The sequence below is a fragment of the Lynx rufus genome, unplaced genomic scaffold (genome assembly GCF_022079265.1).
Source record: "Lynx rufus isolate CCGP_SWC_20201006 ecotype Redwood Valley unplaced genomic scaffold, mLynRuf1.p SCAF_14, whole genome shotgun sequence".
Classification (NCBI taxonomy): domain Eukaryota; kingdom Metazoa; phylum Chordata; class Mammalia; order Carnivora; family Felidae; genus Lynx; species Lynx rufus.
Window position 1 is genome coordinate 34,961,368 of NW_025814828.1, and position 70,465 is coordinate 35,031,832.

General features: G+C 53.2%; 1 long non-coding RNA gene and 1 other non-coding gene across 7 annotated transcripts; both read right to left on the reverse strand.

Annotated features, from left to right (window-relative positions):
- Window positions 1-28,430: 28,430 nt before the first annotated feature.
- On the reverse strand, window positions 28,431-51,603 carry LOC124509451 (uncharacterized). 6 transcript variants are annotated; one of them, XR_006961449.1, is made up of 8 exons: window positions 51,384-51,603; window positions 49,238-49,395; window positions 33,921-34,104; window positions 33,199-33,388; window positions 31,853-32,064; window positions 31,551-31,696; window positions 30,459-30,607; window positions 28,431-30,277 (listed from the first exon to the last, which is right to left on the reverse strand). It is a non-coding gene; the product is annotated as an uncharacterized LOC124509451 (long non-coding RNA). The 6 variants fall into 6 exon arrangements; XR_006961453.1 differs by having other exon boundaries at window positions 31,856-32,064; window positions 33,030-33,388; XR_006961448.1 differs by having other exon boundaries at window positions 33,030-33,388.
- Window positions 51,604-60,321: 8,718 nt separating this feature from the next.
- Window positions 60,322-60,423, reverse strand: LOC124509710 (U6 spliceosomal RNA). The gene has a single exon (XR_006961489.1). It is a non-coding gene; the product is annotated as a U6 spliceosomal RNA (small nuclear RNA).
- Window positions 60,424-70,465: the final 10,042 nt, after the last annotated feature.

The following is a 70,465-nucleotide window of genomic DNA, read 5'->3' on the forward strand; positions in this document are numbered from 1 at the left end:
GGGAGGGGCGTGGGGAGCAAGATACGAAGTCCGGGAGGTAGGGAGAAGGGGCCAGATGACCGAGGCTTCATCAGTCAGAGCAAGGACTGCAGCTTTTTATCTGAGCAAACTGGGGAGCCACGGAAGAGCGTGGAGCTGGAGTGTGGTGTGGCCTGACTGAGAGTATTGACAGAGGCAGGGAGGTGAGCAGTCTGAAGGCTGGGAAGCTATGGTGGTGAATTGCCATCATCTTCCCCTGTATCCCCACCCACCAGCGTCTGTGGGCCTTGATGGAAAGGGTACCTCTGAAAACAGACACTGAGATCTCATCACTGTGGACCTGGGGCTCTTTGCAGAAACGGTGCTGCCACTCTCTGTCCCCGCGACCCCAAACTCTCAGTCCCGGGGAGCCCAGGTGTACTTGGCTGGGCATGAAAGGCGCTGCCTTTGGCTTCAGAATCTGTTGCCAAATCCTGCAAAACAATAAAGTTTAGGCTCCCTGCTTGCCTTATGAAAGTTGACGCTTTTGTACTCTGCATAAAGTTGAGCGTTAAAAATAATAGCTTTTGTGTTGGAGTACACGCTTCCAATATGCATTTTCCACGCTTCGGGATAAAATATATGACCATTAAGTCACTACAATAAGTTGAAAAACAAGATTACTGCTTTCACATCCTGCGTGAGTTGCTAATAATCTTGCTGTTATCCTGACATTATGGTCAAAAGCTATTGCTTTTAAAGTTATTGGGACAGAATGGGCCCAACATGATGGTTTGCTGAAAGGGAAGATAGGAAAGGGGAGAGTGTGATTTTACCGGGGTGGGCGTGATGTCTTCGTAACCTTTTTATTGTGGAGACTTCTGAACGGACGCAAAAATCACGAGAATCACATAAGGAACTGCGGGAAAGCATCATCAGCCTCGACGCCCTGCAGCCCGGTCTCGGGCCAGTCTTGCCCCACTGTCTGTCATCTCAACCCCAGGACACCACAGACTTCACCCACGCGATCCTAATAACGTAGCGGGTCATTGTCAAGGGGTAAGAGCTCCGTCCGGAGCCGGCCCTCGGCACGGCACTGAAACCAGGAGCCCAACTTCAGCCCAACCAGTTCCCAGGATGCCCGGGACAACCTTCAGTCTCCAGACCCGGGCCACCTGGACCTTGCCGCAGCCTGAACAGAAGGCGTGTCTGCGGCGTAACGAGGGCCCGAGAGGGGAGCAGGGACGGAGGGCTGCATGCTGCTGCCCGTGGGAAAAACACTCCATCTGTAAGAAATGACCTTTGGAAAAGAGCTCATCTGATCCCATCATTTAATACCAGCTTAAAATTATTCATGGGGCTTCCTGCGGCCGTCAGGAGGGAGGCCAGACTTGCGGCCTCCCCAGCACCCCTCCACCGTCATCACCACCCCCCCAACACACACACACACACACACACACACACACACACAAAACGGGAGGTGCCCTGGCTGCGTCCCACGGGCCAGGTCCCGGTGATCTCTTCGTGTGGAATACACAAGTCCTTTCCTACCAGCTCTACACCTCCTGGTCCTTTATTTATTTTTATTTGTTTATTTATTTATTTATTGGGGGGAGGGGCAGAGAGGGAGGGAGAAAGAGGCTTGGAAGCAGGCTCGGCGCCGTCAGCACAGAACCCAAGGTGGGGCTCGAACCCGCAAACCGCGAAATCATGACCTGAGCTGAAGTCAGACGCTTAACCGCTCAACCCACTGAGCCACCCTGGCGCCCCGGCGATTCCGGGTCCTTTAAAGCTCAGCTTTGCTCCCCCCCCCACCCACCCAGGGAGCCTGTACCGGACTTCCCGACAAAAGCCACCCTCTGTGCTCCCCGAGCACCCTATGTTGCTTACCACCGAATCATTTTCTTTCAACAAATACTAACCGATCTACTGTGTCTTAGGTACTGCGTTGGCCACTAGTGATGGAAACGTGCAAGGCAAAAACACACACGTAAGTGTGTCCCGCCCCCCGCCCCCACCCTGGAATCCCAGCATGCTCGTGACTACTTCAACCAATGGAGTACAGCGGCAGCGACACCAGGGGAGTTGCAAAGGAGGTGACAAAAGGCCACGGAGCCTGTGCTTGGTTCCCACAAATGCTCTCCCTGGAGCCCTGAGCTGCCGCGCGAGGCGTTTGACCAGGCCGAGGCTGCCACGCCGTGAGAACGCCCAAACAATAACATGAGAAGCCACCTGCACGCTGCACGTGCTCTGGCCAGCTGTCCCGGATGAACTGAGGGTTTGAGTCCACCCAGCACAGGTGCCAGAAGCCTCCAGAAAAGTCCAGGGCCACCTGGACTGGCCACCCCCAGCCTTTAGGTCTTCTCAGCTGAGACTCCAGTCATGGTGGAGCAGACGCCAGCTTTTTTGCGTCCTGTCCGCACTCCTAACTCCTAGACCCGTGAGCATAATACGATTCTCGGTTTAGGGGCACCTGGGTGGCTAAGCGTCCCACTTGGGCCCGGGTTATGCTCTCACGGTTCGTGGGTTCGAGCCCCGCGTCGGGCTCTGCGCTGACGGCTCGGAGCCCGGAGGCTGCTTCGGATTCTGTGTCTCCCTCTCTCTCTGCCCCTCCCCCCTACTCGCGCACGCTCTCTCTCTCTCAAAAATAAATAACATTAAAAAAAATAAAAAATAAGAAGATCCTCCAACTGTACCATTTGGGGGGCAGGTAAATAGTCCAGTGTTGTTTCTCTCACATGGTCCCCAGAAGACCCTGGCTGTGAGGGGCAGCCTGCCGGCCCGGGGCTACTCCCTCGTTCTCTGCCAGTGCTCGCGGCGTCTCTCCTGCTCCCCTCAGAACATCCAGAACATTCCTCGCCTGGACTGTGGCAGCAGTCTCCTCTTGAGTCTGCCTACCTCCACCCTTACCCATTCTCCCGTTCCCCACACGGCGGCCCGGGGGGAGTTTTGTAAATAAACTTGTACTTGAAGCAAAATGGACACAAAGAACAGCGTGCACGTCGTAAGTGTTCACACAATGAACTTACATTCGTGTCACCAGAGTCCAAGTCAAGAAGCCGATGAGCACGACAGAAAGCCCAAAGGCCCCCCCCACCCCCGCCGTGACCCCGTCCAGTGACTACCCTGCGCCCCCAAGGCTAACCACGGTCCTGGCTTCCGACGGCAGAAATTCGTGCTGCCGGGATGTGAACTGGGTGTCGATGAACTCTACAATATGTGTTCTTTCGTCTCTGGCTTCTTCGGGTCAACGTTATGTTTCTGAAGGTTTCCATGCTATTGCATGGGGCAGTTTGCTCATTTTCGCGGCTGTCTACTGTTCTATTGTGTGACTGTGCCACGATTTAGCGATCTGTTCTACTGCTGCTAAGCACTTGTGTAGTTTTCAAGTTATTGTGTCTGTTTGTTTTACAGCAGTGGTGTAATCATATATTGACCCCGAGGGAAGTTTTCTTGAGGAGCAAGGTGACACACAGAGGAAACGAGCCAAAGGATTGGCAGATAAATGGAGTCGGAGACCTGATCACACCTTACCTGAAGGTCATCCAACTCCCAGATTTATCACTTACATAAGCCGTTGTGTTCTTTTATTGTTCGAGATAGGCTAAACTGGATTTTCTTTTTTTTTCTTTTAAAAAGAATTTTTTAATGTTTATTTACCTTTAAGACAGAGACAGAGCACAAGCAGGGGAGGGGCAGAGAGAGAGAGGGAGACACAGAATCCGAAGCAGGCTCCAGGCTCCGAGCTGGCAGCGCAGAGCCTGACGCGGGGCTCGAACCCACGAACCGCGAAATCATGACCTGAGCCAAAGTCGGACGCCCAACCGACTGAGCCACCCGGGCGCCCCTAGACTGGATTTTCTGTCACATGCAGTTGAAACCATTCTAATTGGTACAGAAGGCTAGGAAGGAAACGGCCTTGAGGAGGTAGAAGGAATGTCACTAAAGCATATATAGGATGAGGAAATGTGAGAAGCCTTCTGTCGAGGCAAAAAGGAAAAGCACGTGGATTCCCTCCAAGGCCCGAACACCTCTAGGAAGGGTGAACATTTGAATTAGAGTTTAGTAAATATTCACCCCCTTCCCTCTCCCCAGTTGATAGCGTGTGGGACCACGTGATCTTGTTTGGCCAATGAGACTCGAGCAGACTCTAATGTGAGAAAAGGCTTAAAATGCTCCGGTGTGGCCGAGCGCGGCCTCTTATGCTTGTGCCATCACCATGAGAAAAAAGTGCTCCAGGCAGCCCAGTGGTCCAGCGAGGATAAGAGACACATGGAGCAGATCTGAATCCAACGCGAACGCTATAGATTTGGGAGGGAGTGTTTCTTACACAGCAGAATTACAACAATAGCTGACTGATACATCAGGCAAGAAGAAGGGTCAAGAAGAACAGGAACAATTCACCTAGGAGGGCAGATTAGTTCGCTAGGGCTGTGTGACAAAGTACCACACAGTGGGTGGCTGAAACAACAGAAATTTCTTTTCCTGCAGTTCTGGAAGCTGGAAGTTCAAGATCATGATGTCAGCAGGGTTGGTTCCTTCTAAGCGCCGTGACGGGGAATCTGATCTAGGCCTCTTGGCCTGTAGAGGGCCGTCATCTCCCTGTGTGTTCCCGTCATCTTTTCGCTATGTGTGTGTGTGTGTGTCTATCCAAATCTCCCCTTTTCATAAGGACACCACCATATTGGATTAGCACCCACCCTCATGACCTCACTTTAACTTGATAACCTCTCTAACGACCCTATTTCCAAATGAGGCCACACTCTTATTTAAATGTGGGTAAATTGGGGCGCCTGGGTGGCTCAGTCCGTTGAGCATCCGACTTCAGTTCAGGTCGCGATCTCACGGTTCGTGAGTTCGAACCCTGCATCGGGCCCTCTGCTGTCAGCGCAGAACCCGCTTCGGATCCCCTGTTTCCCTCTCTCTCTCTCTCTCTCTGCCCCTCCCACTCTCTCTTTCTCTCTCAAAAATAAACGTGTTTTTTTTTTTTTTAATGTGGGTAAATGGGGTTTAGGACTTCAACATATGAATCTTGAGGGGACGTAATTCGACCCATCCCCGAGACCCTGTTTGTGATCGTGGCAGAACACCCATCAGTAACAGGGAAAACTCTCACTGCTACTCATGAACCCCACGCCAGACATCTGCCATACCCCGGGTGGGTGTCCACCGCCAGACTGATGTGACGGCTTCTGCACTACATGGAAGGAGGCAGCAGAGAAAGGGCATAGAAAGGGTTTGGAGTCAGACACTCCTGCGTTCGAACTCTGAATCTGCAACTAACTAGCTGTCTAACCTTGAGTGCTTGGAACTCACGGAGCCTCAGTGCCCTCATCTGTAAAACAAAGAGGTCGGTTCTATGCCATTGAGTTGTTCCGAGGGTAAAATCGTGTGCGTCATTGGGATTTGAATTGGTTACGTTATGGAAAACCCAGTGAACCATGGCTTAAACGAGTAAGGGATTTGTTTGCCTCGTACAAAAAGGAAGGAAGAGGGGTGACTGTCCCAGGACTAGTATGTCAGTCCAACAACATCCCTGAAGACCGGTTTCTTCTGCCTTCTCCTCTCCCATCCTTAGCGTGTGGCTTTTGTCCTCATGATCACGATACAGCTGCTGTACCTCTAGGCATGAGCCCGCATTCCGTGCGGGAAGATGGGGCGAGGGGCGGAGGAGGGGGGACAAAGGTCTCAAAGGGACAGGCCAGCTGAGATATCCCTTTGCCAAAAACTTCCTCATGCGTCCAGCCGGCTGGATCTGAGCCACATGGGCACCACCAGCTGCAAGGGAGCCCGGGAGGTCACAGAAGCGTGCTTTCCAGAAGGCAAGGAAGGAAGGAAGCGTGTAAAGCCAGCCCACTGTGTCCACCATGTCAGCTAGGCCAGAAGTTCGAGTGCAGGACCAGTTTAAAAAAAACAAAAACAAAAACAAAAACAGGTATCTAATGCCTGCCGAAGTACGTTTTGTGGAGGAAACGTTCCACGCAAAGCGTGGGATCCCACGTGTACCCCCACCCGCTTGAGCCGCCGTGATTGCTCTAAAGCCGACACCAGCCTTTCCCCAGCACCCGTGAGACTGGAGAGTCCGAGAGACGAGCGTGAGCACCCCGGAACCTGATTCCATCCCCTCCTGTCCTGCACCAGCGAGACTGCGGATCCCGCGAGGGGAGTGGTAAAACCCATCCCAGCGCCCTGGGACAGCATCTGAAACCTGTCACTGCCGGCCAAGGGCTGGGGATGTTCCAAGGTGCTGGGCTGTGGCAGGCGTGGACGGTCCCCAAACGAAAGGGGTCAGCTCTCTGAGCAGCGCCTCCCGGCCCTCTTATACACAAGGTCCATTCTTTATAAGGTCCCCAAAGTTCTCCTCGCTGCGCGTTTAGTATCTGTTAAAAACAATAGAAAATAAGGGGCGCCTGGCTGGCTCAGTCGGCTCGGGTCATGATCTCACAGTTCGGGAGTTCGAGCCCCACATCGGGCTCTGTGCTGTCAGCGCGGAGCCCGCTTCGGATCCTCCGTCCCCCCTGCCTCTGTCCTTGCCCCTTCCTCGCTCCCGCTCTCTCCGTCAAACAGAAATAAAAAACATTAAAAAAAAAAATACGAATACCGTGTTTTACGCAGCACAGCAGCACGGCCGACACCTGGAACACGGTCGTGTGTCCAAGTACGAGATGGCCTGGTTATTCACCCTTCGTTCATGCCGAGTGCCTGGCGCGGATGCGGCTGGAGGACTGCGGGGCCCTCGCCGCACAGGACAGGCTAGGCGGTGAGCAGAAGTCAGACGCCCGGATCCCAGGGCCTGGGGGAGGGAGAAGCTTCACAGGGCTACGGCCGAGAGAGGCAGACTCACTCTCAGAGAGAAGCCACGTCACGTCAGGAGGCCGCAGCGAGGGGTCACGCTGGTGGGAGCAAATGTCCTCCAAGAGCCCTCTGGGGAGAAGCGTGAGACTGCACTGCATGTGTCCAAAGAGGCCAGAGACCAAATAACGAGGCTGCGCTCGATTAACCGACATCCCCTTCTCAAAAGTGTTCCGTCCTCACCCCACCCCCACCCCGCACCCCCATGCCTTTAACCTTTCCGGATCAGTGGAGCGGCAGGGGCAGGTTTAAGACCACCCCTGTCACTTTGGGCTTTGGAAGCTAGGATTTTCCTTCCTTCCCCCTGCTCTGAATTTGGTCGTTCTCGGGACCTGCAACTCCCGCAAGCTTCCATGCCACAGGGGCTTCTCCTCCTGCTCACCTCAGCCTGACCCAACTTGGGCTTGGCCATTGAGCCAACAAGAGACAACTAGGTAACCAGGGGGGCTGCGGGGAAACCCCAGGGCCCCTACCCTCCAGCCTCCCGGAAGCCTCTCTGCACCTTGAAACGTAGCCGGGTCTCCAGACTCCCGTGCTTCCCCCCACCTCCTCTCCCCACCCTGGTCCAGTCTTCACCAGCCTCCTAACAGGCCTCCATGCTTTCCGTCTTCCTTTTCTAGAATGTTCTCCTGGATTTGTTTTTAAATGTGCAGTGCATCACCTCACCTCCTTGCTTTAAAACTTTTTGGTGAGGGGCGCCTGGGTGGCGCAGTCGGTTGAGCGTCCGACTTCAGCCAGGTCACGATCTCGCGGTCCGTGAGTTCGAGCCCCGCGTCGGGCTCTGGGCTGATGGCTCAGAGCCTGGAGCCTGCTTCCGATTCTGTGTCTCCCTCTCTCTCTGCCCCTCCCCCGTTCATGCTCTGCCTCTCTCTGTCCCAAAAATAAAAATAAACGTTGAAAAAAAATATTAAAAAAAAAAAACAAAAAAACTTTTTGGTGGTATCCCACTGATAAAAGCCCTCAACTAAAGAGGATCCTGAGGCTCCCCTCAGGGTAGGCTGCACCCCTTCCTGTGTCTTTCTCCAGGCCTCTCCGTCCTGCCTCAGGGCCTTTGCACCACCCCTCCAGCCTGGAGAGCCCTTCCCTTAGCGGTCATCTGCTTAACCTCTTGGATAGTACCTTCCAATTTCAATTCAAACGTGCTTTCTGCAGGACAGACTTCTCCGACCCCTGCAACCAAGTCAAAGACCCTCAGGCACCCCAACACCATGGCCGAATGGCACATGGCAAGTTTATACCCTCGGAGGTCACCTGGTGATTGCTCTCGCTTAGGTTGTTAGTTCCAGGAGCCCGGGCACACATATTTATTGAGGGAATAAAGGTAGAAATAAAAATACATTCAGTTTCTGTTACTGTCTCCTAATTCTGTAAAGTAATACATTCCTTTAGAAAATACAAAAACAAATAAAGAAAATTAAATCCACTGTTTTTCCAGACATAAGCATTGGTAACAATTTTATGTTTTTCCTATCCAACTTTTACATTTTTTTTTCTTTCTTTTTTTTTTTTTTTACTGAACCGAGATTCTATTGAATATACAGTACAAAGCATTCTAGAACATTTCTCCAAAAACATGAAGGTACCATTCTCTTTTCTCCCTCGCTTTTTTTTTTTTTAATCTGATTTGACAACAATATAACCACTGTAGAAAATTTGGAAATTACAAAAAAAAAAAAAAACACGTAAGAAAGAAATATAAATCCCCTCTAATTACAAGCCGACAATTTTCCACCGGTAACAGAGCCCCGCGTTCCCTTTCAGTATTTTTTTTTCTATGCATACATTTCGCTGCACTTATTTCTTGGTTTTCACTTTTTTTTTTTTTAAGTTTATTTATGTATTTTGAGAAAGACAGAGCGCGGGCGGGGGAGGGGCAGAGAGAGTGGGACAGAGAATCTGAAGCGGGCTCCGCTGGAGATAAGCGGGGCTCGAACTCATGAACTGTGAGATCGTGACCTGAGCCCCCCCCCCCCGGGCCCCCCTAGCTTCTGTTCCTGATCAAATCACATCACCACCACATTTCCAGGTGCTCTGCACCCAGGAAGGGGCTGTTCCTGGTGGGCCCTGTCCCCCTACACTGCTGAAAGCGAAGGGCGCCCTCTGGAGTGGGCCGGCTCTGGGGGGGGGGCGGGTGGGGAATGCCTAGTTGGAGGTGGCTTTCTGGCCTCGGCCCCACCCCCATCCCCACCTGCCCCAGGACTCTGGTGAAGTCCCAGAGGCCTGGTGTGCTTTTGTAACACGATCGCCTTCATCCCTCTGTCCCCCACCCCACCCCCCTGCAGGTTTCCTTAATGAGGCCAAATTTATGTCCCCCAAAGGGAACCGGAGCTGTTGAGTGGTCCTCCACCCCTGCCCGGGGCCCACCCACCACCACCACCCCCAGAGCCACAGGCCATTCACAAGGAGGTCGGGTGGGCTTTGATAAAACTGAAGCCGTCCCTGGTGTCTGGTCAGAAACCCCGCCTCTCTCTGAGTTCTGGGGACACAAGACAGGGAGTCATAAACAGGAAGTATTTCCACCGCGCCTAGTGGAAGGCAGGCGGGGCTGCTGGATGGACGCAAGTCTGCAAAATAAAGAGGCGCTGAGTGAGTGCTCAGGGCCACCTCCGTCATGGCGTCATGACGCTGTCACGGTGCTGTGGCCCTGCAGGGCTTCCAGGTGTCATTTCTACGTGAGGTCAGGGTAAAGTCAGGGGGGTTGGGACGCTCAGTTCTGTCGGTGGACGGGGAGGGGGGGCAGGCAGACTGTCCCCCAACCAGGTGAGAGGTAGGTGGGCAGGGCGGGCATCCAGATACGTTGGAAACGAGGGTAACCCCAACCCCGAAAGCCCAGGCTGAGTCTTCGATGGCGGGCACCTGGCCCCCAGCCTGGAGCCACAAGGAATTGCTGAAGGCACCATGCCCGTCACAAGGAAAGCTGTCCCAAACTCAAGCCTCCATCCGGGAAATGCCTTCTTGGGGTAACATAACACAGGAGAAATGAATTCCCCGGCCTGCCATACAGTTCCTAGAACTACGCCTCTCAGGAAGTGATGCTTCCGGGAGGGTTCCGCTCCTCGCCAGCAGTGGTGGGGCAAAAGTCTGGTGGGGAGAGGTGAAGAAGAGGGGCATCATGGGAACAGCTGGCAGGGAACCCTCCCGAAGGAGACTCCCCCGGATGGAGTGTGGTACACAGGGCCCCCGCCTCCAGCCAGGCCTCTGGTCAGATCCCATCCAACCAGCAGGACCCAGATGTGCTCCCAGCTCTTTCCAGAAGCCACCCGGAGTGCAGGACCCGGGTGTCAGAACTGATTTTAAGCGTTGCCGGTCAAGTGTCTCCCAAAGCGTGTGTTGTGAGAACCGGTCAGACGTGCAAAGGAGTTCCTGGGTCAGGTGACTTTGGGAAACACTGTGTGGTAAAGTACCCCGGCGACCCCAATCCTTTGCCCCTCCCGGATTCCATGCCCTCTGCCGAGAAGCTTTGCAGCGCCCTCCCATTACAGGCCCGAGGATGAGACACAGGTGGGGCACAGCCGACCCGCCACGGTCACCCCGAGGAGGACTGGCTTAGATGGACCTCCAGTCGGCCACCATGAGCTACCCCCCAGGGGATTCTAGACACACGAGCGGTAAATATGTAATGTTGTAGGGCCTGGAGGGTTTGTAGCATCGTTGAAGCAAAAGACAACTGATACAACATTGCATGCTAGAACTCTCCAGAGGAAAGTCACGGTGCACACTGGTACATTAAAGGCCCTGGCAAGTTCTGTAGCAGAGAAACCTGTTCAGTTTCGCCGAGCCCAACACTCCCCAAACTCGTCTGCTCGCAGAACTCTGGTGTCCAAAGAAACACCTCATGGAAGCCTTGTCCAGAGAGACGCACACTATGAAACACGAACGAATGCCCCCCCTCATTTTATAAATGGGGAAACCAGACCCAGGAAGGGGGCCATCTTGGCTTCCGGATCACAATTTCTTCTCCTTGCTCTAGGCAACGGTGGCCTCTCCCTTTACTGAATTTGACTGTGTGCCGTATGTTGGTTTTTAACTCAAGAAGAAAGCTCGGTAGGGGCGCCTGGGTGGCTCAGTTGGTTAAGCTGGTTTCGGCTCAGGTCATGATCTCACGGTTCGTGAGTCTGAGCCCCGCGTGGGCTCTGTGCTGACAGCTCAGAGGCTGAAACCTGCTTCACATTCTTTGTCTTCCTCTCTCTCTGCCCCTTCCCCAGCTTGTGCGCGCGCGCTCTCTCTCTCTCTCTCTCTCTCTCTCAGGATAAAAAATAAATAAATAAACCCCACTCCAGGTAGGTTTGGTTTTTTGTAATGTTTATGTATTTTTGAGAGAGCGCAAGTGGGGGAGGGGCAGAGAGAGGGGGACAGAGGATCAGAAGGGGGCTCTTTGCCGTCAGCAGTGAGCCTGACGTGGTGCTTGAACTCATGAACCCCGAGATCATGACCTGAGCCAAGGTCGGATGCTCAGCCACCCAGGTGCCCATCCATTCCGGGCGGTTTAAACAGAAAGGGATTCGTCGTACGGTACGAAGAGCCTTGCAGGACTATTTGGGGGACCGAAGAGACCCACTCGATACGGGAGGCCCTAATTCCACTGCACAAGCCCAAGCCAGGCATGGGAGTTCCTCGTGAAAAGCCCCTAGCGCCAGCGTGAGAACCACGTGGCCCCCGCCCTGAGCCGCGTAAGCAAAATGCATGCTGCTCTCCCTCTTCGACCGGGCTCCAGAGTCAAGTCTGACCCAAGAACTTGTGACTGGCTGAACCTCATCAGGCCTGGAGCCCTAGCGGCAAGGGAGTCGGAGGAATGTACGGTTTAAGCCGTCTAACACAGGTTGAAGGGGATGTCCAACGTCAATCCACCGCACCTTTCCCAAAATGCACTTAAGGAGAACAAATGCGGCATGTATTCAGGGCCGGTATGCCCAGGAAATATTCTTAGCTCTTAGGGTTCTTCCTTCTGTCTCTCTCACGGCCCCTCTCCCCACTAGCATGCCATAGGCGCTCATTAAAGACCTCCAAAAAGCCAGCCTCCTCACTGCGTGATCTCTGGGATGGGCAGGTGTAGAAAGGCAACCTTTTTTTTTTTTTTTTTTCCAGTCTTGCCTGGAATAAATTGCTACCTTCTTGAACACACAGAAGGATGTATCATTATGAAGGTGTTCTGTATTATTACTGAGAACAATTATTCCGCAGCCAAAAGCCTAGAGCTGCCGAGGTTATATTCTCGGAGGAGAAATTCCAGAAACCATTACTCATTAACTTTTTTGCTTGTGAAAATAACCTTTTCCTTCCCCTGCGTGGCTTTCTACCCAAGGAGGAGCTCGGCCCTCCGTGTTCGCCCTGCACCGGTGAGTCCGCGACTGGAGAGGCGGTCACACTGGATTGGGGCCTAGTCGTAGCGCTCCGCAGAGGACTGTGAGAGTGGAGCTTGGGCTTGGGAAGACGCAGCGAGTGTGTTTCCAGAAGAGTCCTACGGTCACACCTAAGAGTGCATCCCCGTCTGCCCAGGCTTCCCCGGCGGCGGCGGGTCAGGTGGCCTGGTGCTCTGCTCACCGTCGGAGCAAACCTCTCGCGCTCTGCCCCGGTACCGGGAAGACAGGGCCTCTGGAATCAGACATCTGTCCAAACCCCACAGGAAGCGCGGGAGGCCTAATTAATTAATGTCTGTGGAACACCTGTACAGCTTCAAATGAGAGGTACGAGGCGACCACGAGCCCAATTAATTAGCACCGTTGACGGAGGCTTCCGGCCCCCCGCCCCTTCCATTCCAGCCGCCTTGTCCTATCTCAGGGCCCTCAGGCAAGCAATGACAGGGCGACCGAGAGGGGAGAAAAGGATCCCCATCGAGGCCTCTGCTCCCCACGGCAGAGGGCCACCAGCTCTCGGAGTCACTGGAGGATTTCTGGATAGGACCTTTCTCTTCAGAGAAGCCGGGCCGCTCCAAGGGCCGCGCGTGCAAATTCCAACCCGCATCTGTTTCTCGGCTCCTATCCTTCCATTTGTCTCCGCCCCGCTCCACCTTCACCCCCTCAGGGGAGGGCCGCAGGGAAAAGGAGACAATGTACATCCAAGAAGGCAAGGTTTGATCAAAGCAAAGGGCATAGGAAATCGTCCACAAACGGAGTGTGGGAAACGGGGGCTATGTCACGTCTGAGTCCTCGTACCTTGTATTCCGCCAGAGATCTCCGGGTGGCTCATTTTCCAGCTCCGAGCACAGACTTCGGCCAGCGCCGCTCCCCGGACGTAAGTTCAAGGCTGCCTTAGCGTTCCCTCGTCCGCAGGTCTCCAGAGCCGAGCCGGCCTGGCGGCTAGCACGGCCGAACACTGGGGCGTTCGGGGAAGCTGGCGAGGTCAGGGTCTGCGGGGCCAGGGGGTTGCGCGGCCTGTGTCTGCAAGACTGGGGTCTGGTGACCCGGCTTTGTGTGGCTCCAGCCTGCACCGCCGGGTTCTGTGTGCCCAAGCTCCGCACGGTCAAGGCCTACGTGGCCCGGGTCTGCGTGGCACCGACGTAGCCCCCACCGTCCCCCCTGCCCCACATCTGCCTCCTGCTTATCCTGTCTCCAGGGAAGACGAGGTCGCCTGGAGCTGTGCACGGTGGCCCGGGCAATCCTGCCTCTCTAGGCGACAAGAGGGCTATCCTCCTTACCTCTCCTGACCTCAGAGAGCAGGGGGCTCAAGCCACATTGCTCAGGCAGGGGAAGGGCCCCGGCCTGCTGGCCTTGCAAGCTGGGGAGAGACACAGTCAGAAACACCGAGAGAGGAACTGTCAGCCTTCATTATTAATACCCAGTGTTAATATTTAATGTCAGAAAGCTGCACCTCCCTTCTCTGCACCGTCACCAGAGCCCCTCCATCTCGGGACCCTTACAGCGGCGCGCCAAGAGCGGCAGGGCACGTCAGGGTTACTCACAATGCCGGGTGCAACCTGAATTCTAAAAAAAAAAACAAGAAAATTAAACTGAAATAAGGCTAAGAGATTATTGTATTGCGTTTGAAGTCAGTCGGGCTCTTGAAACGGCTCGAAAACTAGGCGTCCAAGTGCCGGGAAGTTTAGAAACGGGGCCAGGCTTAAGAAGGGTTTTGATCCGCGGCCGGTTTGCGTGCTGTTGATATCCCGGACAGATTGCTTAATCGGTAGTAGCCAGTACAGTAAGGAGGCAGCCAACAAAATTTGAAGGCTCCCATGGACATCCCAAGATGAATCCAAGGACGGGGCGCCTGGCTGGCTCGCTCCGTAGAACATGCAGGTCTTGATCTCAGCGTCGTGAGTTCAAGCCCCATGTTGGGCGTAAAGCTTACTTTAAAGAAAAAAAAAAAAAGGATTCTCAACCTGGGGCACACTGTCAGCATTTGGGGAAGGACAGTCCTTCATCGCACAGGCCTGCCCCACACACTGTCCCTGCCCACTCCCCCCATGTGCCCCACCCCTCACCACCACCATCCAAAACACCATTTCTGGGGCGCCTGGGTGGTTCAGTCGGTTGAGCGCCCGACTTCGGCACAGGTCATGATCTCACTGTTTGTGGGTTCAAGCTCTGCATTGGGGTCTGTGCTGACAGCCTGCTTCGGATCCTCTGTCCCCTGCTCTGTGCCCCTCCCCCCCCACACACACACAGTCTCTCTCGCGCACGCTCTCTCGCCCTCTCAAAAATAAATAAACGTTAAAAACAAACAAACAAATGTAAAATACCACACACACACCATTTCCAAGGTTGGGAACCCCTGATCCAGGTGTGCTGGGCCATCAATGTGGGATTTTTAGTCAGAAATGACTAAGCCACCAGCGTAGGCCCACAGAACTGGGCCACCCTCTCACTGGGGTGTTCGGGAAGGGGACAGGGTCTGGGGCTTGCCTCTACCAGGTGAGCCGCAGGGGTATCTTGCCCTCGTGCCCACCCCACCCATACACCACCCCCCACCCCAGGGCAGTGGGCTCCACCCTTCTTGGCTGAGCGTGGACAGCCACTTCCATGGGGGCGCGAAGAGAGGCCACGGCTTGCCAAGCTTTCATCTCTAGGACTTCAAAGAACAGCCTCGCAAAAAAGCCTAGGGCACAATTTTCCAGGATCCAGGAAACTGAATGATTCACCTGGGACTTCCTCAACCTGAACCACACCTATGAGGCCCAAGCCTCACCTTGTCACCAACAAATAGCAGAGGGGAATTTTTTTTCTTTTTTTTTTTAATTTTTTTTTTTAATTTTTTTTTCTTTTTTTCAACGTTTATTTTATTTTTGGGACAGAGAGAGACAGAGCATGAACGGGGAGGGGCAGAGAGAGAGGGAGACACAGAATCGGAAACAGGCTCCAGGCTCTGAGCCATCAGCCCAGAGCCCGACGCGGGGCTCGAACTCGTGGACCGCGAGATCGTGACCTGGCTGAAGTCGGACGCTTAACCGACTGCGCCACCCAGGCGCCCCTTAATTTTTTTTTTAACGTTTATTCATTTTTGAGAGACAGAGAGAGACAGAGCATGAGCGGGGAAGGGCAGAGAGAGGGAGACCCAGGATCCGAAGCAGGCTCCAGGCTCCGAGCTGTCAGCACAGAGCCCCACGCGGGGCTCAAACTCACGAACCGTGAGATCGTGACCTGAGCCGAATTCGGACGCTTAACCCGACTGAGCCACCCAGGCGCCCCAACTAGCAGATGCTGTTAAAGTCCTGGTAGCAGAGGTCCCTGGGTGGCTCACTTGCTCGAACATCCGACTTTGGCTCAGGTCATGATCTCATGGTTCACGAGTTTGAGCCCCGCGTCGGGCTCTGCGCTGACAGCTCGGAGCCTGGAGCCTGCTTCGGATCCTGGGTCTCCCTCTTTCTCTGCCCCTCTCCTGCTCTCTGTATCTCTCAAAAATAACTATCTTTTTTAATTTAAAAAAAAAAAAAAAGGTCCTGTTAGCATAGCTGGATCCCTGACTTGGTTGGGAAAGTCATTTCGAAGGATATAAATAGAAGGTGATTTAATTCAAGGGAATCTTCTCCCTACAATGTCATTTATAGTATTTGGTTGAGAAATAATTTACCTCCAGTAAAATGCAGAAATCTTAAGTGCGCAACCTGATGAATTTTTACAAACGTACACACTCCCATACCTTCCAAAGTTTCAGGAGCATAAAAAAGAAATTGTAATTAAAATACACACACATAAGGGCGCCTGGGTGGCTCAGTTGATTAATTGCCCAACTCTTGGTGTTGTCTCAGGTCACGACCTCGCGGTTTGTGAGTTCGAACCCCACGTTGGGCTCCGTGCTGCTGGTGTGGAACCTGCTCGGGATTCTCTCTCTCTCTCTCTCTCTGTCCCTCCCCCATTCTCGCGCTCTCTCTCAAAATGAATAAACTTTAAAATAAAATAAAATAAAATGCACACTCATATACAAGCTGGGATAGCTAACAATAAAAACAATGATGTTAGCAGATGTTGGCAAGGAGATAGAGCGACAGGAACTCCCATACCTCTCTGAAGGGAGTGGGAAATGGTACCACCACTTTGGAAAATGTGTTTTTGATAAAGTTAAATATATACCTACCGTATGACCCAGCCATTCCACTGCTGGATATCTACCCAAGAAAAATGAAAGGATATGCACACGAGCGTTCATGGCAGCTTCATTTATAATAACCCAAACCTGGACGCAACCCAAATATCCACCAACGGATGAATGGATAAACACGCAACATGGATGAATCTCAAAATAATCATGGTGAGTGAAAGAAGCCAGAGAGGGCATACTGCATGTTTCCATTTATATTAAATTCTAGAAAATGCATGCTAGTCTACAGTGACAGGAAGCAGATCAGTGGTTGCCTGGGGACGGGAAACAGGGAGAAGCAGGCGGGAGGAATTACGGGGGGGGGGGTATGGGGAAACCTTGGGAGGCCACGGATATATTCATGATCTTGATTACGGTGATGGTTTCACGGGTGGATGTATATGTCAAAACAGATCAAATTGTATAATTTAAATATGTGCAGTTTATCGTATGTCAATTATACCTCAAGAAAGCCGTACTTTTTTGTTAAGATGTGTGTTTCACTGTATGAAAATTATACTCCGATTTTTTTTTTTTTGAAACGCTGGAATTCTCCACCACGCCCCCCTCCAGAAACAAACAAGCGACTAGAAGGTCCTGGAATTTCACGGATCCCCTCAGCTTTGGCATCAGGCGGGAGAAACCCTCCTTGGAGCTCAAGGCCGTGTGACAGACGCGTGGCCACCCCACCTCAGCAGGGACAGGAAGGCAAGTCGACGCTCACACGTGCCCTCCCCAGCCGTGGCCCTGGCTCCTCCTCGTATCTGGGGCTGAAGGGCACATTATAACCGAGACGATTATCCCCCGGGGTTAGCCACATAGGACGCACACATTTCCACCTTTTCCGCTCTCTGCTTCCTCTGGTCGTTCTCCTTCTCGGGTGACTCTTCACTGGGCCCAGCCAGTGCAGGATTCGTTAATGCAGAAACATGCCCTTTAACCATCCCGTTTTATTACACAACCCCCCCGGGGACCTGAGCAGCCCAAGATTTGCAAAAGATGATGCAGAAATTGGCTGAGATATTAAGCCTCTTTCCAGGTGCAATTAAAAGTGAGCTGGAGACCCGCCTCCTCCCCCAGATAGATATTTTCTTCCGTCTGAATTCACGCTGCAAGGATTCCAGGGACGGAGCTGAGCTGCCGTCGGAATTCTAGCATTTGCTGGCGATGCGGCTTTGCTTTCATTCGCGCCTTCCCCTTCTCCGTCTCTGAATTGACGCCCCGGCAGGTTTTGCTGGGAGGTCTAATATTTCCACAGCCGCCCAAGCGCAAGGGTTGATTCCAACATTATGAACATTCTGCTTGCTCCGAGCCTTTGATTCTTTCGAACAGACCCTCTCTGGAGAGCCCAACTTTAATCACATTTCCTAGAGCAAAACCCAGCTGGCCTAGGGAGGGACAGCCCAGGCCAGGCTGAGAGCGGGTGCGGGGCGTGCCAGAGGAGCAGCGGCTATGGGCTCCCTGCTTTCAAGAGGATTCAGGCCAGTGCACAAGGAAGGTCACCAGAAGAGGAGGAGGGAAGAGCGGGCTTTGGGAAAAGTCAGACTTGAACTTCCTCCCAGCTTGCCCCACCTCCTCTCTACTCCCAGCCTCTTCCTGGCTGTGTGATCTCGGAAAAGTGACTCTTCGTCTCTGGGGCTCGGTTCCATCTTTAAAGTTTTATTTATTTGTTTTTGACAGAGAGACAGAGAGACAGAGAGCAGGGGAGGGGCAGAGAGAGGGAGAGAGAGAGAATCCCAAGCAGGCTCTGCACCATCAGCACAGAGCCCGACGTGTGGCTTGAACCCACGAACCACGAGATCATGACCTGGGCAGAAATCAAGAGTCGGACCCTCAACCGACTGAGCCACCCAGGCGCCCCTCCTGTCATCTGTAAAGCCAGGATGACGGCCCCTCCTTTGCAGGGATGTTGCGAGGCGTTGCTCAGAGATACCATTATTATTCTCTTGCCATGAGTAGTATCGCCACGCTCCTCAAACCTTAGGCAACCGAAAGGATCCCTCCGGCCACCTGTCCAGCGATGCAATGATACCCGAGGGCTCCCAAGCCCCTTTCTCCCCTAGTGACTGAAAATCTGAGTTCGACATCAGGTCAGCTTGCGGAAGCCACCTCCGGGGTTCCCACCCAGATTGGCAAGAAAGGCACCCGGGGCCGAGGCTGAGGCTGGAAGGGGCAGCTCGGAGCAGTGTGCCCCCAGGGGATGGACACGGCCACCCAGTGCGAGAGCGGCCAGATGCGAGGGCGCGGGGTGGACAGGCTGAGAACAGGGCCAGCCGGGAACCTAGAAGGGAGTTCAAAATCCGGGAAGAGCGAGACCCAAGGCCACGGACACATGCGATAGCAAATGCCGGACGACGCCTTTCCATTTTTTATCTCACAGACACTTACAAAGCGTTTTTGGCCACGCCGGGCACCGTTCTAGCATTCTGCAAACATTACTCACGCTTAGTTCGCTTATTTGATTCTCCTCACCACCCTATGAGACAGATACTGCGAAGATCCCCCTTTGACCACAGTCCGCAGTGAAGAAACGGTCCTTCCATTTTGGCCCTGTGCTTGCCCCTCCGCGTCAGCGGACGAAGGTTTCACAAAACACTGCGGCATCGGTGCACTCTGATATCTTAGATTCTGTTCCTCCTTATTCTAACTCACTTCGTTTTCATTGTTGGTTGTGACCCACCCAACTGATTCCATGGCCCAGTAATGGGTTCCGGTCCACAGTTGGGAAAATGCTGGCTTACGCCCTGAAAGAATTGATGATGCCAGCAACAAGGAGAGCGGAGACAGAGCTCGGCTCCGGGTAAGGGACACGCGTCAGCTCAGTGATGTCCACGAGCACCCGGGTGCCTCCATCCGCCCACTCAGCTGGCCTCGGGTCAGCCTCGCCCTCGGGCTGGTTTGTCTGGAGGCCGTAAGGTGCTCCTGGCCATCCCAGATGACACGTTGAGGTAGACCCAAGTCCAGGGGCAAAAGCAGGCAGGCCAGACTCGGAGCACCTGTCCCAGGAGCGTTTCACCCCTCCTCAGAAGCCCCCAGTATTCCCTCCCCCTCCCCCACTCACGTCTCATTGGTTAGGACGGAGCCACAGGCCCGTTCATGACCCGACCCCTAGCCAGAGAAATAGAGCAACCACCCAGTGGAGTGACAGATATCAGGGACTGAGCCACCGTGCCCTCCACAAGCCCACAAGGGCAGGCCTCTGTTACGGCTGCCAGCCAAAGAACCACAAAATCGATCTCCCGGGGTTTGCAGCAGAGGTGACAGGGTTTAATGTGGCAAAGGAGACAGGGACCCTAGAGCGGCCACCCAGTGAGCGAGCGTGCTGGGCTGTGGGGGTTGGAAGCCTGCCGAGCAGGGCCGCAAACCGGGAACTGGCAGAGACTAACTTCCCCCAGGGGCACTCACCCCTACCAGTCCGAGGAGGCTGGTTCTCGAAGGCAGCCTGGAGGGCTAAGGACGCGTTGAGGGAGCAGGGCAGGGGCCTGGGTCCCAGTCCCACCTCCGGGAAAGGCCGGCAGGGGACACCCGGTCGAGGTAAGGGAGCCAGGTGTCGGGAGGCAGGCGGCTGAGGGTGGGAGCGCCGTCCACAGGGGCCGGGCCTGGAAAGGGGACGTAGGCACCAGACCGAGTCTGAAGCACAGCCCATTTGCAAGAAGAAACGTGGATGCCGCAGACTCTAAAACGAGGATCGCAGGGCCAGAAGTTCATGTGTGTTTTAGTTGTTTATTGCCAGGCAACCAACCGCCCCCACATTTGGCGGCTTGAAATAAATCACAATCACTTACTTGCTCACCATATTACACTTTGAGCATCAGCTGGGCTGGAGGACCCACTTCCTAAACAGCCAGCAAGTTGACGCAAGCTGCTATCCGCCAGCTCCGAAACTCGTTCTCTCGCAGGTCTGGAGGCCGCAGGCGCAAGATCAAGGTGTCGGCAGGGCTGGCTCCTTCTTGAGGGCTCAGAAGGAGAGTCCGTCTCCGGCACTCGAACCTTGCGCGTCTTTCGGGCGCCGGCTCCCAGTAAGGCGAAAACTGCCCGCATCCCCATCCGGATCAGGTCTCTGTGTCTTCGGTCCCTCTTCTTTATTGATTTATTGGGTTTTTTTTTTAAGAAGTCTTTTTTTTTTTTTTAATGTTTATTTATTCTTGACAGAGACACAGCAGGGAAAGGGCAGAGAGAGAGGGAGACACAGAATCCGAAGCAGGCTCCCAGCCCGACGCGGGGCTCGAACTCACAAACTGCGAGATCGTGACCTGAGCCGAAGTTAGACGCTTAACCCACTGAGCCACGCAGGCGCCTTTTTTTTTTTTTTCAACGATTATTTACTTTTGAGAGAGAGAGAAAGAGAGCGTGGGGGAGGGGCAGAGAGAAGGCGAGCGAGAATCCCAAGCAGGCTCCATGCTGTCAGCACAGAGCCCGATGCGGGGCTCGATCTCACAAGCTGTGAGATCGTGGCGTGAGTGGAAGTCAGATGCTTAACCGACTAAGCCACCCAGGCAACCCTCCCTTTAAAAAAAAAAAAAAAGTTTATTTATTTGGGGTGGGGAGGGGCAGAGAGAGGGAGAGAGAGAAGCCCGAGCAGGCCCCACACAGTCATCGCAGAACCCGGCGTGAGGCTCGAACGCACAACCCGTGAGATCACGACCTGAGCTCATCTTAACTTGATTACATCTGCAACCACCCTGTTTCCAAGCAAGGTCACTCTCCTGGGTCCCGGGGGTCGGGACTTGAACGGAGAGGGGACAACATACGACCCCCTGGCAGGAGAGTGACACGGAATTTGCAGCCAGCTTTAACCCAGCACGGTCTGAGAGAGGATAACGGGAAGGGAAATGAGGAAGTGGGCAGAGAGGGGAAAGGCGGTTGCTATTGCAGGCATATTCGTCCGCTGATCCCCCCCTCGTCGGTGCCCTAGCCTGCCCTGTGCCCCGCAAGCAGGAAGAGTGTGCTACCAGAAGATTCCCTGGGGCACCGAGTCATAGGTGTTTGCAGTAAGCAGTCTTCCCAGCGTGGAGGCGAGGGTTCCTGGCAGGTGGGTGGAGCCCGGAAAGTGTCTGCTCCAAAGGGCAGGTCAAGGCAAGCCAGCTGGAGGAGCCTAGCTGCCCGCCTGGCAAAATCCCAACCGCACGGGTTAAGCCGCTAGGCTGGTAAAAGGCTCAAGGGCACATGGGCCTACGTAGATGAACCCCAGGGGCTGCCCCCATAACCATGTGAATCAGACCAAGGCGAGCCAGTGAGGGCTGCACAGCAGGGCACGGCAGGGACTCCTCTTGGGTGAGCCACTGGAGGCCAGGTTGGGGACAGACCTGCCCCTGGGCAGAAGAGGCTCCCGGACTGCGGCCTCAGCCAGAATCAGGGGCAGGCTCGAGGCTCCAGGCTGAGCCCCTGGGGGAGCAGCTTCGGGGCCTGGGACGCAAGGGGGGGGAGGCAGCGGGGAGAGAAGCCCACCATAACCATGCTCGCTGCTGAGACGAACAGCAGCTCTTGTGACCCAGGCCTCAGGAAAAAACTGGAAGGGTAGCGGGGTGGCAAGGCGGGGGGGAGCGGCGGTGGCAATGTTTTCCCCTCTCTGCTTTTCACCTCCCCTACCGGGCGCCCGTGGCCTGCAAAGCCGCCAGCAGAAAGCACAGCCATGAGTTTCTCATGAATGATTTTAAACGATTCCTGTTCTGTCCATGGGGGGAAATCACGTATCGAAAATCCAGCAAAAGCGTAGCCAACTGAGGACTGCTCCGGATGGCTGCTGAAAAGCAGACAGCGTGGCCACTGGCGTTCCAACCGCAAGGGGTCCTGGGAGAGAAGCAGGCTCTCGGGGCCAAGGCCTGCGTGAGCCCGGGGCAATACCCTCCGAAAATCAGGCCACTGTGCGCCCACTCCGCCCCTCGCTCATTCGTTCGTTACGCAACGTGTAATCACTAAGCACTTGCAATATGTCACTCACTGTTCTAGGCGCTGGAAAACCGTTGCGAACGAAACGGATTTTTTTCTAAAAATCCCTGTAGTCACGGAGTTTACATTCTCGTAGGGGAGGAAGGTAGGAAACAGATAAATAGGCAAAACATGCGGCGTGTCGCGTGCTGGGAAGTGGGAAGGAGAAAAGTAGGGCAGGGAAGGGAATAGGGAACATAGATAGAGCCGGGGATAGGGGGAAGGTTCCAGGGTTCAAAAGAGCGACCAGGGATGTACTTGCTGAGATGCCGGTACTTCAGCAAAGGCCTCGAGGAGGTGCGAGAGGGAGCCCTGTGGACAATGGAGAAAGGGTTGGCCAGGGGACAGCCAGTGCAAAAGTCCTGAGGTGGGAGTGGCCCAGTATATTCCAGGAACAGCAACGAGGTTAGTGTGGCTGAAACGGAGGAGGGGAGATAACCGGCCTGGAGCCGAGGCAAGTAGGGGCAGGACAGGCACCAGATCAGGCAGGGCCTTCTTACAGCCGTCAGGTTTCACTCAGATAACACAGGAAGGCTCTGGAGGATTCTACGCCAAAAGGGACAGAACCTAGGGGAGCCCGGGTGGCTCAGTCCGTTAAGCGTCTGACTCTTATTTCCGCTCAGGTCATGGTGTCACAGTTTGTGCGTTCGAGCCCCACATCGGGCTCTGTGCGGGCAGTACGAAGCCTGCTTGGGATTCTGTCTCCCTCTCTCTCTCTCCCTCTGCCCCTCCCCTGCCTGTTCTCTCTCTCTCTGTCTCTCTCAAAATAAATTTAAAAAAATTTTTTAATTAAAAAAAACAACAAAAGGGACAGAACCTGACTCAGGTTTTAGGGGACCCCTATGGCTGTTGTTTTCAGAGCAAACTGTAGAGGCTAGAAGGGGGGACACCAGTGAGGTCACACAACCAGTGATTCTCCACATCCGGATATTGAGAACCACAAATGTACCGATAAATATTATTTCAGCAGGAATTGGTTTCACCTTCATCGCCAGCATTTGGCAAAACCCACCTTCAGAGATAAAGAAACAGACCCAGAGAAGTTAAGTAACTTCATCAAGTTGCCCAGTTGGTAAGCTCTTTCAAGGGCTCCCTCCTTCCTCTGGGTAAAGCAAAAAGCCGGCCAAAAGCCCTGTTGTGTCCACCGGTCTGTGGCTGATGCCGGAATCTTCTGGGACTTCTCGTGCTTCTGGTCTTTTCCTTGGGAGGCAAAGTGGCAGGAGTCCAGGGTGGAGGAGTCGGATGGGCCGGGCTGAGCTCAACCCGGGCTCCGACACCCACCCGTGCACAGGGCAGTTTCCAGAAGCACAAATCTGGATTTACCTCCTCCGGCCTTTGGGTCTCTTCCGCTCCTCGGCCCAGATGGTAGCCAGGCCTTGGCGTCCCCAGCCTTTGGGCTTTTTGTGGGCAGGGTCATGGCTGAAGTTGCCAGGCACCCAGGAGCCAACCCCCTCCCAGGCTTTTGTTTTCAACTGCAGCCAAAGCTTCGAAAGGATTATATGGGATCAGCCGTTCCGAGAGCCTGTTTTGTATACCGCTGGAGGTACACAGACCCGTATTTTTTTTTTTTAATAATTATGCTTATGTATTTGGATGTGCTAGGAAAAAAAGGAACCGGCAGAACCAACCCATGACTTCATGAATGTTATCGCTCAGGGGGAGGCTAAAATATTCGGGGTGGTTTGGTTTTGTTTTCAAAAGGTGACTTAAATTAAAACGATTATGTTACACATAGCACACAAAATACAGCAACTGTCAGAGAGGAAGTACAGAATAACGTTGCAGTACGGTTGTCTTGGGTGGGGAAGAAATGAAGGAAAGAGCTTCTCTCCCCCCCCCCCTCGCCCCCCAGCAATCTAAAAGGGTTTTTTAAAAATGTGCCCTTTTAGTATAATGGAAACACAGGCACACCGTGGAACGTTAGAAAATACAGATCATCAAAAAGGTTGAAATAAAAACCTCACACTCTCATGTCCCAGATATCATGCCATTAACACCTAAGTGCACATCTGTCTCGGTCTTCTTTTTTTTTTTTTTTAATTTTTTTTTTTTGACGTTTATTTATTATTGAGAGACAGAGAGACGCAGAGCGTGAGCAGGGGAGGGGTAGAGAGAGGGGGAGACACGGAATCCGAAGCAGGCTCCAGGCTCCGAGCTGTCAGCACAGAGCCCGACGCGGGGCTCGAACTCACGAACCATGAGATCGTGACCCAAGTTGAAGTCAGATGCTTAACCGACCGAGCCACCCAGGTGGTGGCTTATAACACGACACAATCACAGGAGTGAAATTTCCTCACACGTACAGGTTCCGGGATTAAGGTGTGGATCTTGAGGGGCCACGTGTTTAGAATTCTGCCTACCATGGTATCTTTCTAGATTTTTCTCAGCACACATGTATTCATAAAGATGTCCTTGTATTCTACATACGATAAGCAACCTGCTTTTTCCAGTCATGGATCGCCACCTTTCCATTTCAGTAAATATTCATCTCAACTAATACCCAGAACATATTCAGAGCTCTTCGACGGACCCAAAAATGTTTTGAAACGCACTCAGTGGGGGGCACCTGCGTGGCTCAGTCGGTTGAGCATCGACTTCGGCTCAGGTCATGATCTTGCGGTTCGTGAGTTCGAGCCCCACACCGGGCTCCCTGCTGTCAGCCTGTCAGCGCGGAGCCCGCTTCGGATCCTCTGTCCCCCTCTCTCTGCCCCTCCCCCGCTTGTGCTCCCCCCAAAAATATATATATTTTTTTAAAAACTGAACTTAACGTATTGAAGAGAATAAGACAGTTGTTCTGCAAAATGCCCCACTTTCTGGATACACCAGGTGGCTTCCCTGTGATGCCCTTTAGCTTGTCTTTGTCTCTCTCCCCTGTATTTCCTCTCAATCGGAAGTTATTCGCTGGTGTGGTGGCAAGTTTTCACCACCCAGGGTTCTGGCCCATTTCTGTGGTGTAAATGCTTCCACCGTGGCTGCTTTCAAGCCACCAATGTGACATTCCCGAATTCAGAGTTAGAGACAGATGCACGCAACCTGCCAGCTGAAACCAGTTCCAGCACCTGCTGCCCGATGGATGGGATAAGGCTTTTGGAGGGGAAGAGGGGAGCAGGCTGGCTGGAGAAAGACTTGAAGAGCGTCCCCACCACCATCCCCAGAGACTGTGGACGAGGCAGCCTGATACGTGCTCCAGGAGTGGAAGGGACTGGCAGCCTCTGTCACCTCTAGCAGGAATGGCGGGGGCGGGGGCGGGGGTGGGGGGAGGGGTGAAGTGAACCACACAAGCTGTGGCCTCAGAAGCCATAAGCGAATACCCCTGTCACGGGGCGCGTCCAAGAAGCAAGGGTGGCAGCTAAATCCCCCAGGGCCCTGGCTCCTGGGGTGGGCTACTCTCCACTGATGGCCGCAGATCCCCAGGAGGACTGAGTCCCAGCTGCCCGCAGAGCTAACTTGCTTGGTAACCATCGCTTTGTGGGTTCTCTTTCCTTCCCTTCGCCGGCTCCTCTCTGCACCCCTCTACCCCGGCTTCCCGGGACCACCTCCCAAATAAAGGGCTGGCCCTCGAACCCGTGTCAGGTCCTGCTTCCGGGACCCGAGCTGAGATACCAAGCGGCAGGGGATCGGAACTGGCGTGAGGCTATTTCGAGGGTTTACGTTTTTTACAAAGGCACGTATTCATTTATTATTGATGCAATTAAAAATCAATTTCAAATAATAAATTTTTAAGAGGAAAAACTACCGCTAGAAGCCACAGAAGATTCACTGAGAGAGACCACAGCCTCGCTCCCTGCCTTGTTGGCCTGACTGAGAACCCGCCGTCCCCCTGACCCTCATACCTCTCCCCGCACACCCCAAGACACGACAAGGGCAGGTGATAATTTTAAGAGGAGCTGACGTTTGCTGCGCAGATACCGTGCCGAGTGCTTTGTGCAGATTATCTGTTTTACATGCTTAGAGCACGTGTATGTATCACCCCTCCCTCCCAAGCTCCCTTTAATATAATCGTGAAGGAACAAAAAAAGGTATAAAGCCACAATGAGGAGGGGGGGCAGGGTGTCACCAGATGAGGGGTTTCAACACATTTCTGGAAGACAGAGAGCAGAAGGAAGGGTGGTGACAGGTGACACAGAGCAGAGAGAGCCACAGCTGGAATCCTCCCAGGCGGGGAAGCACAAGGGGGAGGCTCCAGGGGGAGACCACGGGGGGGGGGGGGCGGGGGAGGGGGGTCCCTGAGGGCAAGAGTGGGAACCGGGGCTGCAAACAGGACTGACTGAGGGTCACCACCCCTACCACTCCCACCTCTGGGGGCAGGAGAGCCATGAGCAAACTTCTTGGTTTCTTAGAGTTCACGCCAAAGCAGGGTCGACCCTCTTCTGAAGACACGGCACACATTTTCTGCGGAGAACTGGAGAGGCTTGTGTATACACAGTGGCTTCGAAGAAAGCCGCCCCCGCACCCCCCCCCCCGACCATGATCCAGCATCTGGGAGACCCCAGTTCCCCGCAGGCTCACCTCAGTGGAGTCCCCCAACCACCAGTCCCCGCCTGTGTCACACAACCCTACAACGCTCTGGTCCACGTCGCTCCTCCGGCTACACAGGAAGAGACGCCCCCCCCCCCCCACTCACCCCGGCTGTTCATCCAAAGAAAGGCTGCAACATCAAAGAGAAAGACAGAGAAGAACAACAGGAAAATTGATCCTGGAGGAAACAGATACTTTGGTAAACTGGGGAGAGTTTGAAGAAAGATGAGAAAGAGGAGGAAGGGGAGGGGGAGGAGAAAACAACGCTTTCCGCTCAGCCGCGAGAAGCTATCGCACCCATAAAGCAAGAAGGTGGCACTAACAATTACAGAAAGGAGGAGCCCTTGGAAGTTCCAAATATGAGGACAGAGTGAAAGAAGTTGACTGACGGCCGGAAAGAAAAAAAAAAAAAATCAAGAGATTCTTCCAGAACATAGAGTATAATGAAGGAGACAGAAACCATAAGAGAAAAGATAAGAGACATGCAGAATCATCCGGGAGGTGCAACACGTGAGAACAACAGAAGTTTCAGAAAGAAAGCCTAGCAAAGACGGGGGGAAAGAATCTACAAATCGTCCCAACCCTTGTGGCTTAGGGCAGCCCTGGAAGAGGCGGGCTCTGCGGGGCTGGGGGCTTTTGTTTTGTGTGTTCCATGTCAGTGTCCCTACTGACGTCCCTTAGTGTTTAAAGGTCTCAAGAGGAGCCAAGCTGGGTAGAGCGTATCCCAGGGACCCAAGTGTGAAATGAACAAGGGGCAACCCTGGGCCCTGGTGTGGTGGTACCTGTAGATTTCAAAGTGAGGATCCCCCAGCGGAAGGGGGCTCAGGGGCCAGAAGGTCGGAGCTGTTCACTTCTCATCCCGCTAAGACATTGTCCTCCCAGAGCTAGATCCTAGGAGGCTTCGGGTTTTGTTTGAAAAAGGAGGGGGGTTTTCCATTACAGCTTCTCTTGCAGATGGGGAAGTCAACTTGTCCGACATGCCTTAAATCCAGAGGGCAACACTAAGGTTTGTGGACGGGTCTGACGGGAGTTGATCGGGGCGGAAGCTATAAAAGCCTTCTCAACAGATGTTTCTGATAGCGGAACGGGATGCCTGGCAAAGGAGCGAGCCCTCTGTCGCTGGAGGTATTCAAGCGGAACCCAGAGAAACATCTGTCAGGAAAACTATAAAAGGAATTGGAACCCTAGAACAGGTAAATTCAGAGAGATAGAAAGTAGAATAAAGACTATCAGGGGGAGGGGCGCCTGGGTGGCTCCGTCGGTTGAGTGTCCGACTTCGGCTCAGGTCACGATCTCACGGTTCGTGGCTTCGAGCCCCGCGTCGGGCTCTGTGTTGCCAGCTCGGAGCCTGGAGCCTGGTTCAGATCCTGTGTCTCCCTCTCTCTCTCTGCCCCTCCCCCGCTCGTCCTCTGTCTCTCTGTCTCTCTCTAAAACAAACATCAAAAAAATTTTTTTTTTAATGGTAAATTTTATAGGTGCCTGGGTGGCTCAGTCGGTTAAGCGGCCGACTTCGGCTCAGGTCATGATCTCACAGTCCGTGAGTTCGAGCCCCGCGTCGGGCTCTGGGCTGACAGCTCAGAGCCTGGAGCCTGCTTCCGATTCTGGGTCTCCCTCTCTCTCTCTGTCCTCTCCCACTCACGCTCTGTGTCTCTCAAAAATGAACATTTTTTAAAGAAATGGTAAGTTTTATGTTACACGTATTTGACCACAATTTATCAAATCACAAAAAGTGGGGGGAACGGAAGTCACATACACCGCTGGTGAGGCTACAAAACGGGGCAACCACTGCGGCAACTTGTCTGGCTGTTTCTCAATAAGGCTAAACACAGAGTCATCGTAGGACCCAACAATTCTGCTCCTAGGTATATACCCAAGAGCAATGAAAAACAGAAACATCACGCTAAGTGGAGGAAGCCAGTCACGAAAGACGCATGCTGCGTGGTTTCGTTTATACGAAATCTGCACGACAGGCAAACCTACACAAACAGAAAGCAGATGAGTGGTTGCCCAAGGCTGCGGAGGGGTTGCAGGGAAATGGGGAGCGACTGCTAATGAGGATGGGGTTTCTTTTGGGGATGATAAAAAGTGGTGACGGTTGCATTTCTGTGGGAATGCACTAAAACTCACTGAAATGTACACGTTAAGTGGGTGGATTATATGGTATGTGAATTATATCTCAATAAAGCTGTATAAAAAAAAGAAAAAAAAAAAGGAAAAAGAGGCTTCCCACCAAGATGGGAAGCGGGGCCAGATGACCTTCTTCCATTCCAAGGCTCGGTGATTTTCTGTTCCAAGGCTTGGCGATCTTTGGCTGCCTGCCCCCTCAAGGTTTGGCCCCAGGAGGGCTTTCTCAGCAGCTCACGGACACACTCCCTCATCGCCGTGCTTGCTAGTGGCTGAGTCAGAAGCTTCCCGGCAGAGCACCCCCTGCATCACGCTGTCAGCCTGGCCCCCTGGGTTGGTTTGTTTTTCCAGGGCATAAACGTATTTTATGGAGAAATAAAATGCACAATAATAAAAAGGGGGAGGGGAGTGTTTCCACAGGCTCACATTTTATCCAAAGGGGCCGTGATTTGGCATCCCTGGCTCGAATATGAAATTATTACACAGGAATTGACTCTCGGTGTCTCCGATGCTCCCTGGGATGATTGCTTCTATAACTTATGGAGACAGCCGAGCGTTTGTATTCAAGTGATCACATAAATTAATATCCATATGTGGAAATGCTGTGTTGGGAGCAGACCCGGTTTAAGAATGCTTGCCTTGTAATGATCCTTGTACCTGAAGGAAAATGCCCATCCCGGGGCTCCCAGGGAAGGTCTGGTTCGGAAGGGTTTGAAGGGAAAGACGGCATGCAAAGCGCTCCCCCTTTAAAGTGATGGAGAGCCGTGCGCTGTGTTCAGGCGTGATGTCATCCGAGGGAAGGAAGGGAACGAACGGCTTTTTCGGAAAAAAAAAAAAAAAAAAATTTTTTTTTTAAATAAATCCAAAAGCATGTGCCTTAAAATGTAATGTTTTGCTCCTCTGGGATGGGTTTAGCCCAAAGTTCTAATTATATGTGTGGCGGTAAAGGCCTCCTTAAGAGATTGCCAACACCATGCCAAAGGATGGCGGGGGGGGGGGGGGGTGGCAGCTCCCGCAGGAATTAATGATGGGCTTTGTGAGGGTAGGGCAGGGGATCGGGGAGTAGACGACCCAAATCCTGCCCTCAGGTCGCAGATCACGTAGGTGAGACCAGAAGCCACAACTGGGCAAGGCTGCCCGCGCTGGGACCTAGGGAGTCATGGGGGCACGGTGCCCCGCACAAGTCGGGCGCTCGAAAGAGATCTGCTGAATGGAAATACAGAAGGACGGGCACCTGGGCGGCTCAGTCGGTTAAGCGTCCGACTCCTGATCTCAGCTCAGGTCTTGATCTCCGGGTTGTGAGTTCAAGCCCCGTGTTGGGCTCCGTGCCAGGCGTGAGCTTGTGCGTGCCTGGACATTTAATTCCATTTCATTCATTCTGGAGCTGTTCAACACCGGGGAGATTTATAACCTTTTCAGGTGATGAATGACAATCATGTGCTCAATAGAAAGCGCTAGATAGGGCCGGCCTCCTACAGATTCGGTCACTTCCCTCCCTCCCCGACAGGGAGGAGATTTCCAAGAAATCTCGAGAAAGGCACTTCTAAGGTTCTGATGGCACAGACCTGTCCCTCAGCAGCAGCGATGTGCTGGTAAATATTTAGCAACTGGCTCTCCCGGGGTGGGGAAGGCCCGTCTGTAGCGCTCGCCGATTCCTATGGTGTAAATACTCCCAGTGTGGTCAGATTTCAAGCTCTCGACTGGACATCACCCGCTGCAGAGTTGGGAAGAGATGTGTATAATTGGTTCTCATGGGCTGGCTGCTGCCAGAGGGCCGATCTCTCCCTCGCACTGTGCTGACTCTTCTGGAACACACTGGCTCCCCCCAGACTCTGTTCCCAGGAGGAGCAGTGAGGGGAACCTGGAAACATTCCAGCAAAGCCTCAGCTATTCTCCCTCATCTAGAGAAGATTCCCTGTGCCCCCCCCCCCGCCTCCCGCCCCCAATCTCTCCTGGCTTTTTTAAAACGTTTATTTATTCATTTTTGAGAGACAGAGAGCAAGCAGGGGAAGGGCAGAGAGAGGGGGACAGAGGATCCGAAGCAGGCTCTGTGCGGACAGCAGCGAGCCCGACACGGGGCTCGAACTCCCGAACCATGAGATCATGACCTGAGCCGAAGGCTCTACCCAGTGAGCCCCCCAGGCGCCCCTCTCCTGGTTTCTGAAGGACTCAAACACCAGCCACCTGAGAGAAAAGCCTCGCCACAGAGCAGCCTGACTGCCGTCTTTTCGAAGGTTATGCTTTCCCAGGACCTAGTATTTCCTAACGAGAAAATGGCAATCAAGATTGTTCCCCACTAAGGATGAGCAGTGGAATGACAGACAGAGAAACCACGGAGGGGGGACGTTGATTGGCAACGCCCACGGCAGCTCCCGCGTCCTTCTCTGTACCCGAGACGGGATTGCCTTCGAGAGCAGCGGGCCCCTATCTAGTTTGGCTTCCTCCTAGATCTTCTTCTGAGACCCCCGCAAGGCCATGGCCACACCTCTGGCTGCAGGCCTTTGGAGCCGGGCCCCCAGCCTCGGGTCATCACGCGGTGCGGCCCACTGCATCCTTGCTCGGCAAACACCCCCTCCTCCCGCCCCTGCCCCAGCCCCAGCCCCTCGGTGCACCCCCTCCCGGTCCCCACTAATGTGGGGTTCAGCCAAGTGACTCACTTCGGTCGATGGAACCGAAGTCAACAGGATCCAATCGGAGGTTTTCAAACGCGCTTCCTCCTCCTTTGGGCCTGGCCTCCCGAACCCCTGCCGTCACCAGGAGAAGAACATGCCTCCAGGTAGCTGCTGCAGCTTCGCGTGGGACTCTGGAATGAGAGATGCATGGAGATGACCTCAATCCAACCCCTAGGCTGCAGCCGAGAAGCCACAAGCATCCAAGGGTGAGGCATCAGGGTTTGTGGTAAGCCACGGGGATTTGGGGGTCATTTGTTATGCAGCTGGGTGCTACCAATAATTATTACAACCACTCCAGGTCCTGCTTAAGCCCAGAGCCCCGAGAGGCATCTGGGCGGCTCAGTCGGGGAAGCGTCCCGCTCTTGATTTCGGCTCAGGTCACGAGCTCACGGTCCGGGGTTCAAGCCCCGCGCCGACAGCGAGGGGCCGGCTTGCGATTCTCTCTCCGCTCCTCCCGGGCTCGTACCCTCTCTCGGGGTCTCAAAATAAATAAACCAACCTGAAACACACAGAGAGAGCCTGGATCAGCTTGTCGATCCGGGAAGACTTCGCTTTGCACCAATGTGGTGTCAGGGACCTCCTGGCAAACCAGCAACGAAAGGACACGTGCGTACTTTTGCCCCCTTACGACCGCGCACGTATGCCTTCCTGAAGTAGGAGTGGAGTCTGGTTTAGTCTTTCTCTCCGACAACGAATCATTCGCCAAGGACCTACTGCATCCCGGACCCTGGGCGTCTGGTACCTGGAATCCACCACACCAAGAAGCCGAGAGCGCTCCTCGGGAATGCGAGCACAGAGAAGGGATTACGTGTGAAAGTCCAAGTGAATGACACAGATACAGAGCGCAGGGCATTCGAGAGGGAAGGAACCCTCACCTTTAAGGTTCAAAAGAGGCAGCGGGAACCAAGAAAGGCTTCACAGAAAAGGAAGGAACGGAAGTAAATCCCACAGGAAGAGCTGGTCTCAGGGGCAGGCGTGAGATCAGACAAATCAGACCCGTTAGCGGGAACGGTAAACTGAGTCAGGTCACGGTCGAAAGACTCGACATTCTCACTCTACCTGATACGAAAGATTACTGACAGCTACAGTCTTCAAGACAGTGGGGTACTGATGGAGGGACAGGAGCACAGATCCCCGGGGAAGAATGCAGAACTCCCAAAATACACCCACACTTTATTGTTACGTCACAAGATGGCATTTTCCGGGGCGCCTGGGTGGCTCAGTCGGTTGAGCGTCTGATTTCGGCTCAGGTCATGATCTCACTGCTCATGAGTTCGAGTCCCACATCGGGCTCTGTGCTGACAGCTCAGAGCCTGGAGCCTGCTTCGGATTCTGTGTCTCCCTCTCTCTCTGCCCCTCCCCCACTCGTTCTCGGTCTCTGTCTCTCTCTCCAAAATAAACATTAAAAAAAAAATGGCATTTTGCCCTTGTCATTTTTCTATTAAGTCCACCTTATCCTCTTACCTGTATGTTACAAATACCCTCCTATTTTCTTCTGATTCTGTGCTTGCTACCGTTGGTATATTTTTGCTTTGTTTTTATAGTTAACGCGAATGCATCCAGAATTTGGTGGGAGGTGGGGTGCACAGACAGAGCCTGGCGTAAGTTACAAATCCAAGTTAGGCCTCCGTACCAATAAATTGTGCGCACGGCATTTATTAAATAATCATTCCCATATCTGCTATTTGGTTATTTGGTTTGTCGTGGATTAAGTCATCACCAGGTTTTACGTCTCTTCTAGAATCGTTCCCATTCAGTGGATCAGTTCTCCGTTGTAGAGCCAATTACGTAGGATCTTGCTTATCACAGCCGTATAACCACCCCTTGACATTTGTAGGGAAGAAAGAAAAAAAAGATTCAGGATTCTATTTTGTGGGTAAGAAGAACCATTAGCAATTTTCAAGCATAACAAAGCAGACTTCCTATATTTGGAGTTAATCAGAGGGAGGTGTGTGAAATGTAGAAGGTAGAGCAGACCTGGAGGTCAGGAGCCTGGGCGGCAGCCTTAGACGATAAGGCCTACACGCAGGCAGGGACGACGGAAAAAAGATGCAAAGCTACATTTATAAAATCAGAATAAGGTAGCTCTACAGAATCTTCTAAAGCATGTACTCACAAATATTCACTCTACAAATGAGGAACCTGAGGGCCAGAGAAGTGAAGTCACTTGCTCAGGACCACACAATGAGTTAGGGCAGAGCTAGGAACACAGCCGGGGTGTAGAACATGCAACTCTTAATCCCAGGGTCATGAGTTCAAGCCCCACATTGGGCATGGAGCCTACTTTAAAGAAAGAAGAAGAAGAAGAAGAAGAAGAAGAAGAAGAAGAAGAAGAAAGGAAGAAATCCTACTAACAGTGGCTTGAGTAAGGAGTTTCTTTTTCTCTTGTAGGAAAAATCCAGAGAAACATACAGAATCCAGGGCTCATGTATCTACTTAGGTTATCACAGAGCCCTCTATCCTCCTACTCTGCTGTCCACTGCTTGTGGGGTTCATCCTCATGGTCCCAAGATGGCTGCTGCACCTCCAGGCACAGTATCTGTATTCCAGGCAGGGGGAAAAAAAAAAAAAAGACAAGGATTAAAGGTGTTCTCTCTTCCAGAAAATGTTTATCTGTTTAGGAAGGGAAACCCTTCCCGGAGATTTCTGCTCACCTCTCGTTGGCCAGGACTGAGGCACATGGCCACCAGCCTCTCTAAAGTAACCTAGCAATTTGAGAATTTCACTATCTCACCTCTGTGGTAGAGCGTGAGAAAGCAGAAGGGAGTCGGAACGGGTGTGAGTGAGACTAACTGGAATATTTGCCTGATACCGGGTCTCTTATCTCCTGGTCCAGGGCTCTCGGTATTTTACGCTGTGACAGGGCTGGCCGCGCTGGGGTAGGCGGGGGTGAGGGGCCACACTACTTTATCTGGGCCAGAGCCAGGGAAGATGGCCACCTCTTTCTCAGATATTGATAAGGCTTCCTGAAAGACTCGAGGCCCTAGAAGCTGCTCGAAAGAAGGGAGACAAAGCGCCAAGGTCTGGTGGGCAAGGGGAAGCAGGCAGGTCATTTATGCCACAACAAACTATTAATTACAAGGCACTTGGTCTCCAGACCCAGGCCTGGGAAGTGTCTTGAAAGTGGAATATAGAAGATCAGATTAAAGGGATGGATGGGAGTCAAGAAAATGTCCTTGGAACGAGGGCAAGAAAACAAAACGGAAAACCAAACGAAAGGAAGTTGATCTTGGGAGGTCAGCTTAGGAGGGGTGAAATCCTGAACAGTCTCTGCCAGAAATGAAGGCAAACATTCTCCCCTGCAACCAACCAGGATGGAGATGCCCCAGCGTTCCAGGTTGACTTGCCGGACGGGTCCTTGGAAACGTGCAAAGAGGCCACAGAAAGGAAACTAAAATGATGACGAAGCTCGTGGGGCCAAGCAGTGTGGCAGGAGAGATCAGGGTTCCCACTCTGGCTCTGTACCACCTGGAGCTACCTTCTGGGAACCTGCCTGGGGGTAGTGACCTCTCCGTTCCCTAGGGAGGCAGGGAAATCAAACGACAGAAAACCCAGGTCAAGGTGATTTCAGCAAAGGAAAGGGATTTACTGGCACACATCACTGAAATATCCTGGGGCAGGGCTGGCTTCAGGTTCAGTGGGATCCAGGGGCTCAGACAATGAAGGTTCTGACAAAGCGTGATTCTCTTCTCCGCGAGAAGCAGCAAGTTCTGCAACGGTCTCTCTGGGACACACTCGGGTCACAGGCCAACCTCTGAACCAATCGGTGTGGCCAGAGTGGGATGAGGGGACAGGTTCAAATGCTCCGTGCGTCCCACTGCTGCAGCCAGGAGATAGAGTCAGACCCCTCCCACCAAGCCCCTGGACTGAGAGTCAGAGAGGAATGGTTTGTCCAAACACAGTGTGGGTTCTGGATCTAGAGGGGGGACCAGACGTTGGACAGGCAAAGAAGCCAGAAACACCAAAACCTCCCAATCAAACGAAAAACTGCCTTTTCCTTGTATCCAGACCTGAGGATTAGAACCCTAGCTACTTCCAGCCTTGTCAAAGAAATTGTCAGAAAGACTGAACTGAAAAGGCCCTTTGAAATCATCTCTCCTCCCCACGCCCGGGCACGGAGAGGGAAAGAGGCCTGCCTAAGCGTGTAGGGCTAGATCAGCCGCAGAACAGACTAGAAAAGACTTACAAAAAGTCAACCAAGCATTCTTTCACTTCCGCCTGCAGCTTCTCTGGGAATGGTGTATAAACGACTAAGCAAAACCCTGGAGAATGTCACCAGAAATGGGGACAGGTCTGGCCAGCCTACTGTGATAGCTCAGCGAAGAATTTCTTTAGGGGGAAAGAATCCTCTTGGGAATGACGGAGGCTGGGTTGCATAAAGGGCCTGGATGTCTGAGGCCCTCGGGCCCAGATCAGGGACAGTGTGGCTAAAGAGGGAGGGGGTGGCAGGGCACTTTTCCATGACAGGTTGACTTGGGCTTCAGAGGGCAGGTCCAGGGCTGAGAGACCCCTTTAAGACACCACATTAGAGACAGCAATGGAACAAGTTGGCTGAAGGGGCTGCAAGAAACCACGCAGCACCTTTCTTCTTCTTCTTTTTTTCTTTTTAGCAAGCTCTGAGCCCGACAGGGGGCTCGAACTCACGACCCCGAGATCGAGAGTCCCATTCTCTACCGACTGAGCCAGCCAGGTGCCCCCACACACCTTCTTTCTGATACCAACAGCCAGGTGTCCTATCGGTAGTGCCTCAAAGGCCTGCCACCCTGACTGGCTCCCCGCGATGAGATATGTTTCCCCCGGCTCCCCAAGGAGGTCAAGTATCCCCTTCACGTTTTCACCAAAAGGGAAAATATGGCCCCTGCACCCGGTCCCCCTTTGATCTTTCCCTTCCCTGCCAACATCCAGGCCCGACAGGACCATTTCTCAGACGCTCGGAGACGCCCTTAGGAAGTTTACCTGGACAACACAGCCACGTCAGGGAGGAAAGTTTTTCAGAGGGGCTTTGTTACAACGCTCTTCATTATACGCTGCCTTTTTCTCTCCTCGTCTTTTCTTACAGGACCCAAGTGGGAACACCAAATGGCTTCAGGCCTTAAGGAATCTGAACGGATTATCGTGATTACTTAAACAAGGGTTTTCTGGAACTCTGAGCCAAGTGGGATAGAGAACGAAACTTCTAAAGTTATACCCTCCCAGCGATTGGTCAGATAAGTGTGGGGCCTGAGCAAACAGACAAACCATGAACATTTCTCCCATTAACTCTTTCAAGGTCTAGAAAAACACACGCCGGAGGCCTATGCCCCAAGGGGCCCCGGGGACTCTAGAATTTACCAAGGCAGGCCTTCATTCCTTAAATAAAAGTTCTTTCTCCGGCTGCTTTTACTCATCCCCTTTCCTGGTGGGGGGAAGGTGCTCACGAGAGGCATCCCACCTGCCAGTCACCACGGCAGCAGAACCAGACGAATCTCCCTAGTTCTGCAGACCTAAGCGGGGACGGGCAGGACGGACGTGGCTGCTGGCCTGTGCCCAGGCACGCTGTCACAGACCAGGCCGCCCCAGTGTCAGAGCATAAAAGCAGGGAATGGTTCACGCGCCCCCGCCCCCCTCCGCCACCCCTTTGCCGGGTCTGGAATTGGCAGGGTCCACAGGCTTTGCCTATTTTTTTGTTTAATCCATTTTTCTTCATTTGTCCAAGCTGCGAGTGTCGGGTCTGCCCTTCATTGACATGAAACCTATCCCCTGAAGCAGCCAGGGTTCCCCCAGACATGTCCATAGGTGCTTTCGAAATCCGGAGGCAACCCCGACAAACGCCGGAGAGCACCAGGATGGGAAAGAGCTGGAAGTTATCCAGAAATTGGCAAACCCCGTGGACCCTGCCAATTCCAGGCCCGGGAAAGGGGTGGCGGAGGGGGGCGGGGGCGCGTGGTTCCGTCAACCCCTCTTCAGTCTTCCTGGGAAAGGGCCCACCCAAACCCAGCCCTCGGTCTGGGCCTCCCCAGACCACGCTGCGCTGAGGCCTCCCTTCCACCGTGCCAGAGCCGCGGGGGCACCGCCCGGAGCCCCCAGAACCCACCCACCGCACCCGTGCCATCTCCAGTCCTGCGGGCAAGGGGGGTCAATGTCGTTCAAGTAATTTCTCTGCGAACACAAGATGGCAGCCTTAAATAAATGCAACCCTGCGCAGCTTTTAATCTTACACATCATTAAATTCCTAATTTACACATTATGTTTTCGTGGGCCAACCCATAACTCATTAGTGTTGAACTCACGAGGTATAAAGACCAACGCACGACGGGCGCCGGGGCGCAGTCACCTGCCTGGGTTAACAGTTCCTGCCGCGGGGGCAGGGAGGAAGGCGCGAGAAGGCCGCCGGGGCACCCACGAGGCCGAAGCTGGGGCGCGGGCGAGCCCTGGGTGCCAGGCCCCGCGTTACAGGCCGCGCTCGAAACTCTGCGGCCGAGAAAGTGCCGGGGCCGGCTCCCTCCCTTCACTCCCGGGTCTCGAGCGAGAGCGCGCGCGCGCGCTCACACACACGCACACGCACACACTCACACTCGCACACCCGGGTGGCCGCGCGGGGCTCCGAGCGGCGCAGGCCTCCTTGGCAGACATCTTCCTGTGGGAGGATTTCAAACGAGCCGTGAAAGCCAGAAACTACACGGGTTACAAACTCCGGAATCCCTGGCCGGCCCGGGCCCCCTTCCCACCTCCGACGCGGCCCCTCTGCTCGGCGCGGGGCCAGGAACCCACTAAAGGGCAAAGCGCGCCCGCCGACGGTGCGGGGAGACCCGGGGGGCGCAGGGACTGCCCGAAGTCCCGTCTCCCTTCCGACCCGGGGACCGGCGGCCGAGTGCCGCGCAGCCCAGCTCGGCCTCGTCCGGCAGGGGTGGCCCAGGGCGACCCGAAGCGGGGGGTGGGGTGGAGGGCTGGCCGCCGCTCTCCAGAGAACGACGTCACCAGGGCGCAGCTGACAGCCCCAGGCCCCGGCCAAGGCGCACCACAAGGCGGAGGGAGGCTGGTGCCGGGAAGGGCCTGGGGGCCAAAGGAAGCAGCCTTCGCGCTGGGGCGAGGCCCCGGGCGGGAGCACCGAGGCCGGCTGTCCTGGCGGCGAGGGCTAGGAACGGCCTCGCCCGGCGCAGAGCCGGCCAGGCCCTCGAGGTGCTCCGTGCCTTCCCAGCCAAAAGCCGGCTCCGCGCCGCGGCGGAGTGGGAGGGAGGAGGCAGGGCGCGCGCCCCGCCCTCGCCGCCCGCGGTCACAGGGGCAATTACACTCCTCGCTGCAGACGGTTACCAGCTCGCCCGCGCATCCCTCTCCCCCCTCCTCTCCTCTCTCCTCCCCTCCCCTCCTCCGCGGAACTGCTGGCTCCATCTTAGCGAGCGCGCCCGGGAAGCCCCGCCGAGGCCAACCGCCTCTGGGGACCTCCCCGGGTTGCTGTCGCGCCGCGCGCCCCCCAGGTCGCCCGGGCGAGCCCTCCACGCCCCGCAACACGTCCCACGAGCGCCACAGCCTCGGAAGCGGCTGTTGCGGTCCCGAAGGGGCGACAGGAGCCTTCTCCAAGCTCTGCAAGACCCCTGCAGCCCCGCTTTGCCCCGCAATCCTGTCCCCAGCCAGTGCAGCCACCCCAGCGCCCCAAATCCCAAGCACGCCTCCGTTTTCCAGGTCTCTCCTGCGTCCGGCCGGTGTGCTTTCCAAATGCCAAGTGGATGCCTAGACCACTTGTCTGAAACCCTCCGAGGCCTTTGCGCTACCAGACGTCCACTGCCACAAACAAACCGCCCCCCTCCTTCCTGCCGTGGTTTTATACTATTACAGAAGGTGTCTTTGAAGCTGTGAGTGAAAACTCAGGTTTTGGGTTAAGAGCTTCATTTCCACCCAACTGTGATTTGGGGCAAATTCCTTAACCTCACTTTCCTTATCTGCAAAATGGGAGACATCGTGCCCATATAAATGCGGGGCTGTGGGGTTTAAAGAAGATAGATGTGTGTGGAAATGACTTGGTACAAAATCCTGGTGGTTAGCATGATTATTACCATATGGCCAGAACTGCGGCGGCACTAAAAGTGAGGTGGCCTTCTTCCGACCAAGAGTGAACCCCTGCGGAGTCCAAGGCCGCAGCTCACGAGTCGAGGTGAGCCCAAGCCACCGGCTAGGCCTGAAGGGAGGACAGAGGAGTCGAGGGGCAGCCAAGGGAGCGAAACACTCAGCCTTCCGCCTTTGCAAATGAATAGGGCTCTGTCTGCAACGCCTAAGGCTTAAACCTGGCGCGGCGGTAAATTTAGCCTGAAGGCAGCGCCTGCTAAGGGGCGGGGATGTCTCCTAAGGGGAAGGAAAGGGAACTGGGTAAGAAAATGGAGTTGCCTCCAGGAAGAGGAATCAGGGAGAGGAAACATTCAGGGCCGCTGGCAGTCCACTGGCAAAAAGAAATCGGACGAGGAAAAAAAAAAAAAAAAAAAGGCTCCCCAGAAATTGGGCCACCGTGGGAGCCGCGAGACAGACTTCCCATCTGGGAAGGGCTGCCTACGGGTAATTGGGTTTGCTCGAGTTGCCTCTATAATTAATAAGTGATTTGACTTGGAGATTGGAAATAGTCGTTGAAAGGAAGCCGCGGGCGTAGGGGTGCGAGGCCCGCGAACCTCCCTCCAAAATCCAATGACCGCGGAGGAGGACGGTTTAAGGAACACGAGGAATGTGATAATATTGGCATCTAACCTTCTAGTGTTTGAGTAATTCGTTGCTTAGCTACTTTGGATAGGCCATTATTTTGCAAACTGGAAACATTTGCAAGTGGTGATATTTTGCTCCTGCCTGACGCAGGGGCTGCAAACCTACCTCGGCTCTGCTGAACTCTTCGAAATATATATGCATAAATTGTTCCTAATGAGACCATCTGTTTTTTATGGCCCCTCTGGAAGCAGGAGGAACCCGAAGACTGCTCTGTCTTGCAGAAATCTGTGGCCAGGCAGGCCCGGGAAATAAATAGGAAAGATTAGAAGGGTGTACGTGATTTAACAATATGCAGACAGGGGGTTCGGTGGCAAATGTATGCTTGGGCTCCCAGGGGTGCCGGACACTTAGGGTGGCTCTGGGCTGCCTGGAGCACGAGGATTCCAGCCAGCGAGCCTGCTAGAAGGCCCAGGGACTGTGCGGCTTTTCACAGCACACACGAACCTCGTTTTTGCATGCCTGGAACGTCACCAGAGCCTCCACGCGAAACCGCAAATCTGCCACCGCGCTGGGGGACCCAGGACACGTAGCCGGCGGTGGGGGGTGGGGGACGGCGTCGCCCACAAGCCCGGGCCTTCCCCTCCTCCCCTGCGAAGGTGAAGGGAGCCGAGCCTGGGGCACGGAGCCTGAGAACGCGCCTCACCCCACCCCACCCCCGGGCCGGAGCCCGGCGCTCACCGGAGGCCTGTCCCAGAGGCTGAGCTTTCTGCCCGACGCGCGTCTGGCAGGCCCAGCGGCGCGACCTGAGCCTGCACCGAGGGTGGCAGGGCAAACACTTTTCACATTACCCGGTGGTTGTTAATTGGGCAGTGCAAAAGACGCCGAGCCTACCCCTTTGTGGCGGGGGGGGGGGGGTTAAGAGTGGGCAGTGGGGGCTGCTTAATAATAGAGGGGCTGCCCTGGGGAGCCTCAGATATCGGTAACCCCCATGATTAATTCATAACTCTCCACTGCGCCTGGCACCGTCTCGGGTCTTTAATCGGTTCTGAATGTCAGCGAGGCTTCCCCGACAGGCTGAGCGCAGCCTTTTGAATGTGTTGAAAGTCGCTGCGCGCACACCAGGAGACAAAGTTGCCATCTGCTCCGGGGACCACGGCAACTGGGCGCTGGGAGGGGCCTTCCTCCCGCGGCTCCGGCTGCCCCGGGCGGCCTCCTCTTCCCGGCCGGCCCCAATCCTGCCCCAGAGCCAACACCGGCCCCCGCACCATCCCCGCCCCCCGCCCAGGGCGCACGCCCGGTGGAAACTCCGGCTCGCGGCGAAGTGGAGCGCTGCGCTGGGGCGCGCGGGGAGCCTCGCCGTCACCCGGACCCAGGCCTATGCTAATGAGATTATGAACTAGGGTTGTTTATGTCCTCGGACCTGGGGGGGGGGGCGGGGTAGGCGGGCAGATAAAGTGTGGAGGAAAGGATGACTTAGGGGAGAGGGGGAAGCCCTGGGAGAACAAAGCTCCGGGCCGTCGGCCTCCCAAGAGTCGCAGAAGTGACCGCCACGGGCTCGTGCACAGGCGGAAGCGGGGGGAGGGAGAGAGGCCGGGCCTAAAGCGCCCTCGCAGGTTTGGAAAACGCTGAGAGGGCACAGGGGGTGGGGAAAGTCGGAACCCGTAGCTAAAGGTTTGGCCCTTAGGCTAGTTTTTAAGGAAATGGATCTCAGGAAGGGGAGGAGGCACCACGCGCCCCGGAGAGGTAGGAGGGAGAAGCCCTGTCCCCCTCACCCCCCCCCCAACCCCCAGCTAGCAGAGCGTGTGCGGTGACCGACCTCCGCGCTCTGGACCTGGAGGGGGACGGAGCCGTCTGGCCGCCGCGGGCCTGTGCTTCCGCACCCCCCAGCTCTGCGCGTCGCCTGTCCCCGAGCGCCTCGCCTCCCAACTGTAATCCCACACTCCCGCGAGCGCTGGGGCTGCGGAATCGTTTGAGTTGGAACTGCATCAGATGAGAACGCCGGGAGGTGAGATCGGGTAGGAAATCGTCGAAACTTAAGAGTTGTGCGCCGTCGCCTCCTCCCCCCCCCCCCCCGCCCCGCACACACACATAATTTCCCCTCCCCCTTCCCAGCCGCCACCTCCCCCACCCTCTCGATTCTTCAAGGTTTGCAGCCCAGTCCTGTCATATGGTTTTGTTTCTGTGCTGCTGCTTTTTTTCAGACACGAAAATTGGACACGTGGAGAATTAGCCGGGCTGGAGAAGCGCTGGGTGCAGACTCAAACAATGGTTTCCAGCAGCGGAGCGAAAGGAGGCACCTTCCCACCTCACCCCCAAAGGCAGCGGCCTCAGCGTGTGGTGGGAAACACCCCCATCATTGCCCACCCCTCCCTCAGAGCCTAGGAAAGGTCCAGCGTGGACCCCTTCCCAAGACACACGCCCCTGGGGTGCGCCTGGACCGGCATGCTGGCTCTGAGATCATTGTGCCTGGGGTCTTTGGGGACTTATAAATTATAAGGGATTCTTTTCCCCTGGGAAGGTGTGGCATCAAAGACGCCACCCCAAATACTAAAGTTTACGGACCCAACCGGGCTCCGGGCTCTCCACTCTTTGGCAATTGTACCTTTCCTAGGCTGCTTGGAGCCTTCCCCCTTCTCGTCTGATGAGCCAGTCTCCAGGTGGCTGGGCCTCCAGAGCAGCTTCCTTTAGCCATTGTCTTCTCCAGAGGCCCCATGCTCCACGGCAACCCCAACCTTGGCCCCCAGCTTCTGTGAGCCCCCCCCCCACCAACCCTGACTCTGCTCCATTGGCAGCAGCCACAGCCCTCACCCCCAAACAGCTCCACTCGCCCAAGCAGGCCTGAGCACCTCGCCCGGGCACACACACCCCGCAGCACAGAAGCTCTGCCTCCCGGAGCTGGTTTCCTCTTACAGGCTCCCGTCAGAGCTGTTGGGGCTGTGGCGGCGCTTGCCTGCGGCTCCCAGTGCAGCCCTGGGTCTCCCTGCAGCGTGTGCGGCAAGCTGTGAATCGGCCTTCTCTTCCCTTCCTGCAAAGGTCAAGCCATCTCCTCCAGCATGGCCGTGGTGCACTTCTGGCCGCAGAGCTCCTACGCTGCAGCCTGGGTATGGAGATGGGGTGGGTATCCATGCAAGGGAGCAGTCCCCCCCCCAGCCCCGCGGCCCAAGCCAGTGGGGGGCAGGGACCAAGGGATGTGAGATTCAGGAAGGGAAACACAACACGGCAGACAGACCCCAAAAGCAGTTCAGGACTTGCAGCCTGAGACCGAAGAGAGGGAGAGAAACCCAGGCAAAGGCTGTTGGGCCTTGACTCCTGAAGGGGAGGCCTTTCCCCCCCCCCAGGGGTTGCCCTAGGGGAAGGTGGGGAGAAATGGCCGCAGTGTCCGCACTGTGTCCGGCGCAGGTCCTGGGGCCCCACCACCTCCCGTCAGGCTGTGCTCCGCTCCTAGCAGGAGTCAGAAGCAAGCAAACCGGCCAGGACTGAGAATTCAGAGGCCACGGGTATCAGGTCAGCGGCGGCGCCCCAAAGAGAGACCCCAAGAGAGGCCTTTCTTCCACCGCAACCCCAGGGAGGCTACTGAGTTCTGCAAAGCCGCAGGAAGACTACAACATCCCGATGTGGAGAAAAATGAGAGGAAACGCCATTAAACTTGCTTCCTCCAAGGGGCACTACCCCCAGTTTTCTCTGAACTGTACCTAAAAAGTCAGGAGAGAGAACTCATTCACTTTTGTTTGGTTTAACATTGCCAGCTTCAAGTCAACCGTGGGCCCCCCGAAGGTTTCGTAAAATATTTAATCTAGCTCAGACAATTTCCTGCAGTCCCTACCCGGACCACCCCACTTACTGAACAACTGCCAAAAAGCAGGCTTGACTGCGGGCTGGCAACCGCGGGCCTTCCAGCGGCCTGGCCGGCCTGTACCCTGCACGCAGGAGCCTGGACAAGGCCCTTCACAGAATCCAGGGACACCAGGTCTGGGTTACCTGGGAGGCCCAAAGCGGTAAGGAAGGAAGAAGCCCAGGAAATGAAGTTAAAGACACTTGCTTTTCTCACTAAGCTTGTGCTGTCTGTATGACCCGCTGGCCCTCACCCTCCCCGAAGTCTGTGAAATGGGCCTGTGGATGTCTCACCTCTCTGGCGTGCTGTGCGTTTTGGAGAGCAGCACTGGGGGGGGGGGGAGGTGACTCCCTGTGTGCCGCCCTGCGCCCTCTACTCTCATCCGTTCGCTGTTTTCCTCCCAAGCATCTCACCAGGGAACCTAGCCAGCCAGAAAGGGATCCTTCGACTGCGCTGAGCCTCAGCCCCTTCCAAACGTGAGGCTCACGGGGAGAACTCCTGCTCTGCCCAGTTTCCATTCCTGCTTCCAGAATAACGAGCCGAAAACATGTGTACTGTAAATAAAGCCTGTCTAAATAAAGCACTCGGGTAAAGGCTGCCGAGAAAACACTCGGCATCGCTCTGTGCTCAGAGCGTGAGTCAGCTTCCCAGCTCCCGGGGAACAATGGAGACCTTGCCAAGGGTCCCCTCCTGTCAATCCCTGAAGGCCCCCAAGCCCATGTAGGTGGTGGAGACGACGGCCCATTGGGACCGTCGACCTGGAGATTCGGGGGGGGGGCGGGGGAGGGGGCGCTCCCGACGGCCCGAGGTTGGGGTCCAGCCCCCGCGTTCGCGCCGCCAGGAATCCGTCTACCCGCAGCTGCCGCGGAGGGGTTGAGGGTTAAGCAAACACCGGGCAGAAGAGCGAGCCTGGGGTGCTGTGGGGCTGCTGCCCTCGAGACGCAGACACGGGAGAGAAGGAGACGCTGGGGGCGCTCGCTACGGAGCCTCCCGGAGGGAAGACGCCCCCTCCTCATTCCCAAGCCGGGCCCTCGCCCACTCGGCTGGCCGCCTCTCTCCTCCGCAGCCTCCCAAGTCTCAACGGAAGCGAGCGTAGCAGCTGCCAGAGTCACCCCACTCCTTCAGCAGTCCCCATAGGCCCATACGCGTACACTAGCCGCCCCACACACATGTGCTGGGGACTCCGTGTGCGCGCCAAGGCCCAGTGAAACGGCGTCCCTTTGAGGGAGAGCGGTTTTGGGACTCGTGGCGGCCTCCGCGCCACGTCTTCTGTCCTCTGGGTTTCCGTGTGGAGCTGCGCACCGCCCCCCCCCATAGGGTTCCGACTGGGGCGGTGGCCTCTGCTCCGGCGTGGGGCCGGTGGTTTCCCCAGGCCCGGTGACCTTGAGGGTCAGTGATCCACCCCGCAGGCCCGCGGTTTCCGGAGTCGCGCGGCCGGCCCTTCCTCCCCGCCTCTCCGGCCAAGGCCGCCCAGCCTCGTCGCGCTCAGCCCGCCGGCTCCCGAGCCCGAGCGGGGGCGCGGGGGGTGAAAGCACCGAGGGCCTCACCCACGTCCTGCGGACACGCGCCCCGCTGGGGCCCGTGCTGGCGCTCCAGCAGCCTGAAATGGCCAAATCGTCCCTGGGCAAGGTTGGAGGCGAGGCTTTGGGAAGAAGGCGAGGAAAACAAGTGAAACGGGAGGGGCGGGGTGGGGTGACGGCTCATAAATCACCCAGCCCCACCCTCGGGCCTCACCGCAGAGGCGCCCCAGCCCCGCGGGAAATGGAGGGTCACTCGGCCACTCCTGGCCGACCTCTGAGCTCTCCCAGAGCCAGCGCCCCACCCTGAGCTCAGGCCGCGCTAGCACCAGCTCCCGGCCGGGATCGTAAACCACCCGCCCGATTCGGCGGGAAGCCGCCCTTGGACGCAACGCGCATCCGCCCAAGGGGAAGTTTATTTATAGCTTGTAAACGTAAAGGAAACCAGACCGCGCTGGCTCGCCGCGCTCCGGCTCCTACGCTCCCCACCTGCCCACCAGGGAGGGCGCGGCGGGAGGCGGAGGGGGTGCCTTAGTCTCTCCCTACTCCCCCCCCCATCCCCGCTCCGCTCCCGGCGGAGAACGGGGTAGGGTCCTAAGAGGCTGGCAAGCCTTAAATTCCTCTCGGGGTGCCTATCGGCGCCGTGAAAGCCAGAAAGGACAGAGGACAGGGCCCGGGCACCGGCGTGGCGAGGGTAGGGACGGCCGAGCTGTCCTAGTTGGCAAGCACCAGCCGGCAGGCCCGGCAGTGCAGCGCGGGATTCCGCAGCTCCCGCTCCGGGCCCGGGGAAGTCCTGGAGAGCCCGGGATGGGGGCGCTCCGGGAGCTTCTCCTTGGAAGGCGGGATGCTTCCCCCGTTCCTCCCGAGCACGTGTCCTCAGCAGAGCCGGCAAGCGCTGCGCGCCTGGGGCTGCGATCCGCGGGTGACAGCGGCTGAGAGCGCCCCTCCCCAATCCCCACCCCCGCCGTCGCCGCTTCTCCTGTGGAGCTCGACGCTCTGGGGTGCGCTCGGGGCAGGCCCGAGGAGACGGAGAAAAGGAAAAGTGTTGGAGAGATTAGGGAGAGAAGACATTAAAAAGCCTAGCCCTGAATAGACGAGCACTCCCCCCCCTCCCACCCCGGCCCCAGCGGCTTCTCCCAGTCCCAGCGGAGCGCACCCACCCCCAGCCTCGGCCCGGGCAAATTCGTGTGTATGTTGTCTGTGTGTGTCTGTCTGTCTGTCGTGTGTATATCTCGTGTGTGTGTATGTGTGTGTGTCTGTATGTCTGTCTCGTGTGTGTGTGTGTGTGTGTGTGTGTGTGTGTGAGCGCGCGCCCGCGCGCGCGCGCCGGGCGGGCAGTTGCGAAACGGGCTCTTGGCTGCAGCGCGGCATAATGGAGGTGGCTGGAACAATGCGCGCTTTGTGCGCGCGGGGAGTTGTTTTCCACCCGCCTCGCCCCCCTCGCTCGGGCCGTATGGCACTTTAATCCCCGCCACGGCTCGGCACAAATGCACTTGTGTCCTGCGGGTCACCGGGGGCCGTGCGGCTGGAACCGACCCCCTCCATCCGCGGACCCCACCGCCGGCTGCCCCATCTTCCTTCCTGCGCACCCACCACGGCCACGATTCCCGGCGTAGCCCGGTCAGCCGGCTTGGAAGCTTCCGGGCCCGCGGGCCACTTTTCTTTTCCGAGGAGACGGCGCGCACCCCACCCCCTTCCTTCGCGAGCTCACACAAACACACATTCGGGCCGACTGCAGGCCCCACACTCGCCGCCCTCCCTCTCCTCGCCTCCATCCCGCCCCCGCCCCGTGCTCCGGACTCCTGCGAACAATAGTAAATGTCAACAGATTCCGCGCGGCGAGTGTCTGACTCGGCCGAGATAAGGGTGCGCGGTTGGCCCCGCGCTCCGCGCCGCCGCGGGGGGAGCCCGCCCTGACCCCGGCAGGAAAGAGCCGGCTGTGACGAAAGCCATGCCCGAGGCGGGGGGGGGGAGGTCGGGGGATAGGAGGGGAGGCCACCAGTCCCAGCCCGGTGGGGGAGTCTCGCCGGGAGACCAGGCCCTGCCCCGCCCCCACCCGCTGAACCCGGTGCTAATCGGGGGCCGCTGGGCACCGGGAAAGCGGCCGGGTCGACGTGGCGCTCGGGCCTGCTTTCAGCTCACAATTCCAGTGCTCTGCGGACGCCAGAAAAACGCTGATCCGGATCGGGACGCGGGCAGTTTTCGCCTTACTGGGAGCCGGCACCCGAAAGACGCGCAAGATTCGAGTGCCTGTCTCCGGAAACTCATTAAAATATTTTTTTTTTTAAGCGCGCACACTTTCACAGGTCCTCCTCCCCGGTCGTCCGCAGCCCACCACCCAACCGAGTTAAAATTCGCAAATTGATTCTCACGCGTTGGTATTAATGGGTTGTTCCTCTTAAATTGTTGCCAACTTTGCTAATGGATTATTATTTAAATGATTTCTTTTTTATAAAGTACGTGTTGTTTTATAGATGCGTATTTACTTAAAGAAATCAACTGCATCTATTAACATATTAAAGAGAGAATAAAGCATCGGGGCCGGTGTAATGTACTGTTCAGCCTTACTTTGGGTGCTCGCGAAGATAGGAAAATCTTATTTGTTTAATAATAAGTCACTCATGAATATGCAAATGGCATCGGTGCAGTACCTCACTTCTGTCACTATTAATGAGTTGCAAATTAATGTGACAACAAAAGGAAAATCTATTTAGTGGAGGAACTCGGTTTCCTACCTGGGGAGATCACAAGCCGGCCGGGAACCTGGATCTCCAGGAAAGAAGGGAGCGGGCACGGGTGCTTCCTCACCCAGTCTCTTCCTGGAGCCTCCGCTATTGTTTGGTCTCAGGGACGCGCCTTATCGGGAGCCCCTTAAAATTCCTGCCCCGGCCCGAGGAAGAAAGGCTGCTCCAGGGTAATTAGGGCCAAGTGTGATTAATGGAAATCAGCCCACAGTTTGAAGTAAAGCAGTTGGTGAGGCAGATTTTGGAGGGGGAGTCTCCCCCTCCCCCCTCCCCGGCCCAGCTTAAAGATTCCCCAAAGCCTTCTCGGCCTCGGTTGCTTTGGGCAGTTAGGACCCATAAGGACCAAATGAGGCCTCGCAGGCCTGACCACAGGTTTTAAGACAACACCCTATGTGCCTGCATTTTACGAGGTGACTCTGCTGATGGGGAGTTTCAGAGCAGATCGGCTCATTTTCCTACCGACCTACTTCCCAGAGGTTACAGACTGCATTCTGCTTGGCTCCTTTCTGGCCCGCACATCACAGCCTGTTTTTATTTCATCGACGGATGCTGCAGAGAATGTTTCGAATCCAGTGAAGTTTGGAAACGTCTCTGAGAGAATAAATAAATAAATGCTGAGCTGCCCAGAGCGGTAGGCTAATAGTTCAGGTGCCTGGGTAGTATTTCAAGAAGCTGTTCGACTCGGGAACCTTCTGGGGAGGCGCAAATAGTCTATATCCAACCTGACTGACGGCTACACGGTCATATACAAATGTAAAAATTCATCGGGCTGCGCACTTAGGATTTGTACACTTTACTATGTGTGAGTTATATATCGTGCTGGGGCTATCTATGACTATGCGAGGCCGCCTCAAAGCTTAGTGGTGTAAACAATAATAATCATTTCTTTTGCTCAAGACTCTTGAGACGGCTCACCTCTGCGCCACTCCGTGTCAGCTGGGACAGGTCAGCTGGAACGCGGGGATCCGTTTTCAAGACGGCTCACACCCACGGTTGGCCAGTTGGTCCCGGCGCTGTCTCTTCTCTATGAGGGCCTCTCCAAAGATCACTTGGGCCTCCTCGCAGCACGGTGGCTGGTTGCCAAGAGCGAGCACCCAAGAGAGAGGGGGAAATGGAAGCTGCCAGTTACTTAAGGCCTGACCGTGGAAGCTAGCAGTGTTAAATCCTGCCACAGTCTATTGGCCAAGCAAGCCAGATTCCAGGGGTGGGGACGTCGTGGGCCCTTCCCTCTTATCTCTCAATGGGAGGTGAGTCAAAGAATCTTGGGGCTGTGTTTTAAAACTGACACGTAACTCACGTTAAATGAAAACGGAATAGGTGCCTTCACGTTCTGCCTTATGTCTCACGCCTCCTTTACCTGCTTTACCCACGCGGGGCGCAAGCTCGCAAACCGCGAGACTGTGATCTGGGCAGAAGTCAGATGCTTAACCGACTGAGCCAGCCAGGCACCCCTCCTAAACATTTTCTCAGTCTGAAAATAAAATTATATATATATATATATATATGGCTTGTTTTTATCGTCTTTTCAGGCATTCAGATACTTGAATGGACAGTTAGGACCCTCATAAACGAACACCTCCCTGAAGACTCAAACATTTATAAATCAAACCAATTAAATTTGTAAATATAGTGAAGCTCCACTTGTCTTAAAAAAATTTTTTTTGGGGGGGGGCGCCTGGGTGGCGCAGTCGGTTAAGCGTCCGACTTCAGCCAGGTCACGATCTCGCGGTCCGGGAGTTCGAGCCCCGCGTCAGGCTCTGGGCTGATGGCTCAGAGCCTGGAGCCTGCTTCCGATTCTGTGTCTCCCTCTCTCTCTGCCCCTCCCCCGTTCATGCTCTGTCTCTCTCTGTCCCCCAAAAAAATAAATAAACGTTGAAAAAAAATTTTTTTTTTTTAAATTTTTTTTTAACATTTAATTGTTGTTGAGACACAGAGGACGAGCAGGGGAGGGGCAGAGAGAGAGGGAGCCACAGAATCCGAAGCAGGCTCCAGGCTCTGAGCTGCCAGCAAGGCTTGCCAACCGACGCGGGGCTCGAACCCACCGACTGTGAGATCATGACCTGAGCCAAAGTCAGATGCTCAACCGACCGAGCCACCCAGGTGCCCCGCGAAGCTCCAGTTGTCTTAAACAATCGTCACTCTGCTTTCCGAGTCAAATCTGAATTCCCTTTCCCTGAAAACTGCTGGCCTAAAGTCTATTGTACAATTTCAAGTTGGACTCATAAGGCGAATTCTTTACTAACTCCCAAGTTTACATAAACATTACGAGGTAAATGGCACACGCGGATTGTTCCTGAACTTAACACCCAAATATTACTACAGTACGTTCGGTTGATTTAATCTATCCCCTGTTCATTCTCAACCTTCCCAAGGTGAAGAGAACTCCCTCTGGGGACCCTGTTTGGGCCTCTCAAGGGTGTTGAGGTTACTCGATGTAAAGACAAATTTAAGGGTTTGGAGGAAGCAAGAGATTACTGGCTATTCTTCCACTGGAATGGAGCCTAGGGAGGTGGGTGGGGTTGTCGAAACCTACTGGGATATGACCCTTTGTCTCCGACCAGGCTATTTTACAACTGAACAAGGTGCGGAGACTTAATAACACTGTGAATACTTGCCTTCTCGCCTACAAATCAGCACAGAAACTTCCCACCTAGGAAAGGGACCACCCCCACCCCCACCCCAAAAGCCGGGTCTGCGTATTTCAATATTCCCTATCTATACATGTTTCTGTTCTTGAAATTTGCCTTTAAATGGGTTGGAGTATCTCGCCCATTCCTTCATTTAACTAATGAGTTACATAAGATCTTGGACACGACTTCATTTTACATTTGTATGAGAGTCCTGATTCTGCCTTCTCGGGAATCTTTGACGTTGGTCGACGGTTCCTCACGCTATATAGATAATATTTGTGGCCAGCTAGAAATCGGAGGCCGGGATGCAGGATACGGGCCCTACAAAGCTCCAGGGAGAATTTGCTTACACCCCAGACAGACCCCAACAGAGCCCGGTTAATCCTGTTTATAGTTACTATGACAACCGAAGCCTCCAAGGCCATACGTACCCTTCAGGTGGAATGATTTTCTCAACCTCGGGTTCCAAGTTCAAGGTAAATCCCACGCTGCTTCTGTCCTAACACTCTGTCATTTGATTGGAGGAGAGGGAAGTACATGGTTACCACCCATGTTGCCTCAACGCTCGATTGGATTCAATTAACTTATTTACCACCTGTGGTGGTTTTTAAATATGTCCACAAATTCCTTGATACTCCTCCCTTCAAAGGGTGGAGCCCGATTTTTCCTTCCTATAGTTGTGGGCGGTACTCAGTGACTCACTTCTGATGGATAGAATGCGACAGAAGTGACTGTATGTGACATCCCTGAGTAGGATATACAAGGCATTGTGGCTTCCTGGTTGCTATCTGGGGGAAGCCAGCTGCCACATCCTGGGCACATCCGAGCAGCCCTATGGACCGAGCCGTGTGTCAAAGTGCCGAGGTCTCCTGCCAACAGCCGTGGGAATGAGCCACCTCGGGAGAAGGTCTTCAGCCCCGGCGGAACCCTCAGATGACTGCAGCCCCCGCCACCATCTGGACTGCAACCTCGTGAGAGTCCCGGAGCCACAAGCATTCGGCTAAGCTGCTCCTGCATTCCTGACCCACGGAAAGTCTGAGATAACAACTGTTTGTTGTGTTAAGCCACGAAATTGTGGGGTGGTTTGTTATGCAGCAATAGATAACTAATACATGAGTCAGTCCTGCATTCGGACGAAGCTCTAAACCATTCTGATACCGCGAAACACATTTCTGTTGTGCCTAGATGGGTGGATGTGCCTCTTGTAACCCCAAAGGAAGACACCCACCCATTTCTCTCAAACCCGAGAACCCTTTTCAGAAAGCCATGAGGAATGTGACCTACATCACATGTTTCCGGCAATAACATTAGGGATGAGAAACTAGCAGAAGAAGTAAAACAGTTTTAAATAGTCCTTTGATCACTTTGCAGTTGAAAGTCAGATCTTTGTAAGAATTCATTACCATTTTAACTTACAGAGAGGAACCATTCTTGGAGACAGAGTCAAAATGAGACGAAACACGCATTCATACCCTATAAGAAGCCACCAAAAGTGTGAAAAGCAAAAACAAGATGACTAAGTTCTAGAGGAGCGAATCTCCTATAGGTATGCCCCAAAGTGCTGTTGAAAGATAAAAGAACTTCTTTTCTATGTGCATGGTATTTTTCAACAACTGAAAGGATAAAACATTTGAAGGGTGACCTAAATGACTCAGGGTGCTTCCTGTCCCAGGGACGGGGACTTGGTAGTGTCGCTAAGACTCTCCTTCTCAAAAGGAGTAGGTAAACCATCACATAGTCAAATTACTGTGTCCCACTCCTTTCCGTGAGCTTAGATGGGAAAAGAGAATCTGTGTGTGTGCACGCGCGCGCGTGTGTGTGCGTGCATTCGTGTGTATTTCACACTCGTCCTCAAAAGACTTGAGTAAATCCAGGGGCGCCTGGGTGGCTCCGTCGGTTAAGCGTCCGACTTCGGCTCAGGTCACGATCTCGCGGTCCGTGAGTTCGAGCCCCGCGTCGGGCTCTGGGCTGACAGCTCGGAGCCTGGAGCCTGCTTTGGATTCTGTGTCTCCCTCTCTCTCTGCCCCTCCCCCGTTCATGCTCTGTCTCTCTCTGTCTCAAAAATAAATAAACGTTAAAAAAAATTAAAAAAAAAAGATTCGAGTAAATCTGTAAAAAAAAAAAAAGAAAAGAAAAAGAAAAAAATGTAGGGGCGGGCACTTGGGTGGCTCAGTCGGTTAAGCATCGGACTTCGGCTCAGGTCATGATCTCGCGGTTCGTGGGTTCAAATCCCCGCATCGAGCTTGCTGGTGTCAGTGTGGAGCCTGCTTCGGATCCTCTCTCTCTCTATTTCTCTCTTTCTCTCTCTCTCTCTGTCCATTCCCCCCCCCCACATACACTCTCCCTCTCTCAAAATTAGAAACATTTAAAACAATGTAATACACCGATACAAAAGTATAGGGGCGCCTGGGTGACTCCGTCGGTTAAGCGTCTGCCTCTTGATTTCCCCTTAGGTCATGATGTCACCCTTTGTGAGGTTGAGCCCTGAGTCAACCCTCTGCGCTGACAGTGTGGCGCCTCCTTGGGATTCTCTCTCTCTGCCCCTCCCCCCCTAGTGCTTTCACTCTCTCTCTCTCTCTCTCTCAAAATAAATAAAGCTTTAAAAATGATTTTAAAAATCCACTGAGTGATACACTTATGATACATGCACTTTGCTGTGTGTGTGCTGTCCTCTGATAGAATGCGTAAGAGAAAAACTCCATCCTTCCATAGAAGAAGTGGTTAATTCAGCTCAGGGCGGGGGCTTCAGGGACGCTTCCTGGAGAAGGTGATGCCGGCCTCGTCTTCCCAGGTCAGTCCGTGTCAGCCTTGGGGATGAACGCAGAAGGCGTTCGCAGAGGGTGGAAATACAAAAAGCAAACCCAGCGAGGCTGGGACCAGCGTGAGCACCGGGGAGCTTATCGTAGGACACTGGCAAAGTAACAGTGGCCAGGAGAGACGGGCCTGCTTCCGGCATGTTTTTGTCATGGAAACTTGTCTCCCCCTCGCTCACACAGTGGACTTGGGATCTGGAAGGGATGGGATTGCATTTGTGTTCTAGGAAGCTTCCTGGGAACAGGGAAGTGGGGGGGGGGGGCAACAGGCATGACTGAAGACTGAAAGAAACTTCCGTGTGGTCCAGGCCAGGGGCTCCGGGGCCTGACCCGCTGGGCTCTGGGAGTGGAGAGGAGGGGAGAGCGCTAAGGGACAGCAAGGGCTGCGGTAGAAGAAAATCGAGATAGCACATCAGGAAGGGAGAAGAATGAAAAGGGGTATTTTTAAAGCTTCCAATGGAACACATTTAAAAATATAGTCTGTTCAGCTGTCTCTAAAAGCAACTTCACTGAATCCTTAAGAAGGACAGAATCAGCCATCAAAGGGATGCCCCGATTTCTCTCTAAACTAGGGCTTCTTCACTGGGGCTCTGCAGCTAGAATTTGGGGAACTTGTGAACTTGGCTGGGACATCTTTTTATTTTTCTTTTCATTAGTCTTGAAATGAAAGGGAGCCTTTCCTTCGGCCGTGCACCGGCGACTTGGTCACCAACCAAAATCACCGATATTTTCTTATCGTATGACAGTTGGTGCCAAGACCTCAGTATATTGATGACACTCATCGCTAACTCAAAATTATGGTATTTGTTAGACCTGCTGCTAGATCTTGTTATTTAATTCCTAATTAAAGAGGCACATCAATTAGTGGTCTGGTTATCTTTGCTACGTAACATTTTTAAAAAAATTTTTTTTAACGTTTTATTTATTTTTGAGACAGAGAGAGACAGAGCATGAACGGGGGAGGGGCAGAGAGAGAGGGAGACACAGAATCGGAAGCAGGCACCAGGCTCTGAGTCATCAGCCCAGAGCCCGACGCGGGGCTCGAACTCACGGACCGCGAGATCGTGACCTGAGCCGAAGTCGGACGTTTAACCGACTGAGCCACCCAGGCGCCCCCCGTAACATTTTTTTTTAACATTTATTTATTATTGAGAGACAGTGCACGAGCAGGGGAGGGACAGAGAGAGGAGGAGACCCGGAATCCGAAGCAGGCTCCAGGCTCCGAGCTGTCAGCACAGAGCCCGACGCGGGGCGTGAACTCACGACGCAAGATCATGACCTGAGCCGAAGTTGGATGCCCATCTGGCTGAGCCACCCAGGTGTCCCAAACTGGCTCCAAATTTAACGGCTGCAAACAGCAACCATCATTTCTTTTCCTCTTGAACCTGTAGTCTGGACAAGGCGTGGCGAGCCGTTCTGTCTCTCTATTCCAGGCAACGTCCTGGAGGCCTCAGATGGGATGATCCAAATGACCGGGGCTCCTTGGGCGTCTGTCTGTGCCTCCATCATGGCAGCCTCTCTCTCTCTGCCCCTCTGTCTCTCTAAATAAACAAACAAACAAACAAACAAATAAATAAGTAAAGAGTGCTACAGAGAATAAGGAAGAAGCTGCCGGGCTTCTTCTGACCCAGCGTTAGAATTTCCAGAATGTTGAGGGACGCCTGGGTGGCTCAATGGGTTAAGCGTCCAACTTCAGCTCAGGTCACGATCTCCCGGTCCGTGAGTTCCAGCCCCGCGTCGGGCTCTGGGCTGACGGCTCAGAGCCTGGAGCCTGTTTCCGATTCTGTGTCTCCCTCTCTCTCTGCCCCTCCCCCGCTCATGCTCTGTCTCCCTCTCAAAAATAAATAAACATAAAAAAAAAAAAATTCCAGAATGTTGAGCGGGGCCACATGGGTGAAGGGGGTCACAAGATACACACTTCCCTTTACGAAATAAATAAGTCATGGAGATGTCATGTACAGCAGGGCCACATGTTTAGAATGCTATGTTGCATATTTGAAAGTTGCCAAGAGAGTAAACCTTAAAAGCTCTCATCACAAGAAAAGAACAATTTTGTACCTGTCTACGGTGATGTAGGTTACCTAGACTTATTATCGTGACCGTTTCACAATATACGAAGATCACATCACTGTGTTGTACATCTGAAAGGAAGAGAATGTTATACGCCAACTGCACTTCAGTTAAAAGAAAAAGTTCCAGGATGTGCCTTCTGCCATGTTCCGTTGCTCAAGCAAATCTCTTACTAAGGTCAGCCGAGTTACGTGGGGCGGGAACACAGACTCCTTCTCCCCGGGAGGGAAGTGTCAAAGAATTTGTGGTCACATTGTAGCACAAATTTGTGCGGTTTGGGCGTTTTGATAACATTTTTCAATATACCTGGTTTCCTCTGTAATTGTATTGTTTTATCGTGTCGGTTATAAAACACTCGGCCGAGAAGGGGTTCATAAGCTTTATCAGAAGGGCATGGGGGTCCATAATGGAGAACCTCTGCTCCAAAATGTCCCTCTGACTTATAAACATCCTCCTTCTGTCCATAGACAGTTACAAAATGGTTCTTTTCTTATGATGAGACCACTGTGATATTGCCCTCATTGGCCTCAGAAGAGCCATCGGGCTGTTCCACCTCAAATCCTTCTTCCAAAGTCTATCTTTTCTTTTTTTTTTTTTTTAATTTATTTATTTTGAGAGAGAGAGAGAGCACAAGCGGGGGTCGGGGGCAGGGGGAGCGGAGAAGGCAGAGAGAGAGAGAGAGAGAGAGAGAGAGAGAGAAGGGGAGAGAGAGAATCCCAAGCAGGCTCCATGCTGTCAGTGCACAGCCCGACTCGGGGCTCGATCGGTGAGAACATGACCTGAGCCAAAGCGAAGATTTGGACAGTCAACCGACCGAGCCAGCCAGCCACCCCCCAGTTTCTCCTTTCTGAAGCCCAGATTCATTCATTCACCCATCTACCCATCCACGCATCCATCCAGTCAATGAATCAAACATCCTATATGGCCAAATGCAAAATGATGCCCTGTTTTCCTAAGAAGGTCCCAGGGCGCCCGGATGACCCAATCGGTTAAGCCTCGGGCTCTTGATTTCGGCTCAGTTTCGGGCTCGTGGATTGTGAGATCAAGCCCTGAGTTGGGCTCGGCGCTGACAGTCCGGAACCTCCTCGGGATTCTGTCTCTCCCTCTCACTCTGCCCCTCCCCTGACCTCTCTCTCTCTCTCTCAAAATAAATAAATATTAAAGAGAGAGAGAGAAGGTCCCCAAACACTTTTTATAACTACCTCAAACTTTTAGGCGGCCAGTGTTAGATGGGAGGCAGGCAGCAGGACTAAAAGGGCTGGAATGTCACACATCGTTGGCAGGCACATATGTTCCTCACTAGAGGTGGCCAAAGGCCTCCCTCATTCACCACACGGGCCTTTCCATAGGGTAGCGCACAACACGCCTGGTCGACGGGTGGATGGAAGCGACAGACAGAGTAACCATATGTCACAGAGCCTTGTGACCTAGCTGCCAGAGTCACACAACATTATGTCCCCTTTATTCCTTTTTTTTTTTTTTTATTTTCAAGTGTAAGTATTTATTTAAGTAATCTCCACACCCGCCATGGGGCTCAAACTCACGACCCCAAGCTCAAGAGTCACACGCTCTTCCGACGGAGCCAGCCCGGCGCCCCACGCCCTCCCCCACCCCCCTTTATTCTGTTCCCTAGAAGCCAGCTACGTTTTTTTTTTTTCCTTTGGACCGTCACAGTTACCTCCATGTATGTGAAAGAACCTCTTTTTCAAATAACGGATTAAGTTGGGACTGTTCTGTCCGACCATTAGGCTCCTTCTTTTGCGCCTTCTCTCTCTGTGTATTAGTGGCCCCCACAACTGAGCCACAAACTGTTGCTTTTGAGGGCAGGCTTTAGAGGGCTTGTTCACAACAACAGGCAATATTTGTATTGTAACCGGGAACAATGACTAAACCTTGGTTAACCTTCTTTGCCTCCACAATGGACTGAATGCTTGCCCCTTCCTTCGGGCAACACCCCTCCCACCAAATTCATATGCTAAAACCTAACCCCCAAGGTGCTGGCATGGGGAGGTGAGTCTTGGAGCAGTGATTAGGTCCCGAGGGTGGAACCTTCTAGTAAAGGATTAATGCCTCCTAAAAGAGGCCTCCTTGAGTGCCCTGGTCCCTTCCACTTTGTAAGGACACAGTGACAAGAACCAGGAAGTGGGTCCTCACCAGACACAGGATCGGCCGGATCTGGGAGCATTAAATGTCTGTTGATAAGCCCCCCCAGTGCATGGCGTTCTGTTACAACAGCCCGAACTCAGACAATTCTCCTTCCTTCCTTCTTTCCTTCCATCCTTCCTTCTTTTCTTTCTTTCTGTGTCTTTCTTTTTTGTTGTTGTTGTTGTTGATCAAAAGAGTCATTGACAGTGTTCTCCAAAGCAAGAAGAGGTTGTGTTGGGACTCAAATGTAAGGCAACTGTCACCACGCCAATGGATCGGTAAGTTGTGGACTGTCCACAGAATGGAACACTACAGAACACGGGGACAGAACAAGCTACGACCACGCAGAACCACGTGGGCAGATCTCACAAATCACACGACGAGCAAGAGAAGCCGAACGCAGAAGAATACACACAGCCTGCTTCCATTTCATAAAGTAGAAAAACCGCGCCAGCTAATCTATCTTGGCGGTCAACAAGCTGGGGGTTGTCCCTGCTGGGGACGCAACCGGAAGGGGGCACAAGGTGCCTTCTGGGGGGGGGCGGGGCGGGGGTGGCTAGCTAGCTATGTTCTGTTTCCTCTGACTGTTGGTTACATGGGTATGTTCAGTTTGTGAAAATCCATGTACTCATCAATGCGTACATTTGCGATGTGTGTACTTTTAAAAAAAATTTTTTTAATGTTTATTTATATTTGAGAGAGAAAGAGCGGGGGAGGGGCAGAGACAGAATCCAAAGCAGGCTCCAGGCTCTGAGCTGCCAGCACAGAGCCCGCCACGGGGCTCGAACCCACGAGCCGTGAGATCATGACCTGAGCTGAAGTTGGCACCTCAACCGACTGAGCCACCCAGGCGCCCCTGACTTGTGTACTTTCTTGTGTGTTACATCCCAATACAACAGTTTGACAGGAACGTTGATTGTGTGCTACTGGGGCAATAGAAACACCACGAAAGAGACCATGCCCTTGCTGCCTTCCCAGGGCTTCCGGTCTGACAGGGTGGACAGATAATAAACGCACAACCACATATGTTTCCATGTAATCATGTGCATGATTGTTATTTACAAAGAAATGGAGGGAGGGACACCTGAGTGGCTCAGTTGGTTGAGCGTCTGACTCTTGATTTCGGCTCAGGTCATGATGTCATTGTTTGTGGGTTTGAGCCCCGCATCGGGATCTGCAACGAGAGTGCAAAGCCCGCTTGGGATTCTCTCCCTCCCTTTCTCTGCACCTCCCCTGCTCGCTTGCTCTCTCTCAAAATAAATAAATAAACATTAAAAAAAAAAAAAAGTAATGGAGTGTGCCTGGTTGGCTCAGTCAGTGGAGTGTGTGACTCTTGACCTCGTGGTTGTAAGTTCAAGCCCCACATTGGGTGTAGAGATTGCTTAAAAAATAAAATCTTTAAAAAAAAAAAAGAAAAAAGAAAAGAAATACGTGCTGGGCCAAAGAGTTTTTGAAAAGGGAGAGAGGAATCGGATACAGCTTCCTTGGAAAAGTGAACTCAAGCTGATCCTTCAAACTCCGCCAGAGTGGGGGGTGGGGGGAGGGAGTGTTTCCAGGCAGAGGGAACTGCATGCGTGAAAGGAGAGAAGGGGGACCAAGATAAGTGAGGAGACCTAGGCAAGAGCTGAACTATGCAAGTCTTAGGGCCCATTTCTCTGTAAAAACCATAGAAAGTTCTAGAAAGTCGAGAGCAGGAGGGACCGGAGGGGATCGGCCTTTGCAAAGGACTCTCAGGAAGCAGGGTGGATAGGGACTGAATGAGAGTGGGGGAGGGGAGCTGTACGGGTGGCCAGAAGAGACAAAAGTGGGGGTGTTTAGGAGGGAGGGAGGCAGAGTTGGCCATTGGTTGGACTGATCCTAGGAGAGGACCACGCCCTGGTTCACGGTGTGGACAGCTGGGTAGGTGATGCAGCCACTTATCAGATGGGGAACCCTGGAGGAGGAGCCCTCGAGGAAGTAGGATCACAAGGTCAATGTTGAACAGTTTCGAGTTTGAGGTACTTGTGCAAATAATAGGAATCCTTACAGCAGGTACCATGCATTTAGCACTGAGTCATGTAATAATGTTGCATTTGTTTCAGGTGTACAACATAGTGATTCAACTTCTCTGTATGTTATGTTCTGCGGGCTACAAGTGCAGCTGCCGTCTTAAACAAAATGGGGGGCTCCTGGGGGGCTCAGCCGGTTGGGCGTCCGACCTCGGCTCGGGTCACGATCGCACGGTTCACGGGTTCGAGCCCCGCATCGGGCTCCGTGCTGACAGCTCGGAGCCTGGAGCCTGCTTCACATTCTGCGTGTGTCTCTCTCTCTCAAAAATAAATAAACACCAAAAATTTTTTTGAACAAAGTGGAAGGCTTCAGGAACCTGCGTGCCATCCTGGAGCAGGGACCATACTAATCTCTGCATTGCTCCAATTTTAGTATATGGGCTGCCGAAGCAAGCATTCTGCGGCTCATTCTTAAGGTAAACTGCTATATCAGTTAGGATTAGGGTCGGTTATGTGGCACAGAAAGGCTATAATAATAGTTGCTTGACAAGAGAGATGCTTTATTTCACATAATCCATGATCAACTTTGAAAGTTTCCTCGCTTTCTAGTTTAAGATGTTCCAGACTCAGCTGGTACTCAGCCTGTACCCCAGGTCTGGAAAAGTCCTGATTCTTTTCGGGGGTTAAATGGTATTTAGAGGCCACAGGTTAGGGGCGCCTGGCTGGCTTAGTCGGTAGAGCACTCAACTCTTGATCTCGGGGTCATGAGTTCAAGCCCCACGTTGGGCATAGAGCTTACTTAAAAAGAAAAAAAAAATAGAGGCCACAGTTTGCACACTAGGATTTCTTTTTTTTTAATTTTTAATGTTGATTTACCTTCGAGAGAGATGGAGACAGAGCTCAAGCGGGGGAGGGGCAGAGAGAGAGGGAGACACAGAATCCAAAGCAGGCTCCAGGCTCCAGCACAGAGCCCGACACCGACACGGGGCTCGAACCCATGGACGGTGAGATCATGACCTGAGCGGAAGTCGGACGCCCAACCGACGGAGCCACCCAGGGGCCTCTGGACACCAGGATTTCTAAAGGGGTGCAGAATGTCCAGAGTCAAGGCTGTTATTTCCAGCCTCCTTTGCAGCTATCTGTGAGCGTATACCTAAGTTCTCATCGATGAGATATAAAGGGAGCTGTTGGAGATGACTTCTGGGACATAGGATTTGTCCCTTCCTTCCTCCTGCTGTCTGGAATGTGGATACGATGGCTGGCACTCTGGCGGCGTTATTGAACCATGAGGTAAAAGCAATGTGGGGAGAGAGACAGAGCCAAGAGAGATGATATGGAACCCAGCACTGCTTACCTCTAGACTTCCCCAACGTGAATGAGATTTCAACTTCTATCTTATTAAAGCCACTATTATTTTATTCATGTGCTGCCGTTGTTGTCGTGCATCCTTCTGGTTTGGGCCCTCAAATCCAAAGCTATCCCTTACTGACATAGCAGGGTGCTGATTAAATGTATCCTAGCACAGCAACATGCCGTGTCAACAATCAGAAATATTAACAAGGAAGTATACTTATTCACATCGAAAGGTGTTTACAATATATTGTTTTATTTCCTTATTTTTAAGTTTATTTATTTTGAGAGAGAGAGAGAGAGAGAGCTGGGGAGGGGCAGAGAGGGAGAGAATCCCAAGCAGGTTCCATACTTGTCAGTGCAGAGCAGCACGGAGGTCCATGTGGGGCTCGAACTCACGAAGAGATCATGACCTGAGTTGAAACCAAGGGTAGGACGCTTAAGCGACGGAGCCACCCAGGCCCCCCTCCAATATATTGTTTTAAAAGCTGCTTATAGGGGCCCTCGGGTGGCTCTGTCGGTTAAGCGTCCGACTTCGGCTCAGACCATGATCTCACGGTTCGAGAATTCGAGCCCCACATCGGAGTTTGCGCCGACAGCTCAGAGCCTGGAGGCTGCTTCGATTTTCTGTGTCTCCCTCTCTCTCTGCCCCCCACCCCGTTTGTGCTCTGTCTCTCTCTCTCTCAAAAATAAACACTAGCAAGTAAACTAATAAAAAAATAAAAATAATAAAAGCTGCTTATAAAGCAGATGGAGAACAAAACAAAACAAAACAGATACACGCACAGAAAAAGAAAGTCGAAAGCATATTCCCCGAAACCTTGCCTCCCCCCTCCCCGTGGGCCTGCCGTTCATTTGTATAATAAAAAATTTAAATTTTTTAAATTAAAAGAATTTTTTAAGCCGAACGATTGGGAGAGTTCCCATAAAGCACAGATTTCTGGCTTCGCTACTGAAAAGTCAGAGGGCCGGGCAACCCAGCGTCCCATCAGGGCGATGGCCTGACGCAGAGCAGTGTAATGGGGTCCTTGGTTTACACTCCCTCCGTGATTTCCCGCCTGGAAAGATTTGGAACATATGTGGGGCAGAAGAAGTGTGATGCCTTTAAAACATGCCTCCAGGGGCGCCTGGGTGGCTCCGTCGGTTGGGCGTCCGACCTCGGCTCAGGTCACGATCTCACGGTTTGTGGGTTCGAGCCCCGCGTCGGGCTCTGTGCTGACACCTCGGAGCCTGGAGCCTGTTTCAGATTCTGTGTCTCCCTCTCTCTGACCCTCCCCCGTTCATGTTCTGTCTCTCTCTGTCTCAAAAATAAATAAACATTAAAAAAATAAAATAAAACATGCCTCCAGGGTGCCTGGGTGGCTCAGTCAGTTAAGCATCGGACTCTGGATTTCCGCTGAGGGTCACGGCCTTGCAGTTCGTGAGCTCGAGCCCCGCGTCGGTCTCTGTGCTGACGGCACGGAACCTGCTTGGGGCTGTGTCTCTCTCCCTCTCTCTACGCCCCTCTCCAGCTCTCTCTCTTTCTCAAAGCAGATAAATAAACTTCAGAGAGAGGAAAAAAAAAAAAAACCCAACAAACATGCCTCCAAGTTCTTTGACACCCTTCCCACAAAAGGTGGAGCCCGATCCAAGCCTCTTTGAACACAGGCTGGCCTCAGTTACTCACTTGGAGCAAAAAGAATGCGAGGAGAGTGACAATTGGGATTTGCCGGGGTAGGTCGGAAAGAGGAATACAGCTTGTGAGCGGTCCCCGCTTTTAGAGGAAGCTTGCCTTTGGGACCCAGCCAAACAAGAAGTTTCTTTTTGACGTCTTTATTGAAATGTAACTCACATGCCATAAAATTCACTCACTTAAAGTGTATAATTCCATGGGTTTCGTGTACGTCTGGCTTCCTCACTCGGCATCATGTTTTCAGGGATCGTTCATGTTGTGGCATGTGCTAGACCATCATTCTTTTTTAAGTTTATTTATTTTATTTTGAGAGAGAGAGACAGCGTGAGCGGGGGAGGGGCACAGAGAGAGAGAGAGAGAGAGAGAGAGACAGAGAGAGAGGGAGAGAGAATCCCAAGCAGGCTCCGCACTGTCAGTGCAGAGCCCGAGGCGGGGCTCGAACTCACGAACCGTGAGATCGCGGCTGCAGCCAAGAGCCACACGTCGGGGATGCTTAACCGACTGAGCCACCCGGGTGCCCCAGGTTGAGCTGACCTGCTTAAAGAAGGACGACAGGCGCATCAACAGAGAATTGCAACAAAATGTAATACGGTGGGGTGGCTTATGTCGCCATCACAACTGGACCGGAGGAAGGGTCCAGGGCGGGGAGAATGGAAAGAAGGAATAAAGCGAAGGATGGAGAAAGAGAGAGGCGGCGGAAGGAAGGCATGACAGGAAGCTTCCTTGCTTCTTTCTGGCTCGTCTTAAGCCGATTCTTTGCTTAAATGTGTATATCTTTAAAATGCCCGCTTTGGGGCGCCCGGGTGGCTCAGTCGGTTAAGCGTCCTACTTGGGCTCAGGTCATGATCTCACGGTTCGTGGGTTCGGGCCCCGCGTCGGGCTCTGTGCTGACGGCTCGGAGCCCGGAGCCTGTTTCGGATCCTGTGTCTCCCTCTCTCTCTGCCCCTCTCCCACTCGCGCTCCGTCTCTGTCTCTCAAAAATAAATAAACACTAACAAATGTTTTTAAAAATGCCCGCTTTGCACACGCACGGGCCCCAGGAGCGGGTCCTGAGGGCCGCTCGTTACCGGAGAACTGAAAGCTAGTGGGGCGATAGCGCGACTAGGCCAGCTTAGAGAGCCCTCGCCCTTTGACAGAGAAGCCTTTGGTCGGGAACATTATTAGCCCTCGTATAGACCTTGCAAATCCAGCAGAGTGGGAGCCGAGGAGGCCCAGGCAGAAGTTAAGCCTTGGGCCCATCACCCAGCCTCATAGCTGCCTCCAAAATTCGTTCAGGGTCAGACTCCCCCCCGCCAGCAAGATTAATCTGTAGAGAAGAGCCAGGCTGCTAAGAGCTAATTGCCAACTCTTAGGATTTTCCTTCTAGGATTGTAGACCCAGGGTGTGCCTGAAGACCAGAAACTCTTTACTTCTTTGATTTTAAGCGCCACCCGGGCTGCGGTCAGAAGAAACCTCTGCTTCCAAAGTTCATATCCTTAACCTGCTCTTTTTCCTGCCTTCCTGCCTTCCTCCCTCCCTTCTTTCCTTCCTTCCTTCCTCCCTTCCTTCCTTCCTTCCTTCTTTCCTTCTTTCTTTCCTCCTTCCCTCCCTCCCTCCCTCCCTCCCTTCCTTCCTTCTTTCCTCCCTTCTTTCTTTCCTTCCTCCCTCCCCTCCCTTCTTTCTTGACAACTATCCTGAATTAGGTATGTGTCACTCTTCTTGTTTTCACATCTTGACTAACTAGTCAGAAACCCACTAAGACTATAAACATGGGGTTTTGCCTATTTGTAATGTTTTCTATACATGCGTCACGCTATACGCATCCTTCGTAGATTACCTTCTGTTTTGGTCAGCGTGACGTCTGTGACGTGCGTCCGCCTTGGCCGGTGTAGCTGGGGTCTAGTATCTCGCCGGTTGACTGTAAGCCAATTTATGCATCCACTCGTCCGGAGCGGGCCTTTCCATTCTTCTTTTTCCTTCTCTTCCTCCCTTTCATATAAGCGAGGCGAGGCAAAACACCGGCTTCCGAAAGCGTTTCTGGCCCCTGCTGACCCTGGCCCCCCGTCCTCTTTCACGGAAAAGGTCAGGTGGGACCCTTGCGGAAGGCGAGGGGAAGGAAGGAGGGCTGGGTCGGGCCCGGGCGAAGTGCGGTTCCCCTTCCGCGGGGGGGGGGGGGGGGTAGGGTCCTAAGCCCGGGTGCCCATGGGAGGAGCCCCACATCTGGCCAGACTGAGCCTGCCTCCGCTGCTCAGTCGCTGGCTGGGAGGAGCCCATAGGAAGTGTGGCCTTGGCCCGAATGTGGTGCCGGATCCAGCAGGAGACAGCTTGGACCTTCCATGAACTCTGCTCCCCAGTAAGGTGTGCTTCCGGCTGCCTGTGTGCAGCACCTCTGTGCCCAGGTGGGGACTCGGCTGACCAATCCATCGTCAGAAATCCGTTTGTCCGAACCAGGGGGCTCTGGGAAGGAAGGTGTTATGAACTCCCCCCGCCCCGCCCCCATTCATACGTTGAAACCCTAACCCTGATGTGATGGTCTTAGGAGGCTTAGCCTTTGGGAGAGCACTAGGTCGTGAAGGCCGAGCCCCGATGAGCTGGGTTAGTGCCCCGATTCAAAGAGATCTCAGAGCTGCCTAGCTACTTTGCCCCCATATATGAGGACACGGGAAGAAAGCAGCTATCTGGGGGCGCCTGGGAGGCTCAGTCGGTTGAGCGCCCGACTTCGGCTCAGGTCATGATCTCAGGGTCTGTGAGTTCGAGCCCCGCGTCGGGCTCTGTGCTGACGGCTCAGAGCCTGGAGCCTGCTTCGGATTCTGTGTCTCCTCTCTCTCTGCCCCTCCCCCGCTCATGCTGTCTCTCTCTCTCTCTCTCTCAAAAATAAACACTAAAAACAAATTAAAAAAAAGAAAGTAACTTACAAACAATATGATAACTCACCCCTAAATACCATAGCATACATCTCCTCAGAATAAGAACGCGTTCCTACATAATCGCAATGCCACTATCACTAAGAAAATTTGCGTTTATTCAATAATACCCTCTAATTTATAGTCTTTATTTCAATTTCCCGTTTCAATTCACTCTACAGTGAATTATTTCAAATTATTTCAAATTATTTCAATTTCACTCTACAGTGATAGAAGCCACATGAGTGGCTGCCTGGGGTGAGGGGGGCCTTGAAAGCAAAGTGGCACCAGGAACCTTTTTGGGGTGATGGACATGTTAGATGCTTGACTGGTGGTGTAAAACTGTCAAAATTCGTAGAATTGCAGGGCGCCCGACTGGCTCAGGCCGTGGAGCGTGAGACTCTTGATCTCGGGGTTGTGAGTTCAAACCACACGTTGGGTGCAGAGATTACTTAAAAATAAAATCCTAGGGGTACCTGGGTGGCTCGGTTGGTTACGCGTCTGGCTCTTGACTTGGGCTCACATCCTGACCTCGCGGTTCATAAATCTGAGCCCCACATAGCGACGGAGCCTGCTTGGGATTCTCTCTGTCCCTCTCTCTCTGCACCCGCCCCGCTTGTGCTCTGTCTCTCTCTCTCATAATAAATAAACTTTAAAAAAAAGAGCTTTATAAAAAATAATAAAAATATTAAAAAAGTAAAATCTTAAAAAAAACCAAACCCATGGAACTGTATACTTACAATGGGTGTCTTTTATTTTACGTGAATTATACCTCATTACGATCGATTTCTTTTAATGTTTATTTATTTTTGAGAGGGAGATGAAGAGAGACAGAGTGTGAGCTGGGAAGGGGCAGAGAGAGAGAGGGAGACACAGAATCCGAAGCGGGCTCCAGGCTCCGAGCCGTCAGCAGAGCCCGTCTCGGGGCTCCAACTCACGAACCGTGAGATCATGACCTGAGCCGAAGTCGGACGCTCAACCGACTGAGCCACCCAGGCGCCCCTCCACCGATTTTTAAAAATTTCTCCAGTAGTCCCCAAACTGTTTTATAGCTATTTTTTTTTTCTGTGATCTAGAATTCTATCAAGGTTCATCATGAACTGCATTCGATTGCCTTGTCCCTTCATCTTCTCTAATCTAAAACATTCCCTCCTGCTTTTGTGTCTCATGACATTGATTAAAAAATAAAAATAAAGAAAGGAGCAGTGGGGCAGGGGCAGTATGAGCCTTAAAAATCAATCAATCAATAAAATAAAGGCCAGCTGTCTTGCAGAATGTCCCACATTCCATACTTATCCGTCTCCTCCCGATTGGATTCAGCTTACACATGTTTGACGAGAATATTAGCAAGATGATGCTGTGTCCTGACTCATCACATGTACGGGTCTGTCCCTCCACTGGCAAGGCTCACCTTGTACGTTCCCGGCTTCAGGCTCAGGATCAGCCATTTCTTCGAGGAGCCTCTGGTTCTTGCTCGGGGAGAATGGTAGTTAGAAGCCAAGAACTTAGTGCTAGATGTGCTCATAGTTATGGGAGTGTCAATGCTTTTCAGGCCTTCTTAGCGGCAGAACTGGAAAATCCACATAGCGTTTGTTTTGTTTAAGCCTTGACTTGACTATGCAAATCCAACATCACAAGGTACTTTCTCTTCCCTGCATTCTACATTCACTTTTCTCTTCTCACACAGTGGTTTCCAACATCCCCAAATACATTTGTTTGCTCTTTCCAACGATGCACATAAAATATTTTCAGGATCACAATACAAATCCCACTACAAGAGATCTGCTAAGTAAAGTTCAAGATATCTTTGTAGTTATCTTTGGCCTTAGAATGTGTTCCACTAAGGTCGTGCCTGGGGGGCTCAGTCAATTAAGCACTCGACTCTTGATTCTGGCTCAGGCCACGCATGACCTCATGGTTCTTGAGTTTGAGCCCCATGTCGTTAGCATGGAGCCTGCTTGGGATGCTCTCTCTGCCCCTACCCCCCGCCCCCGCCCCCGCCCCCGCTCACGTGGGCACACACACTGGAACTCTCTTTCTCGCAAAATAAGTGAACAAACTTTAAAATAAAAAAAAAATACATTCCACTAAGGATGTACACTCTGAGCACTATGTTCAAAACAGGTTAATTTCTTTTCTCTGCTGGTTAATTTCTTTTCTCTGCTGGTTAATTTCTTTTCTCTGCGGTGGTATCGATGTGATACAAAGTTCCATTTGTTCCTGCTTATATTCAAATTCAGCATTTGTCCTTATTCATTTATTTTTATTTTTGGTTTTTGGACTTGGGATATTTAAACCCTTAAAACTATCTAATTGGCCAGACACAGGGAAGTCTTGCCCCGTCCCTGACCCCTCCAGCTTATGCCATTGAGAGCTAGCATTTGCCATGGTTTCTCTGTGTTTTCCCAGTGAACAGGTGATTGCCAGATGGTAGAGATAAGACAAACACAAATCTAGTTTGCAGAAATTTGCAAACTGTGTGTGAAGGGTCAGGCTCATTTCAGAATCTTTTTTTTTTTTTTTTTAAGTATACAACTTTTTAATTTAATTTAATTTTTAAAATTTTATTTATTTACTTGTTTTTTTAAACGTAACCTCTACACCCAACATGTGGCTCAGACTTACAACCCTGAGATCAAGAGTCACATGTTTTACTGATTGAGCCAGCCAGGCTCCCCAAGTATACAACTTTTTTTAAACAGAGGAGCCTTGGGGCGCCTGGGTGGCGCAGTCGGTTAAGCGTCCGACTTCAGCCAGGTCACGATCTCTCGGTCCGTGAGTTCGAGCCCCGCGTCGGGCTCTGGGCTGATGGCTCAGAGCCTGGAGCCTGTTTCCGATTCTGTGTCTCCCTCTCTCTCTGCCCCTCCCCCGTTCATGCTCTGTCTCTCTCTGTCCCAAAAATAAATAAACGTTGAAAAACAAAAAAATTTAAACAGAGGAGCCTGGTGCCTCAGTCGGTTAAGCATCCAACTTCAGCTCAGGTCATGATCTCACGGTTTGTGAGTTTGAGCCCCGCATCAGGCTCTGTGCTGACAGCTCAGAGCCTGGGGCCTTCTTCAGATTCTGCCTCCTCTCTTTCTACCCTCCCCTGCTAGCACACTGTCTCTTTCTCTCTCTCTCTCTCTCTCTCTCAAATATAAATAAACACTAACAAAAATTTTAAAAATGTTTTTAATTTTTATTTTAAAGTCATCTCCACGCCCAGTGTGAGGCTTGAGCTCACAACCCTCAGATCAAGAGTCACATGCTCTAGGGGCACCTGGGTGGCTCAGTAGGTTAAGCGTCAGACTTCGGCACAGGTCATGATCTCACAGTTTGTGAGTTCGAACCCCGTGTCGGGCTCCGGGCTCACAGTTCGGAGCCTGGAGCCTGCTTCAGATTCTGTGTCTCCCTCTCTCCCTCTGCGCCCCACCCCCCTCTCAAAAATGAATAAACATTAAAATTTTAAAAAGTTAAGAGTCACATGATCTACTGACTGAGCCATCCAGGTGCCCCATAAAAAGTTTTTTATGATAGAAAAACTTAAATATAACCAAAATGAGAAGAGAGTATAATAGAAATCACCCCGCCATGTACCCATCACCAGTTTCAACAATTACCAGCTGCTGAGCAGACTTATCTATACGTCTTCCTCTCCCTTCCTACTGGATGATTTTGATGCAAATCCCAGATATTTTGTTATTTCACTCATAAATATTTTAGCATATATTACTAAAAGCTAAGGACGCTATCAAAAAATGTTCAGTGTACCTATTTCCCTGTTTTTCACAAATACATTTTTTCAGACTTTTTATTTATCTATCTATCCATCTATTTTTAGGTAAATTCCACGTCCAGCATGGACCTCGAACTCACCACCCAGAGATCAAGAGTTGCACGCCCTACCGACTGAGCCAGCCAGGCGCCCCTAGTTTTCACACACATTTTGTTTTTTAGCTTTTCTGTTCGATTGAGACTCCGAGATCCATATTCTTCAACGCATAGCGTTCATCTTCGGTCGTTCAGTCAATACGTTGCCCCGTCACCTACTTTTCCCCTCACAACTTATTTGAAGAAACTAAGCCATGTTCCTGGCAGAGTCTCGGTCTGGCTTTTGCTGAATACACGCCCACGGTGTCCTAACATGCTCTGTCTCCTATAATTCCTGTAAATTGTGAATAGATCTAGACCTTCATTGTCCAGTATAGTAGACCCTAGCCACCTGCGGCCGTTGAGCACTTGCAATTGTGGCCAGTCCAAACGGAAAAGCGCTGTGTGTGTAAAATGTACCATTGGATTTATTTTTCCAAGTCGCAGTACAAAAAAAAAGGTGAAATATCTCATTAATAATTTCTGTATCGATCGCATGTTGAAATGGCAATACGCTCGGTATATTGAGTTGAAATGTAAATATTTACCTCGCCTGTTTCTCTTCACTATTTACTTATTTATTTATTTGAAGTTTATTTATTTATTTTGAGAGAGAGAGAGAGAGAGAGAGAGAGCAGGAGGGGCAGAGAGGGGGAGAGAGAGAATCTCAGGCTCTGCACTGTCAGCTCAGAGCCCAATGTGGGGCTCAAACTCATGAACCATGAGATCAGGACCTGAGCTGAA